Below are 70,437 nucleotides of genomic sequence, written 5' to 3'. Positions count from 1 at the left end.
AGGCTCCCTGTTGTTCATGTTTGATTTCTGGGGTAAAAGAAGCTCCAGACCTTCTGTGATCCACAGTCGCACTCCTCTCCCATGTCCACCAGTCTGTTTCCACAGTAGGGGGCGCTGTAGGCCTCATCAGGCCGAGGGACGTTCAGGAGACACGTTCCCCCCGTCAACAAGATCATCTTCTCAAAGTCGTCAGCGCTACAGCTGCTGAAGTTCCTGGATCCTCTGCAGGAGGACGAGGAGGAGGACGAGGAGGAGAGATATGAACTCTGCCTGAGTTTAGCAGTGTTTAGTTGATCTTTGTAATGGCTCAGCACTTTGACATGTTTGGAGATGTGTGTGTTTATATTATCAGTGTGTGTGTGTGTGTGTGTGTGTGTGTGTGTGTGTGTGTCTTACGTGGCTCCAGAGTTCATGATGCAGGCGGGGGTGGGGCAGGTGCAGGTGCGTCCGTCGTCGTGGTTCATCCCGAGGTTGTGGCCGAGTTCATGAGCCACGATGGAGGCGAACGCAGCAATGTTCTTGTTGGTGAACTGAGGAGACAGACAGGTGTGTGTGTGTGTGTGTGTGTGTGTGTGTGTGTGTGTTATTGTTTGCCGTCATGTGAACAGTACATGGTTTCCAAATAACACAATCTGTTGATAGAGATACAAAAATTGTCAAATAAACAGCTAACTCTGAGGAAAGGCACTGTCCAGTTGCATCATGGGAAATGTAGGATGAGCAGGACATGAGAGTCTAACTACCCAATTAAAAATATTACTGTGAGTTTGCCCCTGGAGTTTAAATTTACCAACTCTTCTACATGATTTGAACGCAGCATTAGCTTGTGACAGACAGGCGGGTGAGTCAGCCAATAAAATGAGAGCAGGAAGCTACATACCGCATTGATCCCGCCCCCGTGGCTTCTGGAGCAGACGGTGGAGACGTAGGCCATCCCTGCTGTTCCTCCAAAACTCTTCTTCCTGCAGCAACATCATCATCATCATCATCACCGTCATCAGCAGCAGCAGTGACAACGTGTGTGTGTGTTTCAGTGTGTGTTTCAGTGTGTGTGTGTGTGTGTGTACTGACAGGATGAGTTGTGCTGAGTCATGGCGGCGCCGATGAACCAGCTCTTTCTCTCTCCACTGAGTGAAGCGACTCAGCACTTCTCCTGCTGCTCCGTCAGTGCTGATCAGGTTCTGCTGAGTCCAGAGCTCCAGACCGACCAGGACCACCCGAACATTCAGCTGCATGTAGATCTGATCACACACACACACACACACACACAATTATTAATACCCTCCCTAAACGAGACTTTACTAACTGCTGAAGTCATTTCTCCAGTAAAAATCTCAGTGACTCACTTCACACTGAGGAAGGACACGTGACTCACAAACAGACACAACTAACAATACAACAACAGCTGTGTGTGTGTGTGTGTGTGTGTACTCACGCTGTCTATGAAGTTGGCCAGATGAACCATCTCCTCCCTCACTGCTGTCTCATTCCTGTTCATATAATTATACTGAAGAAAGAAAAACAAAAGAGAAAACCTTCAGATACATGGTTTCAGATTTAAAGGAACAGTTCACCCAAAAATGTAGATTCAGTAGATTCACTGACGCAGCTGGAGTCTTGTTTTAAAACGGAAAAACATCCAAAAACATCAAATCTTCACTGTAGCTACTGAGCTAACAGTGTTAGCGTGCACCCCGTCTGAAGTGTGTGCATGAGCATGTCGAGGGTGTAAATAACTTCAACATTTTGTCGACTCTTCTTGAGTCTGATGTTTCAGACGGATCCGTTGGAAGCAGGGAAACTGCTGCTCACGCTCCAACGTCTGAAGAGTTTGCTAGAATTTTTTTATTCTTTATTAGAATTTAAGAGAAGTTTTTGTGTGCGTGTGTGTGTGTGTGTGCGTGCGTGTGTGTGTTACCCTGTCGTTGTCGACCACCAGCAGCAGCTCCACATAGTGAGTCAGATGGAGAACAGCTCGTTTCGTCTGAAACACAAACACAACAACATGTTTTCACTTCAAAAATATTAAACCCTTAAAGTGTGTGTGTGTGTGTGTTCGTGTGTGTGTGTGTGTGTGTGTACACACCCTCCTGTGTGGCCTGTGGTGGACTTCCTCTGGATCGTACTGAGCGTGCTCCGTGGCGTTGTGGTCCTGCTCCTCCTCATGTGGCGTTCCGCAGCCCCGGGGCTGTGATGTCACATCCTGCAGACGGTACACCAGGTGCTGGTCGGGGGAGGAGTCTAACGGCTCGATGCCGTAGCTGTTGTCAGCGAGATGCAACACTCCCCTGATGAACGAGAGACCAAAGGTGATGATCTAGTTTTTGATTTTTCAGTCAGAGTGAGACATCACAGGTCACATGACTCCACCTGCAGATCTTGGGGGGGCAAATAAACTGCCTCTAGTGATGTCACTCAGTGGCTGAGTTGCATTGTGGGTAATGTAGGCGGCATGTTTTGAAAAGGAAGGAGAATGTGTGGACTGATAAAGGTGATATGTGGTTCATTAGTTTTAAACTGTCCAACAGTGTTACTGGACTGAACCACCTGAGCCTTCATGACCCACAATGCACCTCTGCCACATAAAAACTGATGTTTAACTGAGGAGGAGGATCCGTGATGTTTGTGAACTGAGCCTTTAAAGTTCAGCTGAAACCTCCACTAGAAACTAATGAGAGGTGTGTGTGTGTGTGTGTGTGTGTGTGTGTGTGTGTGTGTGTGTGTGTGTGTGTGTGTGGTCCACCCCAGTAATTACTGAGAAATCACACAGACTGAAACAGCAGGGAGGACGCTGCGCACACACACACACACACACACACACACACACACTCTGAGCCATCTGTGAGGAGAAAATAAATATAAAACTAACGTCCTTGAGAGAGAGGGGAGTGTGTACAGAGTGTGTACAGAGTGTGTACAGAGTGTGTGTGCTTACAGTGTGTACAGTGTGTGTGTGTGTGTGTACAGTGTGTGTGTGTGTGTGTGTGTGTGTGTGTGTGTGTGTGTGTGTGTGTGTGTGTGTGTTACCTGAGGCCGTTGCAGACGCTCATAGCGGCAGATGAACCCTCCACGTCCTGAACGACGCCCCGATAGTGACAGTGGTTCTTCAAAGACACACAGACAGACGTGTGTTTATGTGTGTGTGTGAACTCAGTGATGTCATACAGTGATGTCATACAGTGACGTGATGTGTGTGTGTAGACTGCTGTGACCCACACACACCAGCAGGGGGCAGCTTCACACCAACACACACCAGTCAGCTCTGTCACACAGTATATAAACTGTAGAAGGCAGAACAAAGTCAGGACCACATGAACAGTGTGTACTTTCTATAGTAACAAAGTAATAGTAACAATATATATCAGCACAGCAATGTAGAATATTAAACTTAAAATAATATTATAGTATTTAATAAAATATAATAAAGTTATCAGGTGTGTGACTCGAGGACAGTCTGATGTCACTTTGTGAGTAATCAGCTGACTGGAAACACACACACAAGATCCATACACACACTTCCTGTATCACTCCCAGAGGAGCTTATAAAGCACTTCCTGTCTGTGTGTGTGTGTGTGTGTGTTTAGAGGAACTTAATATTCGTCACTTTTCTGGGATTTAATCTGGGATGTTTGTTTTTTTATTCATCTCCCTCGAGCTCCCATGATGCCTCGTTACTGAGCATGTGCAGTAGTTTCCCCTCGCTGGCTCCGCCCACGAGTTCCTTCTCACACTTTACACTGTGGTGACATCACAGATTTCACTTTTCTCAGCTCGAGGTCAGTTTTAACATTAAACCTCGACAGTTTTACAGACGTCTGTTTTATAACGGTGCTCTGACGAAATGCTGCGATACAGCGAGTGACCACTGGGAGACGCTGCCCGGGGCCTCATGACTGATCCATGTTGGTCATCAGTGATTCATCACATATCACATATCAAACTCTGCAGACGGAGAGAGGGATGAGAAAACCTCCGGGTGGAGAATGTAGCAGACAGGAAGTACACACACACGCACGCACGCACACACACACACACACACACACACACACACACACACACACACACACACACACATCCCATCATGGGAAAAATCTTGTTTCAATAAACTGAACAGCTTCAGTGAAGCTTCAGTGACACACTGAGCAGTTTTTGGTTCCTTCAGAATAAAACGAAACGTTCCTGCTGTTCCACTCAGTCGGACTGAAACTATGAATCTTCACTTTCTATAAAATCTGGATTTATTTTTCATGTTGTTGTTCTCCTGTCGTCTCGTCTGCTTCGGTCTCATGTTTGACTTCTCTGACTCGTCGTTCTCTCCTGACCTCAGCTTCCTGTTGGAGTTCACTATCTGAATCTGATTGGTCACATCAAAAGGTCCCGTCACTTCCTGCCTGCTCAGATCTGTTAATGATTGGCTCCCTGGAGAGACAGCAGGGATCAGGAGTGTGTGTGTGTGTGTGTGTGTGTGTTACCTGTACAGCTGGTCTGGATGTGATCAGGGATCCGTTCTGACTGTAGGAGAACACGGTGAAGTCTGCGGGAAGCAGCAGTCTGAAAACAACAACATGTGCTTTTAATTATTTATACGGAGAATTCAAAAGCTTTTATCTTTACTGACAACATGTAAACAACAACAACAACAACAACAGCAGCAGGACGGTACAGGTGTGAACGTCTCTCAGGTTAATCATTTCGTCTATAAAATGTTTAAAAAATTGTAAAAATGTGTTTCTCAGAGCTCAAAGTGACGTCCGATGTCTTCTTTAGTCCAACCGACAGAAACAGAAACTGATCAGTGACATCTGAGACAGAAACTCAGACCAAACATGTCACTGATGTTTCTGATGCTCACGTGTCGCCTCAATCGCTCTAACAACACGCAGAGAGACTTCACAGCCGCGTTGACGGGTCAGTTCATCAGAACCACGGCTGTTTATACGTTGACGGGCCGATCGGGTCATGTGTGACAGCAGGGCGGGACGGGGGCCGTCCTCTGGGACAATGATCAGCTGCTGTTCAGGTGTCCTGATCTCAACCACCTCCACCACCTCTTCTTTCATTTCCCGTCTGCAACAGATCTGAGATCATAAAAATCACGCTGTTGTTGTTTTTGTTGACACTGGACAGATCACCATGACAACAAACCATCTGAGAAATAAGAAGAAGATTTTTGGATTTCGGCTCAAACAGAGAAATCATAAATAAAGCTGTCTGTATTCTGCGCTGCGGTTTAAAGCCGTTCACTCTTCAGCCGACACGTTTCTCTGCTGAGCTGCAGACTGAAGTTTATCAGTTTGTCCCCACAGAGCGACAGAACGCAGCTGACGGAGGTCCGGTATCAGTCGTGTTGATGTAAACAGTTCTGATAGAAACGCTTCTGAAGGACGCACACACGGAAACACTCACACTGATAAAACTGATTATTTACTCAAAATACAAGCGAGGAACATAAACTCTGTTCATCGGCAGCTGTTTGACGATCAGCTGTGTTCAGCTTTGATTCCTGCTGTGACATCATCAGCTGCTGGATCTGATTGTCCAATCAGCAGTGTCCGTCATCAGACCTGATTATAATGTGTCCCAGTTCATCCTGCAGTCCGACATGTTTCATTCATCCATTGTACACATGTCATTTCTTTCTCTTCTCTTCATGTTTTTAAAGGAACAGTTCACCCAAGAGGTAAAGTTCAGTGCCTCCACTCCAGACGGCTGCACGCCGACACCTCAGCTCATCCTGATAAAGGGTGTAAATAACGTCTCCTCAGATCAGCGTGTGGTCTCCTCTCTGCTGCAGACTGTGATCACAGCAGACCAGCTGTATGGAGGACGGAGATGATGTTTCACAGTTTGGGTGAACTGTTCCTTTAATTGTATTCTTCCATACGTATTGTTTTGTGTTTCAGACATTTTGATGCACAAACAGAATCAACAGATCGGATCAGAAAACATGATTATTGATGCATCAGTTATATTCCAGCAGCAGTTACACTCGGTGCAATAACTTACTCATTTCTCTCCAGATGAACAACGTGATCGTGTCCGTCCACACTGATCACGTACGACACCTGCAGACACACACAGACGACTGTCAGTCACAAATATACGATACATCAAGTTATAACTGATTCACACCTCTGATGATCAGCTGACTGACAGGTGTGACATCACAACGCTTCAGAGAGGCTGAAAGTTAAAAAAGTCCAAAAACTAAAAACAAACTCCAAGGTCACCTGAGCCTCCGCCTCACCTGGCAGACATCTACCTCAGTGTGTGTGTGTGTGTGTGTGTGTGTGTGTGTGTGTGTGTGTGTTATAGCTGCAGCTACCAGCAGGTATGTGATTACTGCAGGGGTGGACACACACACACACACACACACACACACACACACACACACACACACACACACACACACACACACAGACAGGTGGTGTGTGTGTGTGTGTTTGAGTGTGTGTCTGAGTGTGTGTGTGTGTGTGTGTGTGTTTGAGGTGAGTCAGGACAGGAAGTCAGCGGTGGACTACATCACCCAGCTGCCAACAGCAGCTCTGTGTCCTCCAACCCAGCAGGGGTCAAAGGTGAACAGAGAGCAGACACACCTGCTCTGCCAGGTGAGAGAGGCTCCATCCAACACACAGTGACTCGTTATAACCAGGTTCATATTTTATACTTTGACGCAGTTTTATTTATTATTCTATCTTCTCATAACACAAAACTTTCTGAACTAAATCAGCTTATGTTATTAAACAAGACATGATTTTCATGATAACAACAACAGAGCTCCACAATATGTTCAGCTTAGCTTAGCACAAAGACTGGAAGCAGGGGGAAACTGTTAGCCTAGCTCCATCAAAATGTCCGTCTGATTTATGCGCTAATGCTTCATTTTAGCATGCTATACAAACATGAGCTTAATATTAAGGTTTGGTTAAACATGTTGACACAATGTCTTCTTGTCCTGAAACTGAAGCAACAAACGTTGTTTTCTCTGTCGTCACTTCTCTTCTCTCTTAGGTTTAACGTTGAATGTGAAGTGATATCTGCTCTCACTGACACAGCTGTCTCAGAGTCAACTGACTCCATATTCATCAGCTGTTAGAGAAAAGACAAACGTGACTGTGAGCTCCGTCTCTTTACTACGAGCCGCGACACAAAAGGATAAAAGCATCCAGCCAGCAGCCACAGGTACCACCTGGTGACATCAAAGCATTTACTCTGACCGACCACAGGTTTCACTCAGTGACACACAGTCATTAAATATTAATGAAATCACAATATGACCAAGTGCAAAGTCCAAATGTCAGGAGCTGCAAGTTGTCACAACATTGTTTAATAATTCAAGCATGATGGAGCGACACAGAACGAAAGACTTCAGCACATTTCACATCATCATAGATCTAAAAATAATAGACAGGCGAGTTTATAATAAAACATGAGGGACGCAGATAGAAGCTGTAGAGACTGAAGTGTGAGCGTAAGAAGAAAAATCACAACTATTTTCATTCACTCCTGCAATTTTAAAGCAAATCAACCCCAATAAAACATCTTGTTTTCTGGAAACGTTGCAGAGAAATGAGACATTGTGGATGTTGAGCTCCTGGAGGGACGGACTGTTCCTCTCACGGGCTGTTTTTCTGACGTATAAACGAGTCGACCTGACATTATTTGATGATGTGACGACCTCAGCACAGTTTATATTCCCCTCACCTCTTCTTACTGATTTCAATGCTTAGATTCAATGATTTATTACACTGATGGACGTCTGAGGATTCATTTTTATGAGTAAAGAGACAGTAGAGTCAATAGAGACAGAGCCAGGCTAGCTGTTTCCCCCTGTTTCCAGTCTTTATGCTAAGCTAAGCTAACCTGCTGCAGCTTTAAATGTACAGACATGAAAGTAGAATCAATCTGAGTATCTAAAGATTTCATCAAATGTCAAACTGATCCTTTAAAAATGTTCCTACATCTGCAGACGGCTTCATAAAAACTACAGCAGCGTGTTTAAAACATGTTGGAGAGTGAATAACGAGGTCGGAGCGAAGAAGTGAAGCTTCAGCTGTTACAACACAAACACAACACATCAGACAGAGAGAGAGAGAAACATGGCTGCAGGCACACACACACACACACACACACAAACACACACACACACACATACTTTCACACGCCATCACTCGCTCTGAGCATACTCACATTTCACCAGAGTGTGTGAGAATGTGTGTGTGTGAGTGTTGAACATGTTCCAGCGTGCAGGGCGGGGAAGAAGATGTCAGCAGAGGAAACACACACACACAGGGGATGATTTAATCTGGTGTGTGTGTGTGTGTGTGTGTGTGTGTGTGTGTGTGTGTGTGTGTTGCTGAGCGGAGGACGTTCAGCTCCACCTTTATCAGTCTGACTCTGTGTGGAACCTTTTTCCACTGTAACAGTTCTACTGGGGACACTTTGAGCTGCGCACACACCCACTGACACATAAACCCAGAGTCTCTGCTGACTGAATAATTATCAGGAAGATGTTTCATTGAATGTTTGTTGAATTTTTTTTTTTCACAGTAAAACAGAGTTGCAGCATTCTGCTAAACAACTGAAGCAGCTGGAGATGATTTAAAACTGAAAAAAACAACCAAAAAACAAAATAAAATTCTCCAAAACTAAGTTTAAACTTTGCTGAATCAGCTGTCAGCACTTCCTGTTTGCAGTGAACCTGTGGATGTACAGACGACCATCACCAGATCACTGTGATACTGAAGACAACTGAAAAATGTGATGTTTCTAAGGCAAGTTCTGCACATGAGGAGCGTCTTTTTTGAGCATTAACGTGTGAGCATTAAAAGTAAAGTTGAAGCTCGACCGCACATCAAGGGTTAAATCTGGTCTCCTCAGATCAGGTTGTGATCTCTGTGATCACAGCAGACGAGCTGTATGGATCCATCTGATGTTTAAATCATCTCCAGCTGCTTCAGCTGTTCAGCAGAACGCTGCAACTCTGTTTTACTGTGAAGCTCCAGAAATGTTCTGTGGACTACGAGACTTCACCTGACTTTATATCATCAGGAGGAGACGATGGCTGAGCCTGACTTTATATCATCAGGAGGAGATGATGGCTGAGCCTGACTTTATATCATCAGGAGGAGATGATGGCTGAGCCTGACTTTATATCATCAGGAGGAGATGATGACTGAGCCTGACTTTATATCATCAGGAGGAGATGATGGCTGAGCCTGACTTTATATCATCAGGAGGAGATGATGGCTGAGCCTGACTTTATATCATCAGGAGGAGATGATGGCTGAGCCTGACTTTATATCATCAGGAGGAGATGATGGCTGAGCCTGACTTTATATCATCAGGAGGAGATGATGGCTGAGCCTGACTTTATATCATCAGGAGGAGATGATGGCTGAGCCTGACTTTATATCATCAGGAGGAGATGATGGCTGAGCCTGACTTTATATCATCAGGAGGAGATGATGACTGAGCCTGACTTTATATCATCAGGAGGAGATGATGGCTGAGCCTGACTTTATATCATCAGGAGGAGATGATGGCTGAGCCTGACTGAGGTTACTGTTTGAGTGAACTGCTCCTTCAAAGTGCAGAGTGACATGATGAGGGTGGAGTGAGGTCACACAGACAGGAAGTGTTCCTGACCAGTCAGCTGCTGAGTCTGTGTTTCCTGGAGGTCAGAGTTCAGACAGACAGAGACAGTGAAAAACCTCAGTACCTGATTGGGGGGTCTTCCGTCCACGTCCCGCCTCAGCCGCCCTCCTATTGGCCGAGGGACGGTCAGCTGGTAGGAGGAGAGGTGCTCTGTCTGCTGAGAGTCTGCAGGAGGAAACAGAGCCGAGTCAGCACAGACGTGACGAGAACATGTGGACGAGAAGAAAGAAGCATCACATGAAAACACTCGATTACAAGAACCTTGATTACAAAGTGCAGTCGGACAGAAACAGGACGTTTCCAATTCACTTTGGCAAAGAGTTCAGACCCGACTCCACACTGGTATTTATGATTATTATCTGCAGGGTTTTGGATCCTTCACTGACGGGTTGGATCTCAGGATCAGCTGGTTTCAGGGGAAACTGGTGATCAGACGACTCTACACTGTGATGTTTACTGAAAGCAAGTTTTATCATGAAAAACTCATTCAGACTCACATTTTATACATTAATCTATTAAAACTTCTTCAAGACCGACACACACACACACACACACACACACACACACACACACACACACACACACACACACTCACGAGTCTGTTCACAACACCCTGTGTGTGTGTGTGTGTCACCATGGTAACAACCTCTCTGCTTGGCTCCTCTTTTATTCTATTTATTAATGTGTTTTCTTTTCGTCTCTGATGATTCAGTTGTTTTAGCCTCTGTAGCGTTAGCGTGTTAGCATGTTAGCATGCTGCACTGAACATGACTCTGCTGCTGCTGCTGAGTCACTCTGAGTCGTGACCTCGAGGCTGAAACATGTAGAGCAGAGAAATAAAAAGTGTGTCCTGGGGTTTGTTTGGTTTGAGACTCTGAGTCGAGCCGCTGACGGTCAGAGGGTCGATGAGAGGACACACACACACACACACACACACACACACACACACACACACACACACACACAGTGTTTTGTCAGAGCTCAGATGAAAAGCTTCAGACTGATCCTGCTGCTGAGCTGAAGACGTAAAAGTGAACTGTTGGTGTGTGACAGACACTGATCTGGATCCACTTCAGGAAACTGTCATGACGATGTGTGAAGATCTTAAAAAGGCCTGAAGCTCAAAGGTGAACTGCTGCAGCTGGAGAGCTAACCGCTAACCGCTAACACGCTGCTGACCTGTACAAACTGAAGCTGGTTCAAACTTCATGATGTGGCTCCAACACCAAAACATAAAAACACAGAAGATCTCTGACGGCTTCCCTCCCTCTTCATCATCTTCATCATCATCTTCTCTCTGTTACATAAAGTCTTTGTGTTAACATCACTGCCGGCTGAGCTGCTGATTGTTTGTCTCAATTCATGGAATGAATGCTCCATTTATGACTCTGTGTGTGTGTGTGTGTGTGTGTGTGTGTGTGTGTATCATTCAGCTCTGTGGTTTGATTCCTGACAGATTGTGTAACGACTACTATCAATGATAAAGCAGCTGTGGCACGAGCTACAACACACTGAAGCTCAGACGCTCTTCATCGTTTCCTGAATGATAAAATCGTTCTGACACTTGAGGTGAAGCGTGACGGACGACTGAGTGTGTCGGCGCTGAGCGCACACGTCCACTCAGAGATGACAGATTTGACTTTGACGTGCGTGAGCTCGTTCTTCAGCAGCCGATGCTGTCGAGACGCGATCAACACGCGAGATGTGACTCAAACATGCAAACATGTTTTATTGTAGAATGAAAATTAGACACATCAAGTGGAGAAGTCTGGTGTTTATGAAGTGTGACAGCTGCAGCATCTGAACCAATGAACCAACATGAAGGAAAAAAATCTGCTATTTTCAAAAATGAACCATGAAATGACGCAGTGATGTCAGACTGATGAGCGTGATGTCAGACTGTAGAGTGTGATGTCAGACTGTAGAGTGTGATGTCAGACTGTAGAGTGTGATGTCAGACTGATGAGCGTGATGTCAGACTGTAGAGCGTGATGTCAGACTGTACAGCGTGATGTCAGACTGTGGAGCGTGATGTCAGACTGTACAGCGTGATGTCAGACTGTACAGCGTGATGTCAGACTGTACAGCGTGATGTCATCCCTCCTTTTACAATCCTTCTTCCTTTGACTGACTCACTCAAACTCTCCAGACAAACTGTTTCATCTGTAACTCTTTTAAATGTTAAATTAATCCTTCTTGGGAAAAACTGATGAATTGTTATTGATCTGATGAAACAACTATTTACATGACGACATGTTGTAAATGATCCTTGTCTCTGATGTTCAGACGTGAAGACTGCAGGTCAGAAAATCTGCAACATGAACGGAGAAAAGTTGTGACTTCTGGGTGAGCTGGTACGAAACAGCCCAGACAGCCGTTACTGTAAAACACAGACGTCCCCTTTAAATCAAACACTTAAAGGTCAAGATCGTGTCTGGATAAACTGCTGGTTCACAAGAAACAGCTCCAAACTAAAAACCACAAACTCTTTTCAGTTTCTGATTTTCTGTCAGCCGGTCCATCGTCACATGAAGCCACATCCTCCCCCAAACTCCCCCAAACTTCTTCCTTCTGCATCTCCAAACAAACCGAGAACAAGCTTCAATGAAGAACGCGTTGAACGCCAACATCAGCCCCTCGTCTTCCACCGTCACAGAACCACAACAGACGTCCCACTGTCACCAAGCTTGTGGTAAAAACAAAGTTAAAGGTCAGAAAGTTCCCGTCAGCTCACTGTGAGAAAATCTAGAAAACCCATCACGGAAACGAGGCTTTTATTAAACCATTTGTTTTCTTGATAATTCTTAAAGAAGTTTGGAGACATCTGAAAGAAAATCTAGAAAAACCCTCTGCAGGAACAAATCAGACAGAAAAGAAGAGATCTGGAGAAATCCTGAAGAACGTCTGCACATTTTTTAAGAAAATGTTTATATCAAAGAGAAATCTACAAACAAAATGAGAGGAAATGTTAAAAAGATCAAGAAACCTAAACCTGCAGGAGTACAAATAAAAAACATGTCGAGAAACCTTCAAGGAAAACTCGACTAAACATTAAGAAAAATCAGAGAAATCGATCGTTGCTAAATTTTAAGAAAACCAAGAAACTAAGTTTAGAGGAATTTAAAAATCTCAACAAAATCTAGATGATTCTTTAAAACTCTGGACAGAAACAAGTCTGAAAGAAAACCTGAAGTGTTCCTAAAAACAAGAGGAACATTTTAAGAGAGTCTGAATATCAAAGAGAAAAGTTCAAACAATCAGAAATCTTGACCAAACATTCAAAAAATCTAGAATATTCTTGAATAACAATTAAAAGAAATCAATAAGAAACAAATTCATCTTTAAGAAATTTGACAGAAATCTTCAAGAAAACCAAGAAAATAATTTTGAAGAGAATCAAAACAAAATCTGGATAAAATGAAATCTCGAAGGAAACTGGAAATGTTAAACAGACGATCTATAGGAACGCTGACGGAAACTTCAGCAGCAGTTCAACAGAAAGCTTCAGTTTGGTGCCGTTAAACTGAACCACAGCTGACCTCTTTACCGGGTCTGATCGGACAACCAGCCAATCAGAAGACAGCTGGGTCACACTCGCCCTATTTCACTTAAAGGCTGTTTGTGGAGAAGCAGCCCACCAAACCACAACACATCATATGTACCATCAGGGGGCTGAAACTCTTCAGCAGGTCTGTCCGACATCAGTCAAAACATTACTGAAAACATTAAGACAACCAAAAAAACAAACTTCAAAACTCCTTTAAAACTTTGCTGAATCAGCTGTTAGCACTTCCTGTTTGCCGTGTTCATGTGGACATGACGACTGTCACTGGATCACTGTGATACTGAAGACAACTTAAAAACATCATTTTTCTCAGGCAGGTTCTGCACATGTAAGGAGCGTCTTTTTTTAGGATTCAGAAGCAGATTTATGGAGTCATGATCCAACATGATGATGAAAGTCAGCTGAAGTCTCGTGGTCCACAAACGTTTCTGGAGCTTCACAGTAAAACAGAGTTGCAGCATTCTGCTGAACAACTGATGTTTCTTTGGTCTGCAGCTGCTTCAGTTGTCGCTCAGGGATGAAAGTTTAACTGCAAACTCTCCTCTAACTTCATGTATTTATTGTTATTATCTATAGTCTTAATAAGCTGACGTGAGATCTGCTGACAGTAAGCAGAGCAGAATAAATTCAGACTGCTCCTTTAACGCAGAACATCTCTGGATTTCTTCCTGGCTCGGCCGAATGTGTGAAAGCAGATTTGTTCATGTTGAGTACAGAGAAAAAAAACAGAGTGAGTCATCATTCAGGGAAACTGAGAGAGCTGCTCCAACTGTGTGTGTGTGTGTGTGTGTGTGTGTGTGTCGGTATGTGTGTGTGTCGGTATGTGTGTGTGTGTGTGTGTGTGTCGGTGTGTGTGTGTGTGTGTGTCGGTATGTGTGTGTGTGTGTGTGTTTAGCTGAACAGTGAACTAGCCGCTGGTTCCTGTAAATGCGATCACTCAGATTCATTCAGACTCTCTGGACGTTTGAGTGTTTCTGTCTCAGCTCGACGCTCACAGTCAATACACACACACACACCTCACACACACGCACACACATATACACAAACACACACACACACACACACACAGTCAGACTTGGGCGTTAAACAGGGTTTACTTCCTGTCAGTGTCGGGAGCTGAAGGACTCGGTGGAGAGCCCGGCGGCCAACAACGCTAAGCTGCTTAATGCTCAACCTGACTGAGTGAGACGCCAACACACACACACACACACACACACACACACACACACACACACACACACACACACACACACACACACACACACACCAGTCCATGACAACACAAATCAACACCATGTTAAACTGTTAAAACAACATGAGGTCAGTTTGATCGTTCTGGTTCTCTACAGGAGCCTGAGGAGACACAAAGTCAACGCTGGAGACAAATACACAACAATACACAAAGAAAAACAAGATGTACCGTTAACACACAGTTTAACACCGACCACTGTCGCTGTCATTTGTTTTTACAGGATATCTTTATTTAAACGTCAGTCGGTGACGATATTTCCAACATGTAAAAGCTTCTGCAGGTTTCTTTGAACAGTGAGCGCAGAGCAAAGATATGATCGTGTTACTGTGAAGGTTCACACGTCAGTGGAGGCGCCACGAGTCTCCAAAAGTTGATGTCAATGTGACTTTTGATTTCAACGTCACGATTCCTTCTGAGTTTCGATTTAAACATTATTCTTTAACACTCTGCTGCCGTCCAACGGTCACATCTGGATCAGTAAAGATCAACAGATCGCTGCTTTTATGTCCCGACAGCCAGAAAACACCAACACTTAATTTTCGCGATACCAACATCAGGGAGTAGAACACTGTGATGGTGATATATGATAAACGCATATTTTTCAATATATTTTACAATTTAAAGGTAATCTTTACTGTCTAGTGCCTCGTGTCCACAGAGCTGAGATGAAGCTGACAGCTGCTGTGTGATGGACACGGATCCTGAGGTTTACTATCCTGTGGTCTGTGGTCTGGTTTGTGTCTGAAGCGAGGAGGAAGTGGGTGATGACGTGACGCATAGGAGACAAAATACAGTGAATATTATCGCCGAGCCCCGGAGAGAGACAAAGAGCCACGCTGACGTCAGCAGAGCCTTCAGTGAGTTCAGAGAGCTGCAACAAGTGGAAAAAGACAGAAGCAAAGCTGTGTGGACACAAACGACACCGACACAGTGAAGTCCACTGGTCACCTGATGATTAAATGACCCTTTTCCTGCTTTATGATCTCTACAAACAAGATCTTTCATATCAGTACAGATCTGACAACATACACTGACACCTGTCACTCACATGCTGCTCACACAGCTCCACTTCATCCTGGAGGCTTCCTGACAAGTTCAACAATAAAATAAGCAACGATCATCGTCCTTCACTGATTCAACATCACACAGCAAAACACAGAAGCTCAGTTTGATCCTTCACACCTTCAACACTCACTAACATCTGGCTTCACTGTAAACGTGTGCATCAACTCTGCAGGAGTATCAGTGTTTATCGCCTCAGATCAGCTGTGATGTGAACACAACACGCTCATATTCATATTCATGATCTTCAGGCGTGATGCTCTGACGTGTGTTGAGGTTACAGCTGCAAGTTTTCAATCCGTCTCTGTCGAGCAGCTTGAACATCGCTCAGCTGCTGTCAGTGTCTCTGAGTCCGTCAGCGGCCGGATCCGACTGCACATGTGCAGCTCTCAACAGAGATGAGGAAAGAAGCGAGATGTCTCACTCCTCAGCAATTATCAGTTATCAACTCCGGAAAAAACGTGTGTGTTTTTTAATTCAGAATATTATTGATTAAGACTTTTTAAAACAAGTTTAACATCTTCTGTCTGAAGTCTGACGAAGTGCACGAGCTGCTGCTTTCTACAGCCACACAACTTTAACCCTACACAACTTTAAACCTACACAACTTTAAACCTACACAACTTTAACCCTACACCACTTTAACCCTACACAACTTTAACCCTACACAACTTTAACCCTACACAACTTTAACCCTACACAACATTAAACCTACACAACATTAACCCTACACAACATTAACCCTACACAACTTTAACCCTACACAACGTTAACCCTACACAACGTTAAACCTACACTAACCCTCCACGTGGCTCAGCGCTGCAGCAGCAGCACATTGTGTCTCGTGTTAAGAGGTTTAACCTCCGTCAGTGATGAAAGTCCAGTGAAAAGCCTTCGGACCTTTCTGGGTCAAATTCCAACAGAACTCTTTCTGAACACTCTCAGTTCTGTTACCACAGTAACTCTACTCTCAGTTGTAATGGAGTATAGTGTAGTATGTAGAGGTACTGTTACACGCTGCTGATGAGCCGACATGAAGATCCCGACAGACTTTATTCACCTGCTTCAACTCTGAGCTCATCATCACACCTGAACCTCCACTGACTGACAGACTGGCTCCTCCACCTCACCTGAGGCCAACCATCTGCTCCTCCTCCTCACCTCAGTTCTCCTCCTCACCTTCCTCACCTCAGTCCTCCTCCTCACCTTCCTCACCTCCTCCTCCTCCTCACCTTCCTCACCTCAGTTCTCCTCTTCACCTTCCTCACCTCAGTTCTCCTCCTCACCTCAGTTCTCCTCCTCATCTTCCTCACCTCAGTTCTCCTCCTCACCTCAGTTCTTCTCCTCACCTCAGTTCTCCTCCTCATCTTCCTCACCTCAGTTCTCCTCCTCACCTCAGTTCTCCTCCTCCTCCTCACCCTCAGTTCTCCTCCTCACCTTCCTCACCTCAGTCCTCCTCCTCACCTTCCTCACCTCAGTTCTCCTCCTCACCTTCCTCACCTCAGTTCTCCTCCTCACCTTCCTCACCTCAGTTCTCCTCCTCACCTCCTCCTCCTCCTCCTCCTCCTCCCTCCTCCCTGTCTCACCTCTGCAGTGTGAGTCTCCGCTCAGCAGCAGGAGCAGCAGGCAGCAGGAGACCTCCAGCAGCTCCACTCTTCTTCCTCCTCCCATCATCTTCTTCTTCTTCTTCTTCTTCTTCTACTTCTTCTTCTTCTTCTGCTGGAGAAATGAATGTCAGCAGGCTCTCCTCCTCCTCCTCCTCCTCCTCCTCCTCCTCTGTTTCTCCTCCTTGTTTGCTCTGTGGTAGTTTTCTCTGTGGTCTTGCAGCCGTGTCCCCCCGCGGAGCCTCATGCTAAACGCCCGGGAGTGGTTTTCTTCCTCGGCCGAGCCATTTCTGCTCCGGCTGCGACCCTCGGCCGGCGGCGGCTTCAGCGGCGAACACTCGGACACAAAATGTCTCCCGCTGCCGCTTCAGCGCCGAAACCAGAGGACTCGAACACAGAGTGCGTGTGTGTGAGGGAGTCTCCGGTGCTGAGCCCGGTCCAGTTTGAGGAAAGTGTGTCCTGACCGTGTTCGGCTCGGATCCTCTCCTTGTAAACTGGACTGGAGCTAAAAGACACCAAGCTAGCGGAAATACTCCCGCTTCCGGCGACGCCCTTCAAAATAAGAGTGACTCTCGAAAAGAATAATGACACTGAGAGTGATGGAATGTAACTAAGTACATTTACTCAAGTATTGCACTTGAGATTAATTTTTTGAGGTACTTGTAATTTACTTGAGTATTCAAATGTTCACTACTTTATATTTCCACTCCACTGGACAGCAAACGCATGAAAAACTGTCAAATCTAAGGTCTAAAAGTAACTAGTAACTAAAGTTGTCAGATAAATGTAGTGGAGTAGAAGTATACAGTTCCATTACTGTACAGTACTTGAGTAAATGTATTTAGTTCCTTGCAACATTTAAAACACTTACAACGTACAGATGAAGTTTCTGTTTCCACTGATGGAATGTAACTAAGTACATTTACTCAAGAAATGTACTTTTGTAATGTAGTAATGTAGTAAAAATGTACAATTTTGAGGTACTTGTACTTTACCTGAGGCAAATATTGTACTTTCTGCTGCACTACATGTGTTTGTACATGTACATGTTTTACTGACACTTTTGACACTTTAGTAGATTTAATATCAGATACTTTAAGACTTTTACTCGAGTACTATCCATGTGAGTGACTTTCACTTTTACCAAAGTAATATTTTAACACCATATCTTTACTTTTACTCGAGTATGACTGTTGATTACTTTCACTGATGAGGTACCTGAAGCTGAACAGGTGTGAAAGTGAGTAACTCGTGTACTTATGTACAGTTTTGAAGTACTGCTTGAGTATTTCCATCTTGTCTGTCACCTACTTTATACTTCTTTTCTACATTTCAGAGGTAAAAACAGGAACTTTTCCTGCACTACATTTACCTGACAGCTTTAGTTACTGATTACTTTGGTTGTTATGATTTCATATAGACTACGTAACCATGACGATCCTAAATTAATTATTGTTTAGGATTAAACTATTAAACAGCATAAAGTTTCCTCAACCTCCATCAACCACAACATAAAACTGCTGCTCACATTTATACATCAGTAACTATAACCACATTTTAAAGATATATATTTTATTTTCAACACATTAAGTCTGTTCTGCTGATAATACTTCTTTACTTACTTATGAATTAATCAACGCATTAATCCATTTTACACTGAATATTACATGAAACATTCTAATCTTTGTGTAAATAGTGTAACAATGACAAACATGAGCTTTATTCTTGATTTAATGCTGTTTTTACTTTGAAAAGGTGAAACAGAGCATGAGCTACACGGACTTTTATTTTGAAATCAAACTAGTTAAACCAGAAGTCATTGGCTGTTCGCTTCTGGTGACGTCACAAAACTAATCTCCAGCTGGAAAAATAGCTTCTCCCGCGCATGCGCCCTCGGGCCGGGCTGTACAGTGAAGCGAACCGAGAGGCCAAAATCCAACAGCACACAGGGATCACACTTATCGATCCGTTATCGGCAGATATCCTGCAGACACACCGGCTCCTGCCACTCACCTGGCTGCTCTCACCTGGCTGCACTCACCTGGCTGCTCTCACCTGGCTGCACTCACCTGGCTGCACTCACCTGGCTGCTCTCACCTGGCTGCTCTCACCTGGCTGCACTCACCTGGCTGCTCTCACCTGGCTGCTCTCACCTGGCTGCACTCACCTGGCTGCACTCACCTGGCTGCTCTCACCTCTGCTGTGAATGTTCACACTCTTTAAATACCTGAGAACAAGCAGCTGTCTGTGTGAAGTTTCAGTTTCAGGCTTTGAAACTGAACAGTTGCTTTTCTGACAGACTGCTGAAAGAATTATTAGCTCATTATTATTTTTTAAATCAGCATTAATAGTAATTATAAGTTAATATTATTGATTTACATATATACAATGATAACTGAATTGGACAATAAAATAATATATAGACATGATTTCACACTTATAAACAAATAAACCATCAATAAAACATCCATGTACTTGACAAATAAATGAAAACAGACAATAAGAAAGAAGATGTAGACTCACTCAGCAACACTTTACTATTCATATTGTAACCTCCTTTTTATTCTATTTTATTTTGATGTATATTTATCTTTATTTATTTTTCCTATTTTAATCTGTATTTGTGATTCCTACTTGCTACTTTGTCTTTGTGCTGCTGCAAGGCTCAAAATTTCCCCTCTGGAGATCAATAAAGGATGATCTCATCTTATCTCATCTTACACAGCAGTTTCAGAATGAGCTGCACCTTGACGGCCATGTTCTCCTGTCCTTCCCCTTCTTTTTAATATTGTTATTATTCATATTATGCAGCTCAGCTGAACAGGAAATTAACTGACACTTCTCTGATGATCAAATGTTCATTTGTGTGATTATTGATACAAAACGATGTGTTATTACAGATTAAACTAGGCAGGAGAATATACAATCAGCTCCACCAGCTGCAACAGAAAGACATGAAAACATTAATATCAATAATTATAATCCAACTCTTCTTAAGCTGAACATCCTGCGTAACGAGTACTTTTACTCTTTATCAGTATAATACTCATACTTTTGTACCTCTGTGCTGACTTCACTGTGGTATTTCTACTTTTTAATAAAACTACTTCTTCCCCTGCTGTCATCGTGGAGGAAACCACAGGAGACTGATCACCTGTGAACACTGCACCTGTGTGAGGACAGCAGCTGGTCTCTGGCTCCCTCTGCTGGCAGGAGGGTGTAGCGACACTGCAGGAGGTCAGTGAGTGTGCAGTCACTGTTGAGCTGCTGCAGACAGAAACTTCTTTCTAACCAGCAACACTCAGTATTATAAATATCACATGTCCATGTTGTTACTGGAGCTGAAGGACCTGTTGATGTGAAGTTTCTCTGAGTTTGATTGAAGAGAGAAGCTCAGACTGAGCAGAGACCCTGAATGCAACAGTCAGTCTGGATAAAACTGGATGAACTGAAACACTGCGAGGGAAAAGTAAAAGGAGAGAGAAAAAGAGAAAGAGAGGAGGAGAGGAAGAAATAAGAGAGGAAACACAGCTGGAAGAGGACATGAGAGACAGAGGAGAAACAAGAAGAAGAAGAAGAGGAAGAAGTAGTAGTTTTAAGTATTTAACTGGTTTGTCTGTTGGTAATACTTGGACGGTTTATAAAACCCCTGGCTTGTATTGATAGTCGCTCAGCAGCTGTCAGCACTGTGGTGTCTGCAGCTCCATGGTCTCAGCTGAGGAGGATCCTGAGTGAAGCTGCCTCACATCCTCAGTGTGTCGCTGTTTGACCTGCTTTCCCTGGTTCGTGCCGGGAAGGCGGAACTAATTATCGCTGCTCTATTTTGCATGTAATTAATTAAATAAACATGCTGCAAGCGAAGTGCCAAAGACAGCAGATGAGCTCCAGCTAAGCTAAATATTAAGCATGTAAACGGATAAAAACATGAAGAAAGAAGACGGCATGGTATGTTTTGTTCCAGTTTATTACAGTAAAGTTATTCACTCAAGTGTAATAATTATGTTATACGAGTTTTATATGAGGGGTGTGATCTTCTGTGATGTATTTTTAGTTCATAATGTTGCGCTATGTGAGTATAGGCAGATGTGTTCAAGTACAGATAATTTTTTTTTAATCAAATTAACAGTTTAATACAAGTTATGTTGTGAAATGTAGTGTTTCATGCAACATTAATAGGGAGTTTTGGGTTAAATTTAGCTGACTTTTGGCTAAAGGGCTCAAGATGTAAATCTCAAATTTTAGCACTGTCCAAATTATGCTGAAATGAATATTACACATTTATGAATTATTGCCAAAGGTACGCTGCCTCACGCGGGGCACCATGTGTAGTGCTTCGTGCAACATTAATAGGGAGTTTTGGGTTAAATTTGGATGTCAATAATAATTAATGATTATCAGGGATAACAAAGAAACAATGGTGGTGCTCACACCATGTGCTCACTGATATTACATGTAGGTGCGATATGCTCCAGGCTGAGGGAGTGTGTGTGCATCTGATGTGATGCCATGTTAGAGAAGATGGTTAGTTGCATGAATCAAAATAGAAAACACAAAAAATGAAAACATTACAGGGGAGGATCCTCCAGGCTAATACCCCAATGTTCATAAACCTGGAAACACCCTTGATGTTGGTTATTCAACCTGACACAATAAGCAATTACTAATTAGCAAGTCATTAATTAACAAGCAGAACTCATTAAACAGCTCTTAATATTGAACTCAAGTCCTGCATCACAGAGAAAGTCCAAAACCTTGTGCTGTATGTCAGTTACTCAATCGGAAAGAAACCTCCAGTCTCAGACACGTAAATGATGTTTACAGGATGTTTCTTTGGCTGACATCATAACGATGAAGAGTTCAGTCGGTGTAGAGATCAGAGGATGACACATTCGCTGTCTTTGTATTTCTGTTTTAGTTCAATTATTTCTTGTTCATGTTTCTTCTTCAGCTCCTCCAGTTGTTCTTTCAGATGTTTTTCTTTGACTCCTGAGAGGTCTTGTAACAGACTGTACTCTCTGTCACACCTACTTTCTGTCTCTGTCATGTGCCTCTCATGTTTTTGCTTCATTTCCTGGATTTCCTCCATGTGTTTCTCTACCAGAGCTGTGAATTCTTTGGTGTATTTCTGTCTGAACTCATTGAATTCTTCAGCTTGTTTTCTGGCCTCCTCTTCATACTTCGTCTTCATTTCCTCTATTTCTCTCTTATACTTTTCCTCTAACTCTTTGCGCTCCCTCTCCTCCTGCTCTCTTCTGATTCGATCTTCTTCTTTTCTTTTGCTTTCATATTTTTCTCTTTCCTGGTCAAATTCATCTTGGAGCTTTTTAATTTTTGTTTCCTCCTCCTGTCGTTTCTGTTCATTATCTTGACATCGTTTCTCCCACCATTCTTTTCTTTCCTTCTCCCAGTCCGCTCGTTTTTTTCTCATCTCTTCTCTGCTCTGCTCCAACTCTCTGTCGATGGTTTCCTTTTCCTCTGATTCAGACTTTATTTTTTTCTCCATATCTTCGAGTTTTTGTTCCAACTCCTTTCGTTGAAGTTCGTCCTGTCTTTTCTTTTTGTTTTCCTCTTCTTCTCTCATTTCATGTTCTTTCCTTCTCATCTCTCGCTCCCTGTTGATGTTTTCCTCCATTTCTTTAAGTTGTTCAGCTCTCAGTTTTCTCTCACGTTTAATTTCTGCTGTCTGTTCTTCCATCCTTCTCTTCATCGCTTTAATTTCCTCTTCATGTTTTCTTTGAAGTTCTTCCTTCTGTCTCTCCATTTCTTCTTCTTTCTCCTTCAGGATCTTCTCCACTTCCTTGTGTATCGCTGCCTCGGCCTCCTGGAACATCTCTGAGGTGTAGCAGCTGCCGCCATTTTTCTTCAGCATTGATTCAACCTTTGTCATCAGCTCTCTGACTTGTGTGCGGTCTGTCTGATCTTTATTATTGAAGACCTGGTACCTTCGTCCACAGTCACTTATCAGTTTTGTCAAAGAGCGTTCACGGTCGTCTTCTACATAACTCTCAACTGTTTGATTTTCCAGATCATCTCCTCTGGTGAAGACAACGATGATGAAATCTCCCGAATTCTTGCCGAAGCATTTCTTGATCAGTTCCACAGAGTCTTTCTCCTCCTGTGTATATCGACCGATCTGCAGCACCAGTAAGAAGACGTGAGGTCCAGGAGACAACATGCTGATGCAGTTCACGAGCTCCAGTTGAACATCATCATTGTTAACAGTTGTGTCAAACAAGCCGGGGGTGTCGACAACAACGACAGGTCGTCCGTCAACCTCGCCTGATGCTTTCTCACAGAACTTGGTCACAGACTTCTGGCTGGCTTCAGATTTAAAATGTTTTTTGCCCAGAATTGTATTTCCAGTTGCACTCTTCCCACTGCCAGTCTTCCCAATCAGCACCATCCTGAGACACTCTCTGCCCTGATGTTCATCATCACCTCCATCTTCAGTCTTCCTTTTCACATCCTGCAGCTCAGCTTTAAGTTTTGAGACCTCCTCCATCAGAGCTTTAGTGAACATGTCCTTTGTGAAGCTTCTGGATCCTTCAGCTCTCATCTTTTCCGTCGTGTCCAACAGCTCTGGGATCTGCTGCTTGTTGCTGATGTTGAGAACAACGTATCTTCCTCCACAGCTCTGAAGGAGCTCCTGAATGTCTCTGTTCTTACTTACAAAGTTAACAACAGCTGGAGCTGTAGGATCTGACTCCACAGTGAACAGAATCATGGTGAAGTCATTGACTCGAGAGCTGAATGTGCTCTGGATGGTCTTTAACTCTCCCTTGTCTTCATCAGTGAGGGGACCCACAGGTAGGACCAGGATGAAGGCATGGACGCCCTCAGGATCACAGAGGGAGATACACCTGAGTGATTCCTCCATCACTTCCTCCTGAGGTTTTCCACACAAGGCAGGCAGCTCCACCAGGGAAACCCAACGTCCACACACCTCTCCCTGACTCTGAACACACTCTGATGAGATGGAGACTGAAGGACCTAAAATGGCCTCAGCTGTTGAAGTCTTCCCTGCTCCTCTCCTCCCACACAGAACCAGGTTTAAAGCTGCTCTGATGTCTTCAGACTTTGGTCTGATGGTCTCTTCACTGAAGGTGACGAAGGCTCCTCTGTTTTCATGGACAATCTTCTCAATCTTCTGCATTAATGACCAGTGGTTGTTTTCAGACATGCTGTAGTGTCTTCCTCCACAGTCTTTAAGGAGTTCATTAACAGAGAGAGTCATTTCATTCCCCTCATGCGTCACAATGACCATCGAGTGTTTTAAAGCATCTTCACCAAACAAACTCAGGATGAACTTCAGAGTTTGTTTGTTCTTCTCAGTGAAGTTGGAAGGTTTCACTAACAGCAGGAGAACATTTGGTCCAGGAGGACATTGACTGATGCAGCTCTTCACCTCTTCTCTCATGGTCTCCTCAGACAGACTGAAGATGTCTGGAGTTTTCACTACAGTTAGAGGATTTCCTCTCCACTCTCCACATGTGGCCACACACTTGCTGGTGTTTTGGTGATGAAAAGCTTGGTCCCCGATGATGAAGTTACCAAGTCTTATCCGTTTGTCCTCACTTTTTCCCAGCAGCACAATCCTGAATCCAGATGCTGTGATACAACAGAGAGGAAGATAAAATGATAGACTGAAGTTACCACATGTAGCTGACAGATCTATTCAGTCATTTACAAACTCAGCCAATGCTCTGGTCCGATTCATAGTGTCAAGAGTTTAAAAGATGTGATGGCAGTAAGACGTATGAAACTGAATCACGGGTTAGAAATTGTTAATGTAGTAAATTACTATTTTAGGTGGAAATGACTGATTTTTAATGGAATATGTACATATGTGTACAGAGGAACATTTTCAGCCACCTTCACTTCTGTAGTCCAATGGCATATTGTTTTAGTTAATCCAAGTTAGTTGTGTTAAAAGGCTAATTGATCATTAGAAAAGAAGCAATTACATTGGCCTTCCTTTGGCTAGTTGAGTATATGTGTGGGTTTGATTGTAGTCTCACAATGGTCAGAGAATAAAAACTTGTGAATCTATTCTTTTTCTGAGAAATGAAGGCTATATCACGTGAGAGGTTGTCAAGAAACATACAGAAGTGTGTAATACTCCCTGAAAAGGACAGCACAAACTGGCTTTAACTAGAATACAAAAAATGGTAAATGGTACTCACTAAACACAAGTGTACTCCAGGATGCTGGCCTTTTAGGCAGAGCAGCAAAGAAAAAGCCATATCTGAGATTGGCCAATAAAAGGAAAAGATTCAGATGGGCAAGAGAACACAGACATGGGACAGAGGAAGACTTATAGACAGAATAATCTGAGTTTGACGTGTTTGGATCACAGAGAAGAACATTTGGGATACGTGAAATGTTGTTGGAGGAGTGATGACTCCATCTGTCACATGGTGGAGGAGATGAGATGGTCTGGGATGCTTTGATGCTGAAGTAGGAGATTTTTTCAGGGTTAAAAGGATCTTGAATAAAGAAGCCTATCACTCCATTTTACAACACCATGTCCAAATTCATCCTACAGCAGGATAATGACCCAAAACACAGCTCCAAACTATGAAGAACTATTTAATGAAGCACAGTCACCAGATCTCAAACCTGTTGAGCTGTTGTGGAGTAGCTTGACTGTAAGATACATAAGAAGCGCTGATCAAGCCCATCCAACCTGTGGGAGGAGCTACAGGAAGCATAGAGGGACAGTTCTTCAGATTATCTCAACAAACTGACAGCTAGAATAACACAAGTCTGCAAAACTGATTCCTTGACAAAAGCAAAAATGTAAAATTTCAAGTGAAAATCATAATTTCTAACCTTGTCAGCGTCTTGACCACATTTTCTATTCATTGAGCTCCATTAAGCTTCAACTAATTTGAAAGTGTGTTTTCATGGAGAACGGACAGTGGTAGTGTATGTGTTAACCTTTAATAATTTGTACGTCTGTATGTCCAACATGGACATTTGGATATTTTTAGGAAAAGGCAGAAACACATTTCTCCTAAATTGTATTTTGCAAATGCAAAGTAGCCTAAAACGACTGCTGCAGATAGGAGATACTAACGTGAAATAATTGATTTCTATTATCTAGTTCAGTTATATCTATTTTATCTTATATTTCAGTGGTGAGGAATTGTGGGACGTGTTGGGATTCATCCTGGAGAAATATATATGATGACACTGTGGTGCAGTTACGTACTGTCAGTCGAGGGCTTTTTCACTGGGACTTCAGCAGTGATCGCTTTAAATAAACGCAGCCCTGTAAAGAGATGACATCTTTAATAAGCAGCAAATATCTTTGTTTTGTGTGAACAAAGTTTTCATTGTCAGAATTATTTTTGCACTTACCAGCAGATTTAACAGCACCCAGGATACCTGTCTGCGGTCCCTTTTTTGGGGGGCTTTGGCGATCAGCTGGTAAAGTTGATGTTGCGTCTACAAACACATCACAGCTGACATCATCTCCATCATTCTCCTTCACGATTTGACCCAACCGTGTCAACAGCTCTGGGAGGTCGATGGTCTTCTGCCACAGAAACCTGTATCTACACATTCTGATCATGTCTTTCAATGGTGGGTGCTCCATGTATTTTACAATGAAACCTGGACTCTCCTCTCTGGGTGTTGACATCAGAACCAGTGAATGATCAAATGATCGATCACTGAAGAGGTTCAGGACTCTGCGGAGTCTCAGTTTGTGTTCCTTAGTGAAGTCTTCAGGCTGCAGAACCAGCAGGAACACATGAGGTCCAGGATCAGAGAGTCTCACACAGGTTTCTACATGTTCTGTCAGCTTGATTTCAGACATGTTGGGATGCAGCAGATCTGCGGTGTTGATCAGAAATATTTCTTTCTCCTTTAACCGTCCACTGACTCTCTGACAGCCGTCTGGTTCTCCCTCAGTGTTGAACTTCGTCTCTCCCAGTATGAAGTTCCCCACTGAACTCCTCTGAGACCAGCTGTTCCCCAGCAGAACCACCCTCAGCTCAGACACTGGAGAGAAAACAGTGCGTTAGAAAACCTCCTCAGTGTCGACTTCATCGAAATGAATCAATGGATTTATTTGAGGAAGTCACAGCTTTTTTAAGGTGGACTTCAGTGAATGTGTCAGTAATGAGCCTGCAAATATTACAATAAAACAAAACGTGGGTTTATACCATAAACATACAAACACTGGAATTAGGATGAAGAATAATTCTGACTCAGGTCAACTCACTGTTAGGTGGCAACCATTGAAAGCTCCCCCTCCGTTTCCATGGTCTCAGATCATCTGTCACTGTAAGGACACACAACACTGAGTCATGTATGAGTAATGAAAGTGTTTGACTTGTTTTAGTTAGATACATTAAATAAATAACATTGTGACGGACTGACAGCATGATACACATCTGAGACACATCTTTTCTTAATCTGGACCAAGGCTTGGACAACTTGACTCTGCACATCTAGTTCTCTTTAATAAGAACGATGGGTTATTTAAGTTACAAAAGTTTGACAAAATTAAGTAATGCTTAAATTGTTCTCCTTATATACTACAAGATACTATGAGCAGTTAAGCAGATAACACCTTGGCTGAGTTGGTTATACCGGACCTGAACCACGTACTTTAAGTGAAGGTATTTGACAGCCTGAGAATGAGACTTTAGATGTACACTTTCTTGGCCCTGGCACGGTTGGAAGAGGTGTGCTTCAGCATGGTACGGATGCTCAGGCACGAGCACAAGCATGGGTACGCAACGTGGACACGTATGTGCAAGAGGTAACCGTGCTCAGGCCTGGTTGGGGCCGGAGACTGTAACACAGCACCGGCAGCACCGGCAGCACCGGCCCGGAGCCCAACATCTCAGCCAGTGTCACAATCACTGTTCATACACTCACACAGGAACTGCATCAATGTATTCAAGATTTTATTTCTTTTAAGTCAAAAATATCACACCAGATAAAAACTGAAGAAACAAGTGATAAATGAAAAATACAATATAAATAAGATATTGCACAAACATGTTAAAGACTGTTGTCTCTGCTGCGCTGAGGCAGAGGACAGCAGCAGCTGATGCATCTGAAGGGAGGAGGGAAGTTTATGTGACCCTTTAAAAACAGGCTCGGTGTGCTGTGCATGAGACTAATACAGACTAATAATGAAAATACGATGAGATTCATTCAACTTCATCCTCGTTGCAATTCAGTCTAACCAGAGTGCAGTGAAATTAATAAACATACATATATGTATATACATATATATATATGTATATACAGCCTATGAATGATATGTATGATATGTATGGAGTATTAACAGTAACACACTTTAACTGCACCCCATCTCCCGATTATTGCGCAACACCGATCTAAATGTTCTCAATATGCAGTAGACCTGTAACATTACAATATCTCATGGATGAAAGCCAAGACAGTCAGTCTGTAGCCTACACGACAACACACACACACACACTTAACCATTTCTGACAATCCGATATGCTGTAGTATTCACAAAGCAGCACTGACACAGGAGGCTGCACTGAATAAAGTTGTTTGGATGCACGTTGTTTTATAACAAGCAGAGGCAGAGTTGTGCGTTACAATGCAGACACGACAATAACTGGCACCAACCTGAGCACTTACAAGAGCAACCAGCTGAATCAGTGCAGGTGCAGCTGAGACTGGCAGCACTCAGTGCACCTGCACTGAGAGGCTGCAGTGTGAAGATGTGACACTATTCAACCATCTACAGCAAATACACCAGACAGATGCATCACTGAACACACACACACACACACACACACACACACACAAACACACACACACACACACACACACACACACACACACACACACACACACACACACACACACACACACACACACTCACACACACACACACAGCACATTCACCTGACCTGCAACCAGGCTGCAGACAGACACACAGACAGACAGGCAGCCTACAACAGTAGCAGCTGACGTCACCTCAGCACCTGCTGCCTCAGCTTCACGTTGCTCTTCTCCGGAGTCACTGGGCGGGAGAGGAGCCTCTGTTCTGGTACCGAGTGGGTCCACTGTGCTAGCTGCACCAGCACCGTCTTCCGGTGCCTCTTCATCTCTGAGTGTCACTTTCTTGATGTGAAACCGAAGTGCGAGTGATGCTCTGGTTCAGCTTTGGCTCGCGAGCCATGTTTAGTATGACTCCTCTCAACGTTACCAGACATATACAGACACATACAGACACATATAGACATATACAGACGTATTTATGTCTATGAACGTCACGTCTTTCTTCCGTTTGACGCACGTGGCTAATTTGCATACGTGCGCAGAACAGCTGGCTGCGCGTGGCAACAAACAACATGTGTGAACACTGAACACTGGACCTGCTGAGCTGAAACACATAGTGTAGTGACCATTAGTGACAACATAATATTTTATTTTTTATTTTTTTGACAAAATTTGAGGCCCCTTCACATGTTGCTTATGTATTGACACATTTTAATACCTTTTATTACAGATATTGTTCTTCAGGCTCATTTCAAACAGCTTCTGTTCGAGTAAAAACAAAAGTGGCCTGATAAAGTGTCTGTCTGACACCGGGTCAGTGAACAGAACAGCACCATGTGAAGCATTCAACTGAAGGACTGTTGACTGCCTGTCAGCAGTCACACAATCACACATCAGCTGCAGCTTCATGCAAATATCACAAGAGGCAACAAACAGCTGTTTATTACAGTAACATGCTGCATCAGAGCTGAAGTAGCAAGTTTTTGAAACAATTCATTGAACTGACAACCAGACAATAATAAACAGATTGTATATTGATCATTCCATCATCAGTTTACTTTGACTTTTGATACTTAAGTAATATCAGATACTTTGAGACTTTTACTCGAGTACTATTCATGTGGGTGACTCTCACTTTTACCACAGTAAAAAAGTAAAACAAGTATCTTTACCTGAGTTTGACTGTGGACTTTCTACAGCACTTCATTCATTTTATTAGAATATGATGTAAATACTGAATGTTTTGCCTCACAATTACTTTTACTTGAATACTTTTGTACTTTTAATGAAATGGAATCTTCATGTAGGACTTTTACCTGTAACAGAGTATTTTACGATGCAGCATTTCCACTTTTACTTCAGTCAAAGATTTGAGTATTTCCCACTGCTGCAGTAACTCACAACAGAAAAGTGTCTTCACCATCTCGGTGCAGCAGGTGATTCTGGAGAAACAGTTGATTTTTGAGTCTCGTTCTCAGGTCGTCAAACACAGACGCTCAACCACCAACTGTCTTTCTCCAGAATCACCTGCTGCACCGTGACAGAAAATGTGGCTGAAGAACATCTGAACTTGTGTCAGCAGCTGTGGGCTGCAGATCTCTGGAGGATTCATCAGAAATACGATGAACAGATTTTATTCTGAACCATGCAGGAAGTTCCTGCTGGTAGTTTTGGGCTCAGAGGTTCTTCAGCATTCACTACTTACATGTATTAATATAAAGCACTTGTTAAAGGGGTCACCACCTCCAGTCATCAATTAATTAACTGATTCATTCATTCATTAATTAGGAGAAAAATGAATCACATCAAATGAATCAGTCTTATATCTGAAAGCTGTAAACTCTGATCACAGTGACCTGAAAGGAAAACATGAATACAACAACTTCATTCAAGAGATTTGTTGAACTGTTAAAGGACATGGACGATGAGTAAGGACCACTAAACATATATACATACGTACATAGATACAACTACAGTGGATGAATGATACATTTAGTAACTGTCGACAGACTGAATGAATGAATGAAATCAAAAATGAGTCAAAAACACAATAAGGGAAATAATGAACTAAGATCAGTAAAAGCAAAAATCATGTAAGAATTGGCTCTGCATCAACTCTCAGGCAGAACACCTGAACATGGTTATTTCCTACGTTTCTGTGGCGATGACGGGCTGATGAGGCGAGCAGACTCGGTGATCGCAGCTGCTCTTGTGTCTTCAGGATGATGAGTCCAGGCCCAGACGAGGCCTCTCTGAGGCCACAGAGGAGACACACAGCCTGTGTTCTCCGGTCGTGTTGCGTTCAGTGACGGGCTGCAGAGTTGAGATGCATGGAGCCAAAAAGTCTTCAAAAAGTTAACTAGATAACAAAAAGGAGGAACACGGAGGGCGTTGCTTGTGGCTTTAGGAATCTTTGCAGTCTGTCTTCACAGTTCAGAGTTCAGTCTGGAGCTTTGCGCTCAGTCAAAAGTAAAAAACAAAAGCCCACACCTGCACATACCTGTCGGCTGCATGGGGCAAAAACAGAGAGCGCAACAGGGTGATGAGCAAAGCCAAGAGACAGGATAAGAGTCACAGTGAAGTCTTCATAGTCTAGAGGAAAGAGAACTGGCCTCTACTTAAAGTGGAGTCATCTGATTGATTTGACTGAATAGTGTTTGAATTATAGGCGCTGGAAAATTAGAAACTCTGGTTCTGTCGTCAATATATGCAGCATATCATCAGCACAGAGGCAGCACTCAGAGCCTGTACGATGAATTAATCAAATAACAGAGTAACAAGTTTCATTAGAACTATTTAACAGTGGAGCACTTCTGAATTAATAAATGATAATATCACATAAATCATAGCTCAGTAATTATACTGCTTAATATCAAATACATCCATGTATTGTGCACTTCAACACAGGCACAAAGAGCCTTTAAATTAAACCCTTATAATATTTATGAAATGATTTAGTTTCTTCTTATATTCCTGAGTTCAATCTACTCTGCTACAGCTTTATCTAAGATTTATTTTAGTGCGCCTAAGTAAGATTTTATCTGCCATAACAAACATCTTCCAGGCGGCTGACACACCTCAGCCTGACATCATTTTATATTTCACTCTTGAGTATTTACATTTTTATAAAGCTGACCACCGTTTAACCACCGGGCCATTCAGCAGGCGCAGCAGCCTACTGGTTCATTGAGCAAGCAGAGGAGCGCACGCTCTATCGCCATGTATGTAATATTAAAACTGACCAATCACATTTTTGAAAGTGTTGAATGTGCACACGGGAGAAGTCTCCTTTTGATCAGTGTTTAAAGTGTCTAAACCGAACCAAACAGCGACAAAAAACTAAAAAGAAACAGAATATAAAAAATCAACTTAGTGTAAACAGAATAAACGAACAAGATAATAATACGTGGTGGTTTCAGTGTCCACCGACACTCTGACTAGTCGCTCAGCTGTTTTGCTCCATTAATGCCTTCACTGAACCGCACAGCCCAAAGCATCCAGTACTACATCTGGATCTGCATCGAGGAATTCTGAGCTGTCGGCCTCGTCCCCACCCGAGACGTCGTCCCAGTCCAGCCATGGTTGGGACACTAAAAAGAAAACAGTGAATTAGAAAACACAGCGAGCGAAGACTTAATCTATAGAAAATACAATCACAGAGGACAAACTACTAGAAAAAATAGAAAATGTTTTTCTGCTCACAACCTTCAGAACGCTGTTACTGTAGATGTTAGAATAGACGAGAAAACTCAGTTCAGAGCTCGTACTGGTGACATGTTCACGTAGACAAATCATTTTAATGAATAATATGTGTACAGAGCTCGTAGGTGTCTCTTCCTGTGCTAATAACGGGGATTGTGACCTGTAGTTCCCCCAATAAACACACTACACTCTTAAGCTGTTGCAGTCGCTGCTGAGCGGCCGGCTGCTGCTCCTCTTGAGTCACACGTCTCTGGGGGAGAGACAGCAGACAGGCTGGATGTCTGAAGGACGGGCTGCCCTGTGGCAAACGCCAGCTTGCTGAAACTGAGTCGTTCTAGTGGCTGAATGCTTCAACAACACCTTTAACTTACTGTCACTCAGCTGGTCCTTGCTGCTGCTGCGGTGAAGCGTCCCATCCGACTCTGTGGAGACACAGAAGATGGAGACTTTCATTCATTCATTCATTCTTTCATTCACTTGTATTGGCAGAGATGCTGAGTGCAGCCGCCGGTCAATTCCTCCCTTTTACACGAAGGCTCGCCTCTACACCACCTTTGTTTTTCTTACACTGAACCAAGCAGCGCCGGCATAACAGCGACCAACTCTGTCCCAGTTCTGTTACTACCTCCGCTGGCGGGTCAGAGGGCTGAACAAACCTCTGTAACTGTCACACAGACAGCGAGGTGGAATAACGGCGCAATATCACCGCCTTGAAAAGGCAAAGTGAAAGGTTGTGAAAGCGGCTTCAGATTCACACTGACCAGGAGAAGCAGTGTCGGTGCCCTGACACTTACTCACCTCATCAGCGTGAACTGGTTAAGAAACCAGGTCTCCTTCACTCTCTGTGCACAAAGGACGCGGGTTTTGGTTCAGACACTATCTCTCTGTTTAACCTCCCAGAATACAAGTCAAAGCTTCAGTACCTCGTTGGACAACAAGTGAGAGAAGGTCGTGAGGGAGAGACACAGCGAGCAGAAGTGTGAGTCCTGAACTAACAGGAAACTGAAGAACCAGGCAGAGCAAGTAACTCAAAGTGCTTCACAGGAGCATTACAATGACACCAAAGACATTAAGAACAAGTAGGAAGACATCAAGAAACAAAACATGAAAACAAGTTAAGAAATAGGAAAGTAGGCTGAAAGAGACGAGACTAGAAGATAAAGTCACAGTGAGGTTCAGGGACAGTCTGTGGGACAGAAGGTCTTCAGCTATGACTTACAGACCTGCAGGTTTCTGGGAGGTTGTTCCAGATGTTTGGTTCATAATAACTGAACGCTGCTTCTCCAGGTCTAGTTTTGACTCTGAACCTGATGCTTCAGAACGTGGCAGCAGATCAGAAATGTGTTTTGGCCCGAAACCATTCAGTGCTTTATGAACCAACAACAGGATTTTGAAATCTATTCTTTGACTGAGAGGAAGCCGGTGTAAAGATCTAAGACCTGGACTCAGCTGCAGCTGTCTGATGGTAAGTCCAGTAGAGAGAGCGTTACAGTGGTCACGTCTGCTGAAGATAAACGCACGGACAACCAGGAAGAAGAATCTCAAGGGATTCTCACGTGTTCACAAGAATTAGGCAGACAGCCTGAAAACATAACGCCTTGGGCCACGGCTGTCGTTAAAAAACATGCTGTGAGTTTAAATGTTAATATAGATAATATTTATAACTCAGTTACCACCGGATGGTTGACCACCGCCGCTGCTGCTGCTGCAGTTGAGGTGCGTCTCAGATGAACCTGCAGGGACAGAAACAGTCCAAGTGTTCAACGCCTGAAGCGTTTTTCTCTGCGACTTCTGTGAATTTATTGAAACACTTGTGAGATTATTTTCCTTCAGAGCTGCTCAGTTGTTTTGTTCCAATACCTTCATTGAACAGCAGAGTACGATCGATCTGCTTCTGCTCGTGCTTGAGGTTCATGGTGTATTGACGAGACAATCCGGGCCACACCCAAACCTGAGTGTTTGTCCCAGTCCGGTTCTGGTCCGGACACTGAAAAGAAATCAGTACATTAGAAAACACACCGTGTTCAGACTTAATCTGTACAGAATACAATGAAAGAGGACAAACTACCAGAGAGGAAGTCACAGCTGCTCTCAAGTGGAAATAACAGATTCTGTCAGCTATTATTAACTTAAAGACCTGATTCACCAGCAGAATACAAGAAACAGATCAATGAATAATAATCATAATAATGATGTGTTTGTGCCCGTCACCTACAGAATGGTGTTATTGTAGAGTTAAAACAATGGAAACACACCACATTAATACAAGTTAAAGGAATAAAAGCAATAAAACAATCACAGAAGAAGAAAGCGAGAGGCTCAAACAGAGATGAGTCAAGAATAAAATCAATGAAGGACGATGAGACGACATCACAGAGGAATTCAGAACAGATAAAAAGATTAAGAGCAGTAAAATGAATTAATGATAATAAATAAAGAGAACAAATAAAAGCAGTAAAGGAATAAAAAGATAGAAAGATGAATTCACATAAAAGAAAGTCTTTAAAATGGGTTTAGAAAGACGTGACTGATTCAGGGAGCTTTATCTCCTCAGGTAGCTCGTTCCAAAGTCGAGGTGTGGACACCTTCAGGATTGAGCCTCGACTTTAAAACGACCAGAAGGGCCCAACCTGAGGACCCGAGGCTCCGAACAGGCTCGGTCAGGGTTTGTGCTGTGTCACTTAGGCAGAACCCAGACGAGCTTTAAAAGTAATCAGCAAAGTCTTATAATCAGTTCTCTAACGGACCGGGAGCCAGTGAAGAGAAGCTCAAGAGGACGAGACTGATGTGACGGCAGCTGTTAAACCCGGTAAGAAGCCGAGCTGCTGCGATCCGGACGAGCTGGAGGCGGGACAGAGACTTTTGGTCGATGGCGGCAGGAGGAGTCGCAGTGGTCCAGTGGAGAGAGATGAGTATGTTTCTCCAGGTCGGACTGTGACAGCGCTGCTTTGAGTTTGGAGATGACTGTTAAAAGCATCTTTCTGCTAAAACACTTCAAGATGTGAAGACAGATGAGTTGAACTTACTGTCCAGTCGCAGCTCCATGCTGGTCCTGTGCTGAAGCGTCCCAGATGTCTCTGCAGGGACAGAAAACGTGGAAATTCATTCATTTTTTCACATGAACTCTAATAAACCTGCTCATTATAACGGTTGTTGCTGTCCGCAGCCAACATTAACATTTTTACAGCCTTTATAGACGATACATCTGTTATCTACTCTGCCTCAACCGAGTCTGTGCCCAAAGGTCGAGGCTTACCTGAGAAATGTCCCGTTTCCCATGAAAACTCACACTTCAATCAAGTTACTTAATGAATAGAAAATATAGTGAAAACATTGACAAGGATCTTATTGATCATTTAAAATGACTTTGCTTTGGTCAAAGAATCCTCCATTGGAGCAGTTTGTGGAGGTAAAGAAAGTTCAGTCCAGTCCAGTGAAAACAGACCGACGGGTTTCAGAAGAGAGTTCAGTTCTTCTGGCTGTTGTGGGATTATAATCAACATGGACATAAGTAGAAATTCCTGCTAAAACATTCAGCACATTTATAAAGTCTGAACTGCTTCTGATCAATTTAATGTTATTTAAATTCTACCAGAGATTGAGGACATTTCTAAGTGATCAAGCTTTTGAGCGGTAGTGTCGATGCCTCATTGAGCCACTTTCACCTTCTGATAAACAAGTGTTGCATCCTGTCGCTCAATATAAGGGTGAGAGGTGATGCAGCTGCCTGCGATACAACACTTTGACTTCACTTTGAGCTCAGGTTCACTCACCACTGGATGTCTGGCTGTTGCTGCCGCTGCCGCTGTCACCGCCGCTGTCACCGCCGCTGTGGAGCGTCTCAGATGAACCTGTCAGGACACAGAAAACGTAGATGATCACTCACTCACCTGAATCTGTGATCATGGACGTGACCAGCGACGGAGGTCTGGACTGTAGAAGCAAAATGTTTCATCTGCATTTAACCACACACATTGTTGTGACCTCGTACTGATTTGTTTCACGAGTTGACCTATAACCTCAGGTTTTATTGCACCTGTCCCGGTGTTTGTCGGGTGTTGTGGGTACATTTGTTTCAAAATAAAAAATAAATCAGTGCTTCAATCAGGAGTTGAAAACACCTGCCCATCCTTTAAGTGTCTGTCTGGCGGAGCTTCCTTTATTGATTTATTGATTTATTATCTGACACTTCACCGTCCTGTGAGAGGCAGGTGGTCGGCTGCTGATCTGTGAAGCAATGTTGGCAAAGTACGATACTGCAAACCACCGACATGTTTGCATGTGTGTGTCTGTTAATGTCATCAGGGTTAAAATATACACGCAGTACATTCTGAACAACATGAGGAAGAAATTCAAACTCAAAGTGATTTATCACATAAACAGGAAAGAGGTCACAGTTGTTTATGAAGTGTGTGACATGTAAACATGTTGTTACCCACCCGGAGCCTCGGGGCAGATAGTGAGCTCCCCATGACGTCGCTGCTGGAAACACCTGAGAGACGACCTGCAGAGAGAAAAACACCCGGCGTGTTAAATGATCCTGTTTGTGAGCGTCTTCAGCTTCTTCCTGGAAGTTTAGAGAGCGACTGGAGCCAAATCCCCTCAGGCCAAACATACACGGCCACGATACATAATAAACAAACAAACAAACAAACAAACAAACAAATAAAAGTGCTGTATTCTGTATAAACATTTTGCAACAGGTCCTGATAGATACAGCAGTAACATACGTATGGGCTCTGGTGATGGAACGAAACTAAGTACATTTACTCAATTACAATTACCTGTACAGTAGTTGAGTAAATGTACTTAGTTACTTTCCAGGTTACAAACACTGATTAATGATGTAGTGGAGAAATATCAAATACAGATGAAGTGTTTATAATCATGTCAGTTACACAAAGTACTTGTTTGCTGAGTTTTGTTCCCACTGATGGAATGTAACTAAGTACATTTACTCAAGTACTGTACTTAAGCAGCGTTTTGAGGTACTTTACTTGAGTATTTCCATTTTCTGCTACTTTATACTTCCACTCCACCACACTATGGAGAGAAATATTGTAGCTACTTTTACTCATACTTTTCATATTTAATTACATTTATTGCCAGAATATTACTTTTGATACTTCATTGTCTCTTCAAACCTGCAGATCAACAAAATGTAGACTTAACTGCTTCCTGCTGTAAAGCGCATGCGCAACTGCATACGCAGGTTAAATAAGTTAAATAAGTTGAGATGTTTCCATCAGTGAACTTCTTCCTCGTGCAGACTTCAGGAGTTAATAATCGTCTGTTGAACGGAACAACGTCACTGGAGCTGCTCAGCTTTCATCATAAAATGACAGTTGAGGCCTGATGTTACAACACATCAGAGAAACAACATGTCCGACAGCTGCTCACAACACTGACAACACGTCGTCTTCACACTGAATCTGATCATAATGAGCCGACAGACCGACTCCGACTGTAATCCACTACTTTCTGCAGTTGTAAAGACTTTACTCACCAGCTGGTTCCTGCTGCGACACAAACAGAGGAAGAAACTGAAAGTAAGAACCTGACAGGAGAGGAGGAGCCTCCAGAACAGCTGGGCTGACCGCAAAAGTCTTGAAGTATCTGATGTTAAATGTACTTAAGTATCAAAAGTACAAGTAAAAGAATTATTTTTAAAATGTGCTACTTTGTTCTGATGCAGCATGTAATCTGTAAAGTAACTGTAACTAAAGTTCTCAAATGAATGTAACAGAGTGGAAGTGGAAATTTGGATAAAATGGAAATACTCGAGTAAAGCACCATGAATTGAACCTATACATTACTTGAGTAAATGTACTTAGTTACTTTCCAGGTTACAAACACTGATAAATTATGTCGTCAAGAAAAATAAAATACAGGTGAAGTGTTTGTAATCACCTCAGTTACACAAAGAACTGCTGACTTTTCAATTGGCTGTTTCCACTGACAGAATGTAACTAAGTACATTTACTCAAGTACTGTACTTAAGTACAATTCTGAGGTACTTTACTTTACTTGAGTGCTTCCATTTTCAGCATCTTTACACTTCCCCTTCACCACATTTTGGACACAAAATATTGTACTTTTTACTCCACTACATTTATTAGATTACTTTGGTTACTAGTTACTCTCCAGATGAAGATTTTACACATAAACATGAGATCAGTGTTTAAAATATGATGCTGTTTCAGATTTAACTACACAAAACACAACCAGCTGATGGAGTGTAACTAAGTACCGTAAGTACAATTTTGAGGTACTTGTTCTTTGAGTATTTCTATTTTCTTCTACTTTATTCCTCCACTTAACTTAAGTATCAGAAGTTGGGTGGACTGTTCCTTTAAAGGGAAACTCCACCAGTGTGACATGTTTCCAGCTGTTGGACAGTTCTGCTAAATATATTAATAAAGAAGTATAAAGTCTTTAGTGGCTCCAGAAGAAGCTGCACGTAATCTGATGAACTGTGATGTCACTCAGTGGGCAAGATGCATTGTGGGTAATGTAGGCAAATACTTTATATTTCTCTCCCCCCCGTCCTCCACATCTCTCAGTGTGTTGTCGCCTGCAGAACTGATCAATATATTGATTTAGAAATCTCTACTGAGCAACTTCATGTGACGTCGACACAAAGAAACTCTGAAACTGCGAATAAAAACTGTTTTTACTAAGAAAATGATTTTTAACTTTTTCAGAATACAATATATACAAGAGCAGTTTGACACAATCGTTTTTCTAATCAACAGATGAGGAGAAATAAAAATGTTACTGTTTTATCATAATGAGTGAATGAAAACACAAAATGAGGTGAACATGGAACCACTGACCCGAATACACAAACACCTCCACAACTGTCCTGTCTGTAAACACACACCAGCAGCAACAACACACAGTTATGTGTTTATAAAAGTTATTGTGCCGACAATCGTTTGTTGGTTGGTTTGTCAGCAGGATTACACAAAAACTGCTGAACGGATTTCCATCAAACTTGAATGCAGAATAGACCCGATTAACTTTTGGTGCCGATCCAGATAAAGGGACAGGATTTATTTCTCTTTCTTTAACGTTGTTTGTTTCTTCTACAGGGAATGGTGAGTGAGTGAATACAGTCTGATGTGGATCCCGACTAATATCCGGATCTAGCGGATTTAACTGTTGTATTTGATATTAGCTCAGGCTTGGTTGGATTACAGGGGACCGTTGGACGTTGGCGGAGGTGTGTGATCTACAGAGTGCAATTCTAGTCCAGCCTTTTTATCAATTTTCAGGCAAAAATGTTAAACATTGATTACCTCCGAGCTGATATCTTGATATCTTGCAGAAAACTCTATATATATTTCAAGGTTTGGAACTGTTGGCTCCACAAAACAAGACAACCGATGATCACTGAAATCACTTTGAGGACATTTCGACAGACATTAATCTATATGATCTATATGAATGTTTTGTCAACACATATTCATTATATTACAGTATTATTAATGAGCCCGACTTACATATTTTTTGGCCGATATTGGCCTCACAGACGGATCAATATCGGCGTATACGTTGTCAGATACGCGCAGATATTATCATTTTATTTTTTTCCCCAGAACATCATGGAGAAGAGACTCTAACCTTTTAGGTCAGTTTACCTTTTTCGTACTTAAATTTAATTTTGGAAGGTAAATTTTATTGTCCAAGTGTCAAATGTTCCTTCTCCATTACATTTGTATCTTTTTGTGTTTGATGACCAAATTTGAGGGCTCATTGCTCAATTATCATATCACGCCCAAAATCCAGTATCAGGCTCTAATTAAATGCACATGGGATTTATTGAATACTGATCGTCAGAGGAGTAATTTCAGGATGTGGTCGAGATTGTTTTTCGATTGTTTAAGACAGATGTTATCTTCTCTGACTCAGCTGCCGGTACAGTTGGATGGTCATGAGCTGAATTTCAGGATCTCCAGGTTTGATGTCAATAGCTCTCAGGAAGAAGCTGAGGGCGTCGTCCAGCTCCCCTTTGCTGTAGTACTCCCTCCCTCTGCTGACCAGGGAGTCGTAGCTCTCGTCATCCAACATGACGACGTCTGTTGTGCCGTTCGTCTCGACTCCTGTAGTGACGGTGCACTGATCCATTCTCTCGGAGGAGGTGAGCTCAGGTTCGCTGGTTGATTCTTCCAGGTTACTGCTCATTTCCTCTTCAGACTCATCAACACTGTCTCCTGACTTAGAGTACTCCTCCTCCTCCTCCTCTTCTACTTCTTCTACTTCTTCTACCTCCTCCTCCTCTACTTCTTCTACCTCCTCCTCGCCTTCTGTGTTTAATGTCTCTCCGATGGTCTCCTCCAGCTGGAGCTCATCATGGGTTAAACCGATGATGTCCTCCTCTTCCTCTTCGGCCTCATCAGAATGTCTCTTTGAAATGTTGTCATTGTAACTTTCCTCCTCTTCCTCCTCCTCCTCCTCTTCGGCCTCATGAGAATGTCTCTTTGAAATGTCATCGTAACTTTCCTCTTCGTCCATGTCTTGGTTGGTCTCCATGTCTTGGATGATGGAGTGGAGGAGGGAGCGGCGTGAAGCCACAGAGGTGTTTCCTCCGACGCTCTTTCTTGATCGGAGAGGGGTGGAGCCAGATGGTGCTGATTTAGGCGTGGAGGCTCCAAGAACCTGGAAGGAATTTTCCAGTTGACTCCTGTTCAACTCCTGCGTATCATCATCATCATCGTCATCATCAGCATCTTCATCTTCTTCACTATCATAAATCACAGCTGCTCGTTTCTTCTTGGTAGCTATGATGGAATCGTTAATCGACTCCATTTTAGAGTTATGGACACTGTTGAGACTTCGCCCGAGTGCTTCTTCATGTTGTCTCTCAGAAAGAGATTTATTTACATCAAGACTCCCCTCCATCTGCAGCTGTGAAAGCAACTTCCTCTCCTCTGCTTCCGTCTCCTGAGGATCCGGGACATCCTGGTCTGAGAACATGTCGCTGTCCTCGAGCTGTAAATTGAAGTTGCCTCCGAAGGACTCGAGCCCAGTGCTGACTCTGGATGATGTGTCTGCTTTGAAGCTTGAATTGGATGTTTGCAAGACAGAAAGTCTTTTGTTCTTTAGGGGTGTGGGATGTGGGTGCCCCAAGTCCATCCTGGAGTCATGTTTTGAGTGGGAGAATCCATTGAGCTGTTCTTCATCTTCATCAAACGCTGTGATGTATGCCTGGCTGTTGTAACCTGTTGAAGCAACAGCAGCTTCAGACATCACAGACTCGTCCATTAGTTCTTGAACGGAGGCATCTGCAGTATCACCTGCATCATTGACCTCTGACATCACCAAAGACCCCTGAAGCACTTCCTGAGGAGAGGCGTCGGCTGCTTCTAAGTAACTCTTCTCCTGCTTGACAGACTGGTGTTTCAGAGAATCCAGATCTGTCTCAGAAAGCTTGTCTTCGCTGATATTTACAACAGGTTGTTCTTCTGTCATACTTTGATCTGCAGTTAGATCAATAACTCTGTCACTCAGACTCTGTTGGCCTTCTGTCTCGCCAGAAGAAGACTGGTCCAAGTCCACCACGATCGGTGACCGGTTTAAGTTGTTGTCATGTCGTGGATAGGAAGGACTTGGTCTTGGATTTCTTTTTTTCTCATGAGACCGCTCTCTGTCGTTGTTCTCCACTGGTTGTCTGAGCCAGGCTGGTTCTGTGCTTGATGCCATGCTCTCTGCCAGCTGCATCTGTAACTCTGACTCAGCCTTCATCAGCTCCTGGGCCTTCTGGACCCTCCCTTCAATGTATTGGTGCTCTTGGTCCTCGGGGGCCTCATCGTGGTTGATATCGAGAGAAAACATGAGATCGTGGTCGGTTATCCCAAACATCTCCATGGCGTGGAGGTGGGCAATGTGCTCGTCCAGTTCGGGGTCTGTCCGTCGGTGTCTGGAGTGCAGGGCCTGGAGCTGCATCTGTGTGGACGAGGACCGGGTGTCCTCCAGAGTGAAGAGCTCCTTCAGCTCCTGCTTGCTGAAGTACCGAAAAGGGTTCTTTTTATCTCCGGTATTCTGTCTGATGAGGGAGTCCTTGAAAACCTGCCGTCTGTAGATCTTCTCCTCAACTGTGCCGCACGTGATCAGTCTGTAGATGACGACGTTTTCAGTCTGGCCTATGCGGTACGCCCTGTCAACAGCCTGGGCGTCTGTTGCCGGGTTCCAGCTGGGATCGTAGATCACGACTCGGTTTGCTGCTGTTAAAGTGATGCCAACTCCTCCGACCTGGGTGGTCAGGAGGAAGACGGAGTAACTTTCATCCGTCTGGAACTGAGAGATGCGTCTCTCTCTCTCTGCAATCTGTGTAATTGTGCCATCCAGTCTCATGACTTTGAAGCCTCTGTTGCCCAGGATGCGTTCAATGATGTCGAGCACTTTCCTGTAATGTGCAAAGACAAGTGTGCGGTGGCCTTCTTGCCGCAGCCTTTCAAGAAGAGCAAAGAGAAAGACAAGTTTCCCAGACTCAGATATTAAGGTGTTGTCAGGAATGTTGGCGTTGCTGTGAGCGTCTGTCTCCGTGTCGTCGCTCTGCTGACTTTCAGCTGTACTTTCCTCCAAGCCTAACTTAGCGATGGCAGCGGCAGAGAGCAGTCTTGGGTGGTCACACAGCTTTTTCAGTATGTTTAATTCAGCTAGAGGTGATCTGGTGGTCATGAGCAGCTCCTTGATGTGGTCCAGTGAAATGAACTGCCTGTATATGTCTTCCTGAACAGAACTCAGGTAAGTCCAGACAATCAGGTCGTTCTTTCTCGTCAGTGTGGGCATGACTGCTCCAGAGTCTTTTGGATGGTCTGGAACTTGGCTGTCCTTTTTGTCTGTATCTTCCTCTTTGCACTGGTGTGCACCATTCATTTTTTTTTTCTGCACTTCTGCTTTTGTCCTGCGGAGGAAGTACGGTTTTATTATGGCCATGAGGTTCTCAGACATCCGGGACCCGAGGGCCTTTTCCCCTGGAGTGGCATCCTTCTCTCTGGCACGAGTGATGGGGTTCTCGTACTCTGTTTTAAACGTTTTAGCTGTGCCAAGGAGAGTGCCTTGGCAAGCGAAGTCAAAGAGAGCCCACATTTCTTTCAGGTTGTTCTGGACTGGAGTTCCCGTGAGAAGAACTCGGTTTTTCGAAGGTATGGCGGTGGCACTCTTGGCCGTTTTGGTAGTTGTGGTTTTTATTTTGTGTGCCTCATCCAGGATCATGAAGTCCCATGTGAACTCTTTGCCGTGGTAGGATGACAGTTGCTGCCAGTTATTCATAAGCATAGTGTACGTGGTGATGATGACGCCACCTCTCCTCTGCACTTTCTCCAGATTCCTGGTCCTCTCTCCTTTGCTGGTACCGTGAAACTCCTTGACTCTCATGCCAGGGGTCCACTTGGCGAACTCCTTGGTCCAGTTTGTGATGAGAGACGTTGGCATGACCAGCAGTGTGTGTTTGACCAGCTCGTTATCGTACATACCAGAGAGGAACGAGATCACCTGGATGGTTTTACCGAGCCCCATGTCATCTGCCAAGATCCCTCCTTTAAGACGATCTCTGTAGAGACTGTACAAGAAGGCCACTCCGTTTCTCTGGTAGTCATAAAGCTTGTCATATAAATCTTTGAAAAGCATCAAACCGCTGCCGTTTACATCGACAAACTCTTCATCTTCTTCAGAGTCATCCTGAGAAATAAGTTCCTCAATTTTCTTTATCCTGCTTTCAAGTTTTTGACTCTGGTGGATGCTGTACGCCAACTTGAAGAACTTCAGAGCTTTGTGCATGTCACCTTGTTTGGCAACGTTTTTACCATCTTGAATGAATCTGTAAGAAGAAGAAAAAACAAATCAAGGCAGTTATTAATAAGACAATGTTGGAAGAGAGTTTAGCTGTGAAATAAAATAAGGTTTAAACAGTAGATTTATCTTATTGATGACTTACTAGACGCAATCTCAGAAGCATTTCAACTTATAAAATCTAACAGTCATACATGTTTTCAGTCTTCTGAAGGTGCTGTTGATAGAAGCCATCTTGATTATGAAGAGCTGGTTCTGAACTTGTTCCAAATCAACAGGAATCAAAAAGTTGCTCTAAAACAAGCTAATGGATTCAGATGATACAGGGTTTTTTTTGCACTGTGGACATCTTTACATTGAAAAAGTAGTGACTTGACCGAGAAAGCAGAGGGAAGATGGGACACGAGGTACTTTATCTCTCGTACCTTCTCCAAAGAAATGTTGAAGATCTGTTAAACTCTCACTCACTGTTTGTATTTTTCACTCATGTTATAATTCATGTAATAGGATCACAACACACCGAGTAATCAATCAAATATCAGGGCTGCTGTTAATGGCAGATCTTTGTGATTAACCTCTTGTTTGTCCACAATCTGAAGATTCAGTCTACTGTCACAGACGAGGAAAGAAACCAGAAAATATTCACATTTAACGAACTGACATGACAGAATTCCGACTTTTTTGTCTTTAAAACTCACTTAAAACAAGTGACAGATTATCAGAGCAGTTAGGGATTCATTTAACTGTTGGCAATAATAAAATAATGGCTGCAGGTCTATCAAATGGATCATGATAACAACCTATCTGACACTGCTGCTGCCTGGTTTATATATAATAATACTTTTCTAAGCAGGAAATAAAAAACATATGAAAATATGTCAATATATGAGGCTTTAGGCTCAAGCAAAACTCCTGACTCTACACCTAAAGAAAATAACCAGTAAAAATACCTTGTGATGAATTTCATGCAGACTGGTCATCAATACAGTTAATCAGAGCAGGTAGCCTGACATCTGCTGCTCAAAATGAGCTACTGCACAATCAGTTGCGGGGAGGGAACACTGCAGAGCGCGGCTGATTTTAAAAGATTTGTTGTCTGATTCAAATCAATCTTCATTTAAATGATACCATATTGATTCACAAAATCCTGAGATTAATCTATTTTATTTGCCTTTTCCTGTGGACATGGGTCTGAAATAACACCCAACAAACTACAAATGAAGGCAGATTTTCCAATAATGATTTTAAAAACATCTCTGCCATGTTTTTATGTAATTTACGAACACACTTCTTTCCTCTGCTGTCTGTCGGAGTTTCACTCACAGCACAGTGTGATGGCCTCCTGCCTAGCAGGGCCTGTTTTGTGTGTTTCCTTTGCTGCTTGTTGTTTGTCTTTCAGGTGACTGGCTGGTAGACGGAGCCCGGTTAGGTTAACTGGGAGCACCTGGCCAGTCTCCCAGTGGGTGGTGGCCTATTTAAGACCTGGCTGCCATCTCTCACTCTTGCTTGCTCCATCCTGACGGCACCATGTTTTTGGCTTGGTTGGCTTCGGCCTGGTTATTTTACTCCATCCAACACCTCATTAACTCTGGCATCAATACTCAGATGACCACAAAGGTTGTTGAAGATGGGAAAGTTTCTTTTTTTCCTACTTTCCTTTTCTGAAATACACAGGCCTACATCTGTAATTACTTTCCTGTTCCTTCGATACAACGTTTTTTTAATTTTTATTAGAGGCTTATATCGTGACAATATCTCATTATTTCTCCACAGGCAGATTTTAAACCACAAATCTCTGAAACTATTTAATTAAATTATTCAAGGAAACATTATTATTATTATAATACATCGAGTTAGAGGGTTCATTGTACAATTTAGAGCATTAGTTCTCTTCTAAAATATTTCATATCCAAGCAAAATCAGTTTGTAACTGAAATATCCTGAATCGATATCAGATCAAGTCGAATCAGATGAAGAGGAAGTCAGTGGCGATACGCAGCTCTGCTGCAGGAGCAAACACATGCTACCATCCTAAAACCTAAACATATTTCATTTCACTCTCATTTAAGATAAAAAAATGTACCAAGAAGCTGAAACTATGTAAAGTTAAGTAATTTCTTCTTGAAAAATCACATAAATCATTAATGATCATGATAGTTTCTGCCTAATTTCTGTTGATAAACTAAAACTTTAATTTCTACTGTTGTCAGATGTAATTGAAGAAAGGTTGGACGGCTTAGTTTGGTTTCAGAGAGACTTTAGTTTGGATCGAGGTCATTCAGTTGTTATCCTTTAAACTTTGATTACTTCTTCCACTCCAGAGATCCACTTAATAAATATGCATTTGTTTGGAAGAGACCAATTGTGATGTGCCACCCAAACAGGACTTTTGGGGGTGTAATTATCCTTGGACACCATCAATTTTATTTGTGAGAATTACCTTTGGTATTGCTCCATCTTGTCGTCTGTATCCATGGACAAAGACCTGCCAAGACAAAGTCAGGGTTAGACTGATGTCTCACAGTTACAGTCATGAGAGCTGGGTGTGTCGAGAATATCAACACACCTGGTTGTTAGTGCCAGATCTTATTTTCTGTAATTAATCAAACTTCGGAGGCCAAAGGAGGATAAAAATCGACCTTATTAAACTTCCCATAATGTCAGCACATGATGTAATAACAGAAGCTAAGACAACAAGATGGTGGTGGAAAAATACTCAGATCCCAGTCCAAAGTATTTATACACTCATTCTGAATTAACAGAAACACAAAGATTGTGATTTCATGTAGGGCTGGGCAACATATACGATATATAACTATATCGTGGTTTTGGATATGTTCATATGGTGATGTGTCATAAGTGATGTAATTCCCTGGTTTTAAAGGCTCTTTACAGTAAAGTGATGTCATTTCCTGAACTCACCAGACTTCTTTACTTGTCTTTACTCTCTTAGTCATTATATCCACATTACTGATCAGAAATCTCATTGTGTTCAGATTTTATCAAAGTACCAACAGTCATCACTACATTATTGTTGCAATGCTGATATCAAAGTAGGACATGTGTGGTCAAAAATATAACGATATTTGATTTTGTTGCACAGTTCTAACACTTATGAAGTGCTTTTGAGAAGATTTTAAAATATCGAGGTATATTCAATTCAATTCAATTCAATTCAATTCAATTCAATTCAAAACACTTTATTTGTCCCCGAGGGGCGATTTAAAAGGCACGAGGAGCAGCATCATATAAAGTGCTATCGTCAGTATTTTCAGTGACCGTCACAGTCAAAGTGCTCTGTGCTTCAAGGTAAAGTGCTGTGTGCATTCAGTCAGCTGAGGGGCAGTGATGGTGGGACAGGGAGGGTCAGAGTTCAGGAGCTGGACCGCTGTGGGGACAAAGGCGGCGTCCTCCTCTGTGCTCTGCAGCGTGGACAGCGAGTGCAGAGTGTGTGAGGGGTCATGTAGGATCACAGAAAGCAGACAGAGCTCTAACAGGCTGTCCAATGATTTTAGAGCAGACTTTGGTGATGCTCAGTAAACGTGTCCGATCCTGCAGGCTGATGGAATAAAACCAGGAGATGAATGAAAATGTTAGGACACTCTCGATGAAGGAGTGGTGAAAGGTCAGGAGAATGACTTTATTCACTCCAAACGATCTCAGCTTCCTGAGCAGATATTGTCTCTGGTGGCACTTTTTCAGGATCTCCTCAGTGTTCGCGGTTGGTTAAAAAGTCGGTAATCCACATGGTGAGCTGCTGATCCAAATTGAACCGGGTTATTAACTTCTCGGCAAGGATGTGTGGCTGCATGGCATTGAATGCAGAAGGGAAGTCTGCAAACAGGAGCCTGGCGGTGGTGGTGGGGGTTTCCAGATGTTTGTGGCTGGTCTCCAAGATGAATATCTTGGCGTCGTCCACTCCCCTGTCGGCCCTGTATGCGAACTGCAGTGGGTCCATCAGTGGCTCAACAGACTTGGTGATGGAGTTTTTGAAAATCCTCTCCATCGCCTTCAAAAGGAGACCTCCACTTTGTTCTTATAGTCAAGCTCGGCCTTATTAATGGCGCTTGAGCTCTCGATTGACCTCCTTCTTTTCCTCCTCCGAGCCAGTGAAGAAAATCCTTTTCTTCTTATTGAGTACTTGTTTTAGTTCTTTAGTGACCCGGGGTTTATTGTTGGAAAATATTGTAATGGTTCTGGTTGGGATTATACCGTCCACACAAAAGGAGATGTATGATGTCACTGTGTCCACCTGCTCATCTGGACAGTAAACAGCTCCAGTCAGTGGTTTCAAAACAGCCCTGCAGTCTGTCGATACTGTCTGGAGTCCACTGTTTGATGTTTTAGTTATTTTGTCTGACCTCTTGACTACAGGTCGATAAGCCGGAGCAAGCAAAATGCTATTATGGTCTGCAGAGCCTGGGGGGGGGGGGGGACGACTTAAACAAACTAAATGAACAAACTCTCTTTGCTGTTTTACTTTGTTTATGTGTGGCGGACCCTGCCACCTTTCTAGCTTCAAACAGTGTTCTGGGACCTTGTTTTTCTCTCAGAACAGCTTGTTTATTCACGTATGGAAAAAAGTTAGTATTATTACTCATTAATATTGTAAATACTAAATTCTGTTTGACCACACAGAGCCTCTGTGAGGAAACGCTGCCCAGCCCCTGTTTCAGGTGATGACACACAAATGACAACATAAAGATTATATTACATTTCTGCCAATAAATCCCCTGAATCCAACACACTGGACCTTTAAATGTATCTCGCTCTTTATAAGAACATCGTATGTTTTATGTCATATCTTAATCTGAGAGGTGACTAATGACGTCAGACACATGTTAAATATTTCAGTCAGAAAATGGAAACACTCAAGTACTTGAAATATACTTTAGTGCAGTAACGTTACCTGAGTACGTGTAAGATACTGAGTTAGTCGTGATAAAAAGACTAAAACATATAAAGTGTAACCGTGTGATCAGCACCAGCTGACACACATTTATGTTTATTCCAGTGTGAGTCTTTACAACAACACAACACGTTAACAACACAACACGTTAACAACACAACACGTTAGCATAAACGGCGCCTCTCACTGAAGTTAACCTGTGGGACGTTAGCACTGATGCTAACTGTTAGCACTGATGCTAACAGTTAGCATCAGTGCTAACAGTTAGCGGGTCTCGACACTGACACAACCGTTGGCTTTACTCACTTTTCCAGTTTCTGAGAAATCGCCTCAACTTCACCATTTTGCGGAGAAACATCCATCCTGACGCCGACACGAAGAAGCGAACACCGCCGGGTGTGTAGACGTGTTTCCTCGGGCAGAAGCAGACACACGCACCGGTGACTCACGAACCAGGAAGTCGGTCTGTTGATGTGTTTGAACCCGCAGCTTTTTCCCCCGCCATTTTTTCACAGCCAATCAGAGAGGTCGCTGTAGTGACGCTACGACGTGGTTGTCCAATCAGGAAAAGAGCACGTAAAGTGGGCGGGACTTATGTAACGCACAGCCAATGAGCAGCGTCGAGTTTTCCATCAATGTTTTATTAGAAATCTTTCAGGTTTTTATGGGAATTTCCGATTTGAGCTTTGAGAATTTATTTAATGTCCAGAAGCCAAAAGACAAACTGAAGAAAGGGAATAAAAGAAAAGTAGAGATGGAAAAACATGTCATCCATCCAAATGGAAATGTGGAATAATAATAATAATAATTTCTCCACCAACAAAATGGTGAAGCCGACATGATTTTTAAATGCAGAGCAACAAGGATTTAAAAAAACACTCGAGTCCAAGTATTCACAACCCCCATATTTATTTTAAGAGTCTTTAAAATGTGATTTTTTTTTATTGGAATTGTTTCTATGCTGCAATAAGAAAAATCTGATTTTTAAAAAATTAACAGTTAAGAGTTTATATGCTGCTTCACACGTGTGTAAATATGGTAACACAATACTGGAAACTTTGTGTATTTGTAGCAGAAACATTTAATGTAATAGAAAATATAATAAACATGGATGAATCTGCCAACGTGTGTTAAGAAATCTGGAAATTCCCTCAGATAAAACCAGGAGCATGAAACACACCCAGTTCACTGGTACATGTCTCGACAAGTTTCACCTGCCGGCTGTAAGACTTTCAGAAAGATCAAGAGGAAAGTCTTCTAACGGCCGAGAGAATAGTTGGTGGATCAATATATATTTCTTGACCTTCCAGGTGGAGTTTTCCACACTGCAGTCAACATTTTGTGATTTATCAGCGATGTTTCATCATCAGAGCTTCAGCTCCTCCAGCAGGTGTTTCACCTGCAGAGCGTCAGAGTACAAACGCTCAACAGTGTTCAGGATTCTTTGGTTTCTCCACAGTAAAGACTTGTTTTTGTACATGTTTGTGTGTTGATGTCACTTCCTCCTGCGGTCTCCACTGTCACGGCAAAAGCCACAAAGACAGATAAGATCAGTGACTCTGCACTACAGAGCAGACAGTTTTATTATGAAGGGTCGTGGAGGTTCAGGTGAAGGCAATGATACAGAAAAAGCTCTTTTAAGCACTTTTCAAAAACTTTCAAGGTAGTTTTGGTGACATTGAGAGGACTCGTGTTTCAGATCTACTTCAAACCAGCAGAGCTCAGTCTCAGTTTCTGCTTTCGGATGGAAACATAAACAAATAATGACACAAATATAATGTATAATATAAAAGAATGTTGAATTAACACAGTTTGAGCTAAAAAGATATAAAATGTGGAAGTTTTCACATCTTTGATAAATATTAAAACATTCAGAATATCGGAGCCGTCTCCAGAGCTTTGACTCGAGCAGCGAACACCAGAACTCTCTTCTCCACTTCGGCGTTGATGGTGGCCTGCGAGGCTCGAGGGTTCTCACGGAGAAACTGTGAGATACCGAGGATACACTCCCTCTGAGGACACACACAGACACACACACACACACACACACACAGTGATGAGCTCAGAAGTAGTGAAGTATAAAGCTGCATGAAAAGGAAATATCCATGTACCATCAAACACCATCAACAGAACGTGAGGAAATACATCACACACAACAACGACTGACAAATCTTACATGTTAGTAAAAATCTTATTCTTTGTAATGAATCTCTGGAAACAGACAAACACATCTGATGTTTTGTCGGCTCTTAATTTGATTTTTATGTTTATAATTAATCAAATTGATCTTTAATAACAGTCCCTGACTTGATGTGTTGTGTCCGTCACTCTCCTCTCCTGCTTATTATATAAATATAAAGTAACGTAAAAGAAAATGACCCTTCAGGGTTCCCGTACATGACTCTGACTCATCCAGGAGCCTGTCAGGTTCACACACAGCAGATCAGCTGTCATCCTGGTAAATTCTGTACGTTTCCTCCTCACAGCGCCCCCTGTAGGCGGCAGACAGTCACCTTGTAGGCGTCCACTTGGTCCTGGCCGGTGATCCGGTTCAGCAGCTCTCTGCCGACCTGGAGGCCCGTCACCGCGGCCAGCATCCTGCGGTCCTCCTCAGTGTCAGAGCCGAGCCATCGCAGCAGCGCCATCTGCAGGAGGGAGGAAGACATTTAAAAAAGGAGAGTTATTTTACAAGTTTTAGCTCTTTAACAATAAATCTTTGCTTTTCTCTCTCTTACTTTCTCAAACATTAAAGCTTCCCTTTCCTACCTGGTCTGAGCATCACCTCAGTACAGTACTCGAGTAAATCTACTTCTCACATTACACCACTGGGCTCTTCTTCTGTTAAAACACCAGATCAGAAGCTGTGTTTTGTTTGTCAGAGTAGTTTAATTTTCCTTTCATCATCTACTTATCGTCACTCCTGTGCCGAAAACATCACACCTGTTCTTCTTCACTCCCTGTTCCTGCAGTCAACAGTCATCCTGGGCAGACGGCCTTCAGATATTTTGCCCGATTTATCTGAATTAATGTACAGAGTCGACTGAAACTCTACATGTTGGTATCAATGGGGAAATTGTTAGAGATGTCTTTGATTTTAGGTGCGACTGTTTTAAACGACAGATGTATTTTTTTGTTTCTTATGCTGAGGATGTTTTATATTGTTTATGTATTGTATTTTATATCGTCAAACTTTTGTCTATATGAATTTTTTTTTCAGTCTTGTGTAGTTTAAAAGCTACATTAAAGACATTTCTGAATGCTGTTATTTAAAGGATTAAATATTTAATTCTTCCTCTATTTAATTACATTTCTATTCAGTACCATTGTGGCTACAATTTCTTCTTTTTGATTTTTGTTTCTTTTTGATATGTTGATCTCAATGTGACTTTCTGATTGAATAAAGTATATTAGATCACATTTCTTCTCTCGGGATAGATTTGTGTCCCGTGTGTGTTTCAGTTTGTTCTTTGAAATCTCTCCATCTGTGTGTCCACTAATTCAATACTGTAAATATGATAAATACACTTAATATCTGAGTTTAAGGAGGATGTGTGTTCTTTCTTCCTTCCATATACAGATTACATAGGCTGCAACAGGTTTATATAACGTAGACAATCACTGATACACTGATTTTCTACCAACGATCACCCTCCCAGATGAGGATGATCTGACGCTGGTTTGTTTGACTGAATTCAACCCCATCCCATGATAGGTGATCTACAGGTGATGATCTACAGTTCTACACGTGTATTACTGTTGTTACCTGTTTAAATTATCCAAACCCAGTGTAAAATATTGTTATTGGTTTGATAATTTGGTTTGATTGAATTACAGACCTGAACATCTGAACAATCATCAATAAATATTAAAGTTTCACAGGTATAAAAACCTTCTGTTGGAACAGATTTGTGTGTTTTCTTCTCACCTGCTGAATTAACTGAGCGTTGCTCATCTCTCCTCCTGAGTTCACTGAACCCGACATGACGGAAAAAACCGAAAAACTGACGAATAAGCGACAAAAACACAAAAACAGCGGACAGCTGAGATTATACAAACCCTGAGGACCTCCGCTGCTGCCAACAGTTTCAGCTAAATTTGATATTTTTACAGATTTCTACCGAAAAAACATTATTCTGTCGACTGGAGGCTGCAAGATGTCGCACTTCCTGTTTACATCACTTCTTCTTCTACGGTGTCGTCCAGGAGACTCCGGCTGTTCGTGTCTCATCCGGAGCGCTGCTGCCGCCCAGCGGCCACACACACGCACAGCGGTCACACACACGCACAGCGGTCACACACACGCACAGCGGCCACACACACGCACAGCGGTCACACGCACAGCGGTCACACACACGCACAGCGGTCACACACACGCACAGCGGTCACACACACGTACAGCGGTCACACACACGCACAGCGGTCACACACACGCACAGCGGTCACACACACGCACATCCTTCAAAAGTCACTTTAATTCAGTATGTTCAGCCGGTGTCTCCTCAGACTCATTTCACAGGTCCAAGGTAGGTGTAAAATTACCAAGTGACATCTTTGAAATTAATTTTAAATTCACCGAAAATTGTCACGATAATTACCACAAAATGTCTGGACAATTATCCCCATGATTTAGTAATTACATGCTGCTTTTTTCAATAATCAGTTAATTAGTATCTGGTTATTTCTCTATTACGTTTCCAGGTGTTAAATGGTATAAAGTGGCTCTATGTTACTGTGATAACAGCAAAATGAATGTGTCCCACATCATTTATACACTTTTATTTATTGTTATTAATATCATGTGAAGTCAGAGGAAGTTTTATGGATTTTCATGGGTTTACAGTCACTTGTATATTTGCTGTATTACAGCTCACATCACTGTTGAAACATCCAAAAATGTGTTTTATGTTCATCACATCACATGTTTTCTCCACTCTGAGACTGGACTTGAATGCAGCATCTCAGCAGGAGGTTTCTGGTAGTGACCGAGTCTTTGACAGGTCTTGGTCACAAAGCGTCGTCGTGCAGGTCAAAGGTCAGAGTTCAGAGTTCAGAGTTCAGAGGTCAACTCTTCTCAGCAGGTTTGGAGAAGGAGCCCAGCTGTTTGGTGTTGACGTCCTTCAGCTGCTCCAGCTGCCTCTGTGCTCGTCGGTACAGATACTCGATGTGCATCACGTCCGTCTTCTTGATGCGAGCGTTCTCTCTGAACTCATCACGGATTCGGGGGATGAAGCCGGGTTTGTCCTGGCCGGCTCGCAGGAACTGTCGATACAGAGCGAGGATCTGCTTCTGCAGCTTACTGTGACGCGCCATCGGCAGACCAAAGATCTTCTCTAAAACAGAGGAAAAACTGAAACAAGGCGCTGACAACGTCGCCACTGGAGTATGTTCAGCTGCAGTTCCTCTGATGTCCACTAGATGCTGCTGTCATCAAACTCTGACTGTATTGAAGTGAATGTGAAAAACTCCAGTTTCTCTCTACAAACTTTGAAAAGCTGGACCCTGAATGTGTCATGAGTGTAAAACTGGAACTACAGACTGAAATCAGAAGACCCTAAACGCACCACGACTCTCCACTTCGTCCCTTTCCTGTCGGGTTTTCGGGCTCAGATCCGACAAACAGCCTCATCACTTCATTCTCCTCTGAGCTGAGGGGATGCAGGGGGAGCTCTGATTGGCTGAGAAGTCTTCTAAGGTGTCAGGTGTTGAGGTGATGGACGGAGGGAGGGTCTGATGTTTGACTGAGGGAGTAAAAAACATAAAGATCATAAATTACAGTACAAGAAATAACTCACAGGAATCACCGTTAACGGTCTGAACAACATTCACTGTGTGACACAGAAGTCCTGTTTTCTGAAGGTGAATGTTGAATTTTATAAAAGTGTATTCATTTATTTATGATGTAAGAGGAGGTGGTCAGGCTGTCTGTCTCTGCTTCACAGCCCTGTAGGAAACTTTGGTTCTGCCCACCTGTTTTTATGCACATTGTTCGATTTGGACGTGACAAACTTAAATAGAAAACTCATCTGAAGCTCTGAAAATTTCCATCATATTTTCCATTATTTGATGTTTGACTGGAGCTTCCTGTTGATCTACTAGTTGATTAGATGTTAACACAGCTGACAGATTGTTGTCAATCACTCATTGTTTTTGTTGTTGTGGTTTTACTATTCTTTTCCCCCCTATTGTTTGAATTATTGTTGTATATGACATGTTTGCTAATTATGTTTTTATTGGTCTATTTGCTCTAATCTGGGCTTGGTAACCATTTCTTTACTGTTATTACCACAGTTAGCACCATATCTGTTTCGTCTGGCACATATGAATGTGAATTCAGGGCATTTCTGTAGAAGAGCCTCAGTCAATGTTCCCTGAACACACAACGGTTGACGAATAAGAAAAACATCTGAGCAATCAATTAATCATCAAGTACAAAATTAAAAATGTTATTTCCTATAAAATCCAAACATTAACCTCATATTCAATAACTATTATCAGTAACTCAATACATTAACTATTAAGAGGCAAACACTGTACTTCTGCTCATAAACATGTTTGATAACTTAAGTTATTCTGCAGATTTCATGCTGCTGAAGCGCCACACTGTTTACATTGATTTATTTTATATCAGCAACATATAATAACATAAAGACATATTGATTATGACATTGATTACAATATCAGTCTCTCCTTAAACATTAAAGCATTTACACTTTTTTCCAGAATGAGTTTTGCAGCAGTAGCAGATGTGACAGTAGCATTAGCAGCATTGGTAGCATTAGCAGCGTTAGCAGCATTAGCAGCGTTAGCAGCGTTAGCAGCACCACAAAGACAGGTAGAATGTGAGTTAAAGTCTTAGTGCTCAGCAGCAGTTGAGGAGGTGAAGCTGAACACCTGAACACAGTAAAAACAACAGAAACAAACCAAATGTGAATTAAACCAGAGACTCACCTGTTTGTGGATTAACGAGCAGATTCGAACTGTTTCCGGTGGTTCAACTGTTTGTTTCTGTCAGAAGATCATCAGTGAGTTAATCAATCCAAGTGCACATTGATAAAACACACTGTCTGTGTTTAAAAGGCTGTGTTAGCTCACATAAACAGCCTCTGTGTGACCTTACACACGTTACAACACCACCGTGAAGCCGGCGGACTACAGGAAACGGGACTTCCTGTCATGAATGTCACAATAAAACACTTATTATGGGCATCGACTATTAAAAAGGCTGCACAATGTTTAGTTTGTCAACGATTTCTAAATGAAAAGAATATTACTTGTTATTCTTGCAGGTGCGGATCACTGCTGAGCGCGTTAAAGGCAATTTTAATGTGTTTCAGCAACACCGAGTGTGAAGCTGTTCTTATTTTGAAAACCCCAAACCGGAAGAGGAAGTGCATCTCCTGTGTAACTCCTCGGTGTCAGATGAAAACAGAGCAGCAGTCAGCTGAGAGCAGCAGTCAGCTGATCAACGCGGCCGCTCGCTACAGGAAGGCTGGTCAGTTTAATAATAATCTCTCTGATAAATGTTGTTTCCTGCTGAGAAGGTTAATAACAGTGAAATTAACGGATTATGTGCAGACATTAGCTGATGTTAGCTGCTGTCAGTGCTCTGGTGTAGCTGAGCCTGTTAGCATCATTAACCCTGTGTGTTCAGCAGCGACAGCAGCTTAGTGACGAACAGCAAATACACCAATTTAATATTTATTTATTGTTGTCTTTTGTGTCTAAATAAACGGAGTGAGGGAACCTATTATAGCACGTGTTTATATCACATGTATTACATACATGTGTGTTTGAGTAGGCTCATTGTACTTAATACTTCTACTTAATATCACTATCAAAGAAAAGTAAAAAGCCAGACTGGTGACTGATGCTGACTCATCACAGTGTCAGTAACATCACATCACCCTGACAGCTCACTGAAGGATAATCAGCAGCTCCAATGCTTCATAGTAAAACAGCATTTATAAGTGCATGTATATCTATAAACATGCATAGCTATATATACAATGTGTGTGTGTGTGTGTGTGTGTGTGTGTTTATATGCACGTGGACTGATTATTAGTAATCAAGGAGATCAATAATTGAAAGTTGGAGCTGATATACGTTTGCAGTAAAAATAAAAATCTTAGTGTCAACATTTTAATTAAGCACTGATGGAAAGTCTGCAGGTCATTGTGCCGTCCGGTACAGTAAATGTTTACAAATCTGAACGTAGAGTCAAAAATCTTTTTGGTTCCATAAAACCTGTAACTGGTTTTATCTTTACAATATTTTCTCTTGTCTGTCAAACACAAACTGCTTTCAACACTTTGAGATGTAACCTTATGTGCGTATGTTTACCTGCAGACATGGAGGTGACGGAGGCGGAGCAGCGGCGGCAGGTGGAGGAGCAGGTGGAGATGCTGCTGAGCGGTCAGGGGTCAGAGGTCAGCGGCTGTGACGTGGGCCTGGAGCAGAGCAAACCAGCGACTCTGAGGAAGAACGTCACCTACATCGTCTGCGGCGTCATCTTCAACGACAAGGTGCTCTGTCCTGATTGGTTCCTACAGGACTGATGTCAGAAGCTACAGCTCAGACAGAATGTAATGTGTGTGTGTGTGTTCCACCAGGAGGAGGTGCTGATGGTGCAGGAGGCGAAGCAGGACTGTTACAAGCAGTGGTACCTGCCTGCAGGGAGGGTGGAGGTCGGGGAGAATCTGGAGGAGGCGCTGAGGAGGGAGGTGAGACACACACACACACACACACACACACACACACACACACACACACACAAAGGGGCAAAAAAAAAAAATCTGTTTTATTTAATCAAGAATCATTTGTAATATCGAGAACAGTAAAGGTGAATGGAATGAGACAATGTTTGTTATTTACGAGCAGCCCCTGAATGCACCATATAGAGCAGAATCAGGCAGCTGTTTACCAAAAGAAACTATGAACAAGATAAAAAGTCAGAGGTCAGTTAACACAAGGACATCCGGATCGTCCCCCCAACACACACCTGTCCCTGTTACCTGAGTTACTGCTGTTTGTCTGCAGGTGAAGGAGGAGGCGGGGTTTGACTGTGAGCCAATCACCTTGCTGCTGATCCAGGAGCAGGGACCACAGTGGATCCGCTTCATCTTCCTCGCCAAAATTACAGGTCAGACGTCACACAGCGTAAACTGAACCTGAGTCCAATCTTAAAGGAACAGTTCACCCAAAAATCCAAATTCAGTCATTATCTCTTCACCCCCATGCTGACGGAAAGAAACCTGTTCTTCTTCTGCTGTTTGACTGTGATGTGTGGACATCTGTGTGTGTGTGTGTGTGTGTGTGTGTGTGTCAGGTGGGAGTTTAAAGGGTCTGTCAGCAGCTGATCAGGAGTCTCTTCAGGCGTCCTGGTGGGACAGACAGTCTGCCCTCCCTCTGAGAGGACGAGACATCCTCCGTCTCATCGACTGCGGCCTCAAGTACGACATTAAACTGTCTCTTTTTTTTAATGCTAAGCTAGGCTAAACACATGAGGAATAGACTTTAAACAGCTTTTTAAATGAAAAGTTGAGAGGGAAAAGGTCTCATCAACGACTCAGAGACAAACAGGGTTTCATTTCGACAGAGTAATTTATTACGCTGCTTCAATCTTGCTTTTGATGGAAACAGTGAGTTTGAAGCTGAATACTCACACTGACTTTGGCTGGCTGTGCTGCCTTCAGGTACCGTCAGGATCCCTGGCATACTGCCACATTACCTTTGGACCTGAGCTGTCGTCACGTGGTGCAGAGACTCGTCCTGGTCTTCACCAACGCTGAGCAGCAGGTGTGGGTCCTGCTCATCAAAGGTAACGAGCTGCTCGTCAGATAAAAACACGTCGACTTTTTCAGTTCTTCAACATACGTTCCTCTTTTTAAAGATTTTAACTCAAAATATCTTTCACAGTTATATCTATCACACAGTTGGTTAGATCTTCAGTTCCTATCTAACCTCCTCTGTCCTGCAGCCCCGACGTTCCACCTCCCCATAGCGGCGGCGGTAAAGACCCACGCGGTGACCTGGGCAGCCAACATGGTGGTGCAGGAAGCCATGCCGTCAGCGTACTACGACCAGGACGTGAACACGCTGGGCATCTTCAGCCTGCAGCACAACGGCAGACAGCACGGGAAGACAGACGGCTTGTGCTTCAACACGCTGGTGGCGCTGGTGCCAGACCACGTTCAACGCAACGAGGACGGGGAAAAGGTGGAGCGGAAAGGGACGGGTCAGCCTCCGCCTGTAGAAAACCATCGATACATCTGGCACCAAGTCCAGAAACAAACGCTGAGAGAGAAGCTGCTGGAAAAGACCAAGAACACCTCCATCTTACCGATCCACAGCCTGTACTGACCAGAATATATCTCTGATTATATCAACGTATCATCGCCTCTGGGATTTACCAGGACTCTTATTGTGAAGGGAACACAGACTGTTGGCTTTAAGAAAGGAGCTTTTAATCTGAAAGAAAGACCTGTTCAGACCTGGTGTTAACATCTGTTTTATCTGATGTCACTTCCTGCTCTATATGAAACAAACCCGTCCATCACCGGACCAAACAGACTCCATGTTTCTACTCAAAGACAGAAAGAAGTTCATGTTGAACATTTGCTGAATTTACAAGAAGGAACAAATAAGTCAGAATCAGTCAGAGACAGAGTTTCACACAGTTTATAAAGTGTCTCCAACTCAACAACTCACTAAACTGACACATTTTTTAAGGGAGTCTGGGGACAAAGAAGTCGCCTATACTGGTTACTGTTTAGTGTATCTGTAAAATGTGACATGTTTAGCATCAATAAAATGTTTCTTCTTTCATAAATTGAGTGTAAATGGTGAAATCAGTGTAAACAGTGTGTTCAAACAGCTGCTAAATGTTGGCAGGTCAGACTTTAGCACTTTAGACACAGAAGCAGACAGGCTGGTGCAGCCATGCTGCCACAAACTGACACTTTTTACAAGGAAACACACAACTTACTGTTTTCATTTAATGCTGAATTTACAAGAAGGAGACAATGATTCAGAATCTGTCAGAGACAGAGTTTCACTACGTTATAAAGTTTGTTTTAACTCAACAACTCTTAAAATCACCACATTTGTTAATGGAGTCTGGTGATGTTGTGGTGACTGATTCAGTGGTTGGATCACGTCTTAATGTTGACACCAGGTCTGAACAGGTCTGAAATGTCTAATGTTGTTGAAGAGTTTAAAGTTTGTGAATGGAGCAATAAAATATTGATATTTATGTTTGAGTTTATAAGAAATATTCTGCTTTAAATTAATAATTAATATACTTACTGTCTTTCTTTCTGGAAGTGAGATGTTCAGATGGATCTCACTGTCATGTCTGTGTGTTAAAAACAGGGAAGAAGTCAGGATGTGGTTAGCTTAGCTTAGCTTAGCACAAAGACTGAAAATGCCATACACCTACTGGCAGCTCTAGAGCTCCATAAATAACACGTCATATCTTCCGTCTTTAATCTGTGCAGGAGGAAATGAACAGTTTTAGGTTATTTTCTGGAAGTGCTTCTTGTTGAACAATAAAAACCACTGTAACATGCTGTTTGTCAAGAAATAGTATTTAAGCCTTTGCAGAATTAAACTCACAAAACACAAAGCTGATCGAGGAACTTATTTGCCACAAAGTCACTTTATTGCCTTTAACGTTAACGTGACAGCGTTTGTCTTCGTCTCTGTGTGTCTGAGCTCATGTCTGGTCAGCTGAGTTCTCCGTCTTGGGCTTCCTGACGTATTTGTCGTTGAGGCTCTTCAGGTGTTTGGTTCGGTTCTCCAGACGGACCAGCCACTCCCCCCTCAGCCTGAAAACACACACACACACACACACACACACACACACACACACACACACACACACACACACACACACACACACACACACAAAGGTTTCCTTTAGTTTCAAACATGGCGGGTGCTCTGTTGATTTTTACAGGCTGAAACAGAAACAGAATAATCCAAGTCTCCAGAAATCCCAAGATCCCAAACTGATTTGAAAAGACGTTATTTACACCCTCGATGAGCGTCGAGCTCGAGCACCCGCTTCAGACTTCAGCTTTAAAGAGGCTTCAGCAGACTGTGATCACAGCAGACGAGCTCATCAGGAGGAGATGATGGCTGAGCCTGACTTTATATCATCAGGAGGAGATGATGGCTGAGCCTGACTTTATATCATCAGGAGGAGATGATGACTGAGCCTGACTTTATATCATCAGGAGGAGATGATGGCTGAGCCTGACTTTATATCATCAGGAGGAGATGATGACTGAGCCTGACTTTATATCATCAGGAGGAGATGATGGCTGAGCCTGACTTTATATCATCAGGAGATGATGACTGAGTCTCTTCATCTGATGATGTTTCAGAGTATGTGTGTCCACACTGTGTGTGTGTGTGTGCGTCTACACTGTGTGTGTGTGTGTGTGTGTGCCGAAGCAGCAGTGATGTCACATTTAGTGTTTAATGTGCTGCTGAGTTCAGGAGGATCTGGTGTCTTAGTGACAGCTGAGGTGTAATCACCGACACATCAGCGTTTCACTTCTTCTTTATTTCACCGTCAATCAAATACACACCAACATCACTGCGTGTGTGTGTGTGCGTGTTTGCGTGTGTGCGTGTCTGCAAAGATGGAAAATGTGTACGAGACACAAAGAAAGTCCAGACATACTGTACGTGAATAAATGCAGTTGTGTTTATTCACGTCTGTGTGTGTGTGTGTGTGTGTGTGTGTGTGTTTTTGTGTGTGTGTGTGTGTGTGTGTGTGTGTGTGTGTGTAACCTAACCCTGACTGTCAGCTGTGCTCGCTGTCTCTTCACCACCTTCCTGTCGAGTTTTCTGGATTATTCCATTTGTTCTCTCAGCTGCTGATAATCCTCCTGACCTCAGCAGAGGCAGACACAAAGAGACACGAAGACAGACGGACCGATGGACAGACATGTGGAGAGACAGACAGACATGAAGACAGACAGACAGACATGAAAAGAGACAGACATGAAGACAGACAGACATGAAGACAGACATGAAAAGAGACAGACATGAAGACAGACATGAAGACGGACAGACATGAAGACAGACAGACATGAAGACAGACATGAAAAGAGACAGACATGAAGACAGACATGAAGACGGACAGACATGAAGACAGACAGACACTTAGCAGTAAGGGCGTCACGATTCTCCAAATCCACGATTTGATGACTTTTGATTTCTCGATTAAATTTTCGATTTAAACATTTTTTCTTAGACTTTTATGCCCTTACAACTGTCATTTTAATGTGTTACGAGATGCACTTGAACGCACCATGATGTCCTTGTCGGCGCACACATCCTTTGCCATACAAAGCAATGTAGATTTCAGAGTTTAAGACGTACACCTGAATGCACCATGAAGTCCTGAGTGTCAAACTCCGACAGCAGAGAAGAGACGCAGAGAAAAATCTACACCGAAACACGACAGAGCGTTTTTTTATTAGATAACTCACATTTTAGAAGATGGACCATAGAAAAATTTGACATCTTTAGTAAAAAACAAAAACAACAACTAAATTTATGCTTTGAGGGGAGGTCAGGTGATCTTAATACTGAAGCACAATATGTCATTTCTGCCGTACGGCTATGAAAACAAAACAAAAGATATTTACTGGTGTTGTGTCGGTGCAGATTCAGACCTTCTGGAGGAATAACCGGTGGGAGGAGAGCTCAGAGATTACTTCTGGGATTAAAAAACTGATTTAGTGACTCAGGCGAGGTGTTTTAAAGTTTTCTTCACGTTGTGTTTGGTCTCGTTCTCAGACTTCCTCTCTCTCAGACTCTCTCCTGAAGTCACAGCGACAGCGACCAGATGAAACGTTACCTGAGGAAACTTGTGGATTTCTCTGGTTTGAACCTTGTTGGAAACATTTGGGATGATGTAAGAACACAACTCAACAACATATCCAACGAACGTCGAGTCATTTTTAGAGATTGTGATGCAGAAATCTTACAGATTGTATCTTTAAAGCAGCAGTCTGTTGTTTTGTTGAAGAAATGTTAATGAGCAGAGAAAGATGTTTTTCTGCCTAAACCAACTAAATAATCAAACTCTTTGTTTTCATGACTGAATAAACGAACTGACCTGAAGGACAACACAACTTATACTGTTCTCTTGAGAACCTCTGAGAACAGCTTGTTCATTCACTTATTTCTGAGTTTGTATTATTACCTCATTAATATTGTAAATATTAAAATTCTGAGTTTGAATTTCTTCTCCAGAACTACACAGGTTAGTTTGATCCCGTCTGAATGAGCCTTAAAAACAATTATCCAAACAGTTTCTGATTAATTCTCTGTGGATCAACCAATCGCTGCAGCTCACGCTCACACCGAGCTGCATCGAGACAGTCCAGTTATTTTTAGTCTCAGCTGGACATTAATGTGGAAACTTTGTGTCGACAACATGTGAAGAATTTAATTTAACTTCACACACACGATGACGATGTCATCATTCAGAGCAGGACTCCTCTAATGTCAGCGTCTGCCTGCCTGTCTGCCTGCCTGTCTGTCTGCCTGCCTGTCTGTCTGTCTGTCTGCCTGCCTGTCTGTCTGCCAGTCTGTCTGTCTGTCTGTCTGCCTGTCTGTCTGCCTGCCTGTCTGTCTGTCTGCCTGCCTGTCTGCCTGCCTGTCTGTCTGTCTGTCTGCCTGCCTGTCTGCCTGCCTGTCTGTCTGCCTGTCTGTCTGTCTGTCTGTCTGCCTGTCTGTCTGTCTGTCTGCCTGTCTGTCTGTCTGCCTGCCTGTCTGTCTGTCTGCCTGCCTGTCTGCCTGCCTGTCTGTCTGCCTGTCTGTCTGCCTGTCTGTCTGTCTGCCTGCCTGTCTGCCTGTCTGTCTGTCTGCCTGCCTGTCTGTCTGTCTGTCTGTCTGCCTGTCTGTCTGTCTGTCTGCCTGTCTGTCTGTCTGCCTGCCTGTCTTCCTGCCTGCCTGTCTGCCTGCCTGTCTGTCTGCCAGTCTGTCTGTCTGTCTGTCTGTCTGTCTGCCTGTCTGCCTGCCTGTCTGTCTGTCTGTCTGCCTGCCTGCCTGCCTGTCTGTCTGCCTCCATCACTCATCGCTCTGTCATTATCACCTCTGCTCCCTGCAGCACGTTGTTCCAGCCTGTGGCCGGGTCACACATAACGCACACAATTAGCGCGGACTAGAGCCGGGGTTAGAGGCGACAGGGGGGCGGATAGCTGTGGCGTTGGGGGGTGCATGGTAATAGATAGCAGGAGGATTAGGAGATACATGGTATTGATAGGTGGGGGATTAGGGGTACAGGGTAATGGATAGTGGGGGGATTAGGTGTGATGGGCTGAGGAGGTGGTGTGAGGTTAAGGGGGATAGAGGAGGAGAAGACAGGAGTTAGGAGGGATAGGGCTAATAGCTGGTGTAGCACTAAGAGGTGAAGGTTTAATAGGAGGATGTATATCATACACATGTACATCCCATCATAATGCAACGAAGGAGAAGCTGACAACTTCACTGTGACGCTGCAGCTCCAAACATTGAACCACCAGGCGAAGGTGGAGGAAATAACATACATCTCTTATCTAATCACCAAAATAAATTATGGCAATGTTTGTTCCTGCAAACTCTGGATATCATGACATTTTATGTTTCTTTATTTTCAATTTTTATTTAAATCTTTACTGTACAACACTGTTTTTATGTTTTGGTTAGGTTTAGGCATAAAAACCACTCGGTTCAGGTTACAAAAACATCACGTTTTGGCTTAAAATACCTTTTTTGTCACCATAAACAGGCTGGAAAATGTCCCCACGTCGCCTTAAAAACATCCAGTGGTTTCATGCTGACAAATGTTGATTTCATCTTAATAAAGGGTGTAAATAACGTCTTTCAGATCAGCTCTGGGATCTCGGGGCTTCTGCAGAGTGTGATTACAGCAGACGAGCTGTACGGAGACGTTTGATGTTTTTTTTTTAACCTCTGCCACAGAGTTTGTTTTCATGCGTGTTCATATGTTGGTTGGTTCGTCAGCAGGATTACACAAAAACTACTGAACTCCATTTCCACCAAACTCGTACGGCGGATGAGTCTCAGCCCAGAATAGACCTCATACAGTTTTGGTGCGGATCCACATAAAAGGACAGATCCAGGATTTTTTCTCACTTTTTGTACATTGTGACATGGATCTTGATTAAAAAGAATCAGGTGTATTGAGGTGGCAGGTATGTCTGAGTAAGTTGAATCACTCCCTATTTTTATGATGAAGTCTTTACTGTAGCTACTAAGCTAAAAGTGTTAGCATGCACCGCACATCGAGGGTGTAACTAACGTCTTTTCAAATCAGTTGGGAATCTCGGGGCTTCTGACTTCACGATTCATCCAATCATTGTTAATATTTCAGTCTTGAACCGATCGACAGGCCAACTTTGCCCTCCACAGAGTCATGTTAGCATATTTAAAAGATAAACTTACAAACGTAACCATTCGTGTTCCATCAGTGACAATAGTTGAAACATCTATAAAAACTATGGATGGTCATTTCTTTTTTTCAGCTGACAGGTGGAGGTGTGTTCAGGTTTCAGTCTGGCTGATGTTTCTGCTCATTAGTGATCATCATCACTGAGACCTTTAACAAGCATCTTGTCTGCGCCTGTCGAGGGTGTGTGTTTGTCCTGGTATGTCCTCCAGCTCGCTGAGAGACGAGAGGCTGCTTGTAATGAGACGGTCTGTTTTTAGATGTGTCTATTTGCCAAACAGTCACATGTCTACCACAACTTGAGCCACAGACACCAGGTTCAAATACCGCGATGGATCGGCGTCTTTGGGAAAGAGGCGCTTTGCCCAGAGGAAGGTGTCATTTTGGGCATCCCTACAAGCCGTGCACTCCTTGTACAGCTGGAGAGTTAAGCCTCAGCATGTTTGTGCTTTGTGTCGCGATTTTTCATGGTCAGAGACTTCGGAGAGTAGGTTGAGGACTGATTTTATTGACACCTTGGTTGTTTCTCATATTTGTGAAGGAAAGGGTCCCGTCTGCGCCGCTGTTCGCGGTGTAAGTGCAGTCTCATCAACGGCAATGAGTCAGACTTTCCTCGATCACAATATACTTGATCACAATATTATCAAGGGTCTAAGACCAGAGGATGTCATTCACTGTACAGATTGTAAAAATTCAAACGTTAACTGACTCTGTGTGTTCTCTCATTTTCCGGAGGCATTACTTCATCAGAAGTCATACGATGTAGATATGTTGGGTTTTAGCTTGTTTGCTGCAGCGACGTCATGACCCTTCCTTTTTTTTAAGGTTCCTTGGCAGAAACAAGGGAATGAGTTTGCTGACACTTTACACAGTGGACTGCTACAACTGGTGAAACTCGGAGGAAACTACAGTGATTGGTCAATTTGTGGGTAAGTTGTGTTGTTTCTTACTTTTGGAGCGCGCTCTTCTCCACCCTCTGCTCCTCGCTCTCGACATGCTCAGATTGATTACTGATCCTCCTCTCCCAGAACGTCTTGATGTGCAGCCTGTCGTGGATCAGAGCCACGTTCATCTGCAACAACACAACGCTGACAACACTGACTCTGTGGAGAAGCTTCGTTTCATTGTTATGTGAAAGGTTTTAAAGTCGACCTCCAACAGTGACGTCACAGTGCACAGAGCATCGTGAAGGAGGAAGTACTCAGATCTTGTTGTAGTGAAAGTACCACAAAGAAGAAATACTCTGTTACAAGTGCTAAATGAATTAAAAATATAGTATCAGTACTTAATTGTACTTAAAAGCAGTAAAAATACTAATTTGACAACTGACTCCATACAAAACTTACTGATGACACAACATGATTTTATCAAACTGTGACTTACACACCTCAATAAGTAACACAGTAAAATTATCAATACCTTGAAAATAATCAAGTACAAGTCAATTATTGTGTCAAAATGTAACTATAAAAAGTAATTGAGTATTCATTGTGTAGATTAGCCCCTTTCACTGCACACATATTACAGTTTTGCTGACGATTTTTCATGTAAACAGTAATTTAGTGCTGTAGCTGGCCGAGGTAATTCTACTTTATATAGTGTTTGGTAGTTAAACACACAAGAATTCATCATATTCAATAAACTGATTAATTAAAAAGTATCTAAATGTAGTAGAGTAAAAGGTAAAACATTTTCCTCAGTAGGAGAAATATTCAAATAATCACATTTAGTGCCTGAAAATTGTACCGATAATATCATATCATTACTGTTGCTGCTACTGTTACTGATTTTACTCTTACAATCATGCTAAAGTTAATAATCTTCACTTCTCAAAGCAGTTTAACATTTACACACAATGTTTCATCCACTGAATTATAACTGAATCCTGTTAATGTTGCATTAAATCCATCCCACTATAATAATAATAATATGGCACAGCTGCTGAGTTTCTGAACTGAACCAGACGGTCCACCGTGTAACTCCACCTTTAATGAAAAACCTAAAGCTCACTACAGTTGTGACTAAAGAAGACGTTTGATGATAAACAAGTGAAGTATTTTAGATTTACTGACTGAAAACAGAAAAAGAACGAACACAAACCTTCGTTCAGAGCTTCAGCTGAGCGTCCGTCAGCCTGTGATGAATGCTTTACATGTGAAGTCGGTCAAACAGCCTGTAAATCAGTCAGTAACTCTGCTCCTGGCGTCCTCTCTCCTCCCTCTCTCTCTCTCTCCGAACAGTTGATGGCGGTAATGTGCCAAGAAATGGAGGAATGCACCTGAAAAACCTCTGTAGCTGCTCCTCATCTCTGCTGCAGGACACAACAGGCACAACACTCTGCAGCCTCAGAGCCAGCTGTCTGCAGTCCAGGTGCATTGGAGGTAATCTGGCTGTAAGTTTTGATGAAGAAGAAGAAAGTGTGAAATATAAAAATACGGTTCTGCTGCATCGATTTTAATCCTTTCTTGAATTAAACTGATGTGACTCTCAGTGTTACAGAAGTGTGATGATGAATCATTTAAATCAGACTGAGCTGGACTTTATCTGTCAGCTCCGTCTGGAGTCTCAGCTGTAAATACAAGAAGCTGCTGAAGCTCGTTAAACTTTACAGAAACCACAGAACGAGCTGCAGACATCCCATCGACTGACTGCAGACCTGTCAGCACCACTGGTTTTATATGTTTTACACCTTTTACTGCACATTTTATTACCATTGCTGATTATTTTACAGCCCATCCATCAGTTTAATGTTGTTTTATAAGAATTTAACTTTCAAAGAGTTGAAGAAAATTCAACACTGTCAGTGAAACTCACCTTAAGGTCCATTTAGTTGTTGTTCTGGAGCTTTCAGTCCTCTCACATGATCTCATTAGGACACGATGAAAACACCAACGGCCTTTTTTTTCTTTGCCTTTATGTGAACTCTGTTGACGTGACGAGAGGTGAAGGAGCCAACCTGGACAAAAAGATGGAAACACGAACATCTGGCTCAAGAGTGGCACATGAGTGATCAGATGTCAATCATCACACACACACAAAGGAACAAAAGTGTGTGTGTTATTTATCTGTAATGAGTCAGTCATGTGACAGCTGTCAGGGAGCAGAGCGGGTGATGACAGTCTGTGTGTGTGTGTGTGTGTGTGTGTGTGTGTGTGTGTGTGTGTGTATGTGTGTGTGTTGGAACATTTATTCAACACTGTGCAGGAAAACTGACCCAGACAAGTGATCTGTGTTCATAATGATGTCATGGACAATTCACAACTCCCAATGTGTGTGTGTGTGTGTGTGTGTGGTAGACATATATATCCTGTACACCATGAAGGCATGTTGTGTGTGTGTGTGTGTGTGTGTGTGTGTGTGTGCAGTAGAAACAAGTGCTTTTTCAATGATGTCATGAACTTCTGAACACATTTTACGACAGTGTGTGTCAGTGTGTGTGTGTGTGTGTGTGTGTGTGTGTGTCAGTTGGGTGATAACATGTTTGACATTTCAACTCTCTCGGGGCGTGATATGATGCTGTCCCAAGGTGTTAAACACACACTCTCTCTCTCTCTCTCACACACACACACACACACTGATGTACTAATATAAACACTCTGTTTTAATTCCAACATGCCTTCATCTCACGGCCGCTGCTACGTGACTCCTAAACTGACCACGCCAACAACAAGAAGCCCTCCTCTCCTCCTGAAACACACAAACGAACAGAAAAAACATGTTGTAGTGTTACAGATGTGTTACGGTTGTATTATAAGAACTGTACAACCAGTTATGGATCATGGATGGATGGATACTGGACTCAAAGATGGTGGATAAGCAGAGTTTTATACAGACTGTAACTCAAAGTAACAAATTCACTGACAAAGTAGAGGCATGTGGCGTCATGTTTTGTAATGTGAACAATGATTATTGACATTAAGGAAAATAAGTAATTTAGTGCTGCTAAACCTGGTCTACACATGCAAAATGAAATTCAGATCCAGCTCCCTTCAAAGAGCCGTAATTCAGTAATTGATGTTTAAATATCAGTAATAACATCAGCTGGCTGACTGTCACATGTTTTTACACATTCAGGGATGTTATCAGGCCAAGCAGCATTACTCACATTCACTCTCTGCAGGACTTTTCTCACATGGACTGTGGTTAGTGACAGTGGCCGGTCCTCTGGAGGCAGAGGAGTCCTCAGCTCACACATGATGGTGGTGCTCCTGCTACTGTAGTTTGTGATGTTCTGGATTAACAGAACATCATTTGTCAACGATGCTACAAACACTGATAAACGTCTGTGTCTGCATTTCCAAAAATCAGTTTCTATCCGTCCAGACGTAAACATTGAAACCAGGATATCTTCACTCTGGATGGAGTTTTACAAAAGCTTGGTTTTCAGTGACTTCAAACGCTTTTTAAGTGTGTAAAAAAGGCCAAAACACGTAAAAAAAGTCTTCCGCAAGGCACTTTGTTAATACACCGTGGAGTGCTGTACAGAAGAGTTGAACTATTTACTTTTCAAGTAGGAGTAGAGGAATGAAAATACCAGAACAGCTGCTTAACTTAGTCAGAACAAAACCAGCATTTATTGAACAACAACACTGAAAAAAACAGTGCAGTCCTCTGACATGTATTATCACCCTTAGTTCA

General features: G+C 42.8%; 7 protein-coding genes across 7 annotated transcripts in view; 1 reads left to right on the top strand and 6 right to left on the bottom strand.

Annotated features, from left to right (window-relative positions):
* The window catches only part of adam9a (ADAM metallopeptidase domain 9a), a 28,015-nt gene extending 10,376 nt beyond the window's left edge, over positions 1–17,639 (bottom strand). Inside the window, exons 1-12 of the mRNA XM_073466097.1 lie at positions 17,123–17,639; positions 9,722–9,822; positions 6,007–6,065; positions 4,473–4,551; positions 3,028–3,104; positions 2,087–2,288; positions 1,919–1,984; positions 1,436–1,507; positions 1,072–1,241; positions 881–962; positions 397–530; positions 51–222 (exon numbers count right to left, since the gene is read on the bottom strand). Of these exons, the coding sequence (XP_073322198.1) occupies positions 51–222; positions 397–530; positions 881–962; positions 1,072–1,241; positions 1,436–1,507; positions 1,919–1,984; positions 2,087–2,288; positions 3,028–3,104; positions 4,473–4,551; positions 6,007–6,065; positions 9,722–9,822; positions 17,123–17,210 (1,302 nt within the window). The 5' untranslated portion in view covers positions 17,211–17,639. The remainder of the gene's footprint in view (positions 1–50; positions 223–396; positions 531–880; positions 963–1,071; positions 1,242–1,435; positions 1,508–1,918; positions 1,985–2,086; positions 2,289–3,027; positions 3,105–4,472; positions 4,552–6,006; positions 6,066–9,721; positions 9,823–17,122) is intronic.
* A 3,432-nt stretch (positions 17,640–21,071) lies between these two features.
* LOC140995931 (GTPase IMAP family member 8-like) lies at positions 21,072–26,408 on the bottom strand. The gene is made up of 2 exons (XM_073466096.1): positions 26,355–26,408; positions 21,072–24,748 (listed from the first exon to the last, which is right to left on the bottom strand). The coding sequence occupies exon 2, from the start codon at positions 24,555–24,557 to the stop codon at positions 22,014–22,016; it is 2,544 nt and encodes an 847-aa protein (XP_073322197.1). The 5' UTR covers positions 24,558–24,748; positions 26,355–26,408; the 3' UTR covers positions 21,072–22,013.
* Positions 25,744–29,247, bottom strand: LOC140995730 (GTPase IMAP family member 5-like). The gene is made up of 6 exons (XM_073465807.1): positions 29,117–29,247; positions 29,050–29,060; positions 27,889–28,017; positions 27,372–27,431; positions 26,504–27,148; positions 25,744–25,838 (listed from the first exon to the last, which is right to left on the bottom strand). The coding sequence occupies exons 1-6, from the start codon at positions 29,245–29,247 to the stop codon at positions 25,744–25,746; spliced, it is 1,071 nt and encodes a 356-aa protein (XP_073321908.1).
* A 10,031-nt stretch (positions 29,248–39,278) lies between these two features.
* On the bottom strand, positions 39,279–49,761 carry ercc6l (excision repair cross-complementation group 6-like). Its single transcript, XM_073465370.1, has 3 exons — positions 49,635–49,761; positions 46,860–46,904; positions 39,279–44,447 (listed from the first exon to the last, which is right to left on the bottom strand). Exons 1-3 carry the CDS (start codon positions 49,688–49,690, stop codon positions 40,520–40,522), a joined length of 4,029 nt encoding a protein of 1,342 aa, XP_073321471.1. The 5' UTR covers positions 49,691–49,761; the 3' UTR covers positions 39,279–40,519.
* A 4,328-nt stretch (positions 49,762–54,089) lies between these two features.
* On the bottom strand, positions 54,090–56,474 carry sdhaf1 (succinate dehydrogenase complex assembly factor 1). Its single transcript, XM_073465395.1, has 2 exons — positions 56,277–56,474; positions 54,090–55,066 (listed from the first exon to the last, which is right to left on the bottom strand). The coding sequence occupies exon 2, from the start codon at positions 54,636–54,638 to the stop codon at positions 54,390–54,392; it is 249 nt and encodes an 82-aa protein (XP_073321496.1). The 5' UTR covers positions 54,639–55,066; positions 56,277–56,474; the 3' UTR covers positions 54,090–54,389.
* Positions 56,475–56,745: 271 nt separating this feature from the next.
* nudt18 (nudix (nucleoside diphosphate linked moiety X)-type motif 18) lies at positions 56,746–60,951 on the top strand. Its single transcript, XM_073466213.1, has 7 exons — positions 56,746–56,820; positions 57,675–57,850; positions 57,938–58,048; positions 58,365–58,467; positions 58,654–58,777; positions 59,021–59,145; positions 59,305–60,951. The coding sequence occupies exons 1-7, from the start codon at positions 56,748–56,750 to the stop codon at positions 59,685–59,687; spliced, it is 1,095 nt and encodes a 364-aa protein (XP_073322314.1). The 5' UTR covers positions 56,746–56,747; the 3' UTR covers positions 59,688–60,951.
* Positions 60,952–61,041: 90 nt separating this feature from the next.
* On the bottom strand, positions 61,042–66,874 carry LOC140995551 (protein FAM240B). The gene is made up of 2 exons (XM_073465572.1): positions 66,750–66,874; positions 61,042–61,153 (listed from the first exon to the last, which is right to left on the bottom strand). Exons 1-2 carry the CDS (start codon positions 66,869–66,871, stop codon positions 61,042–61,044), a joined length of 234 nt encoding a protein of 77 aa, XP_073321673.1. The 5' UTR covers positions 66,872–66,874.
* Positions 66,875–70,437: the final 3,563 nt, after the last annotated feature.

This window comes from Pagrus major, chromosome 5, assembly GCF_040436345.1.
Source record: "Pagrus major chromosome 5, Pma_NU_1.0".
Taxonomy (NCBI): Eukaryota; Metazoa; Chordata; class Actinopteri; order Spariformes; family Sparidae; genus Pagrus; species Pagrus major.
Note: the sequence above shows the minus strand (reverse complement) of the source record. Positions and strands in the feature narration are given on the sequence as shown.

Coding starts and splice junctions, on each gene's coding strand:
- LOC140995931 (XM_073466096.1), bottom strand. CDS start 24,557: ATGAGAGAAGAGGTGAAGAGCTGCATCAGTCAATGTCCTCCTGGACCA.
- LOC140995730 (XM_073465807.1), bottom strand. CDS start 29,247: ATGAAGAGGCACCGGAAGACGGTGCTGGTGCAGCTAGCACAGTGGACC. Junction 27,149..27,371: donor TCAATGGTTGCCACCTAACA/GTGAGTTGACCT, acceptor TTTTCTCTCCAG/TGTCTGAGCTGAGGGTGGTT. Junction 25,839..26,503: donor GGGTGCTGTTAAATCTGCTG/GTAAGTGCAAAA, acceptor TGCTTCCTGTAG/CTCCTCCCACAGGTTGGATG.
- ercc6l (XM_073465370.1), bottom strand. CDS start 49,690: ATGGATGTTTCTCCGCAAAATGGTGAAGTTGAGGCGATTTCTCAGAAA. Junction 46,905..49,634: donor ATTTCTCAGAAACTGGAAAA/GTGAGTAAAGCC, acceptor TTGTCTTGGCAG/GTCTTTGTCCATGGATACAG. Junction 44,448..46,859: donor AAGATGGAGCAATACCAAAG/GTAATTCTCACA, acceptor TTCTTCTTACAG/ATTCATTCAAGATGGTAAAA.
- sdhaf1 (XM_073465395.1), bottom strand. CDS start 54,638: ATGGCGCGTCACAGTAAGCTGCAGAAGCAGATCCTCGCTCTGTATCGA.
- nudt18 (XM_073466213.1), top strand. CDS start 56,748: ATGAAAACAGAGCAGCAGTCAGCTGAGAGCAGCAGTCAGCTGATCAAC. Junction 58,049..58,364: donor AGGAGGCGCTGAGGAGGGAG/GTGAGACACACA, acceptor GTTTGTCTGCAG/GTGAAGGAGGAGGCGGGGTT. Junction 59,146..59,304: donor GTGGGTCCTGCTCATCAAAG/GTAACGAGCTGC, acceptor TCTGTCCTGCAG/CCCCGACGTTCCACCTCCCC.
- LOC140995551 (XM_073465572.1), bottom strand. CDS start 66,871: ATGAACGTGGCTCTGATCCACGACAGGCTGCACATCAAGACGTTCTGG. Junction 61,154..66,749: donor GAGAAGAGCGCGCTCCAAAA/GTAAGAAACAAC, acceptor GTGTGTTTTCAG/GCTGAGGGGGGAGTGGCTGG.